At 33.3% G+C, this 72,089-nt stretch overlaps 3 protein-coding genes and 1 pseudogene across 3 annotated transcripts; all 4 read right to left on the bottom strand.

Moving 5' to 3' along the window:
- Window positions 1–39,487: 39,487 nt before the first annotated feature.
- LOC120138183 (heavy metal-associated isoprenylated plant protein 35-like) lies at window positions 39,488–40,855 on the bottom strand. The gene is made up of 4 exons (XM_039153755.1): window positions 40,824–40,855; window positions 40,601–40,691; window positions 40,435–40,510; window positions 39,488–40,332 (listed from the first exon to the last, which is right to left on the bottom strand). The coding sequence occupies exons 1-4, from the start codon at window positions 40,853–40,855 to the stop codon at window positions 39,638–39,640; spliced, it is 894 nt and encodes a 297-aa protein (XP_039009686.1). The 3' UTR covers window positions 39,488–39,637.
- A 727-nt stretch (window positions 40,856–41,582) lies between these two features.
- On the bottom strand, window positions 41,583–44,419 carry LOC120138116 (annotated as a pseudogene).
- Window positions 44,420–50,089: 5,670 nt separating this feature from the next.
- LOC120138122 (glutathione S-transferase F13-like) lies at window positions 50,090–51,856 on the bottom strand. The gene is made up of 3 exons (XM_039153711.1): window positions 51,710–51,856; window positions 51,571–51,619; window positions 50,090–50,584 (listed from the first exon to the last, which is right to left on the bottom strand). The coding sequence occupies exons 1-3, from the start codon at window positions 51,854–51,856 to the stop codon at window positions 50,121–50,123; spliced, it is 660 nt and encodes a 219-aa protein (XP_039009642.1). The 3' UTR covers window positions 50,090–50,120.
- A 5,892-nt stretch (window positions 51,857–57,748) lies between these two features.
- Window positions 57,749–58,417, bottom strand: LOC120138182 (metalloendoproteinase 1-MMP-like). The gene has a single exon (XM_039153754.1). It carries the CDS (start codon window positions 58,415–58,417, stop codon window positions 57,749–57,751), a length of 669 nt encoding a protein of 222 aa, XP_039009685.1.
- Between the last annotated feature and the right edge of the window lie 13,672 nt (window positions 58,418–72,089).

Here is a 72,089-nt window from a genome sequence, read left to right as displayed (position 1 = left end):
GCCCGGATCATTTCTCTTTGGCGACAACTTACTCAATGAAGAACAAAATTCTGTTGCCGTGGCAACATTCTCTACTTTCCTCTTCTTGGTACAGATTTCCTTCAGAAATTTCGCATACATCGGCATCTGTTCAACATCTTCCAAGAGAAGTATATTGATATGGAGCTGATCAAGAATGTCCACGAACTTCTTGAACTGAACTTCATCATTATGCTTCTTCAATCTTTGCGGGAAGGGTGAGGGACGTCTAGCTTCCTTAGCTACAGGAATAGAATTTGCTTTTGCCTTGGCATCAGAATCTGGTATCTTAGCAGAATCCTTCTCCTTTTCCTTCTCAGTAACTCTATTATCATGTAATTCAAATTCAGTAGTTGGATTAGAATCATCATGTTATGGCCCACTATCCTTGACTTGTCGATTGATTTGTGTTCCACTCCTAAGAGTTAACATATTGCAGTGCTCTTTTCCAGGTGCTCTAATGACTTCCGTATCACTTGGCAAACGTCCTTGCTGACGCTCTTGCAATGCCATAGCAATCTGACCAACTTGACCTTCCAAAGCTCTCAGAGACGAGCTATGGCTTTAAAGTAAGGCGCCTTGACTATGAAGTAAAACTCCTTGATTCTTAATTGAAGTAGAATGGTCTTACAGCATTGTCTTCGTAGTGGATATGAACTCTTGAATTGTAGCTTCCAATGAACTCATGCTTGCTGAAGATGAAGCTCCTTTGTTGGAATTATGCCATGGCATAACATTTTGGTAACCTTGAGGCTCATTGTGATTCTGCTGCCGAGTAAGTTGATTAATATTGTGGGCTCCTTGATTTCCCCATGAAAAATTGGGATACTGACGCCATCCAGCATTATAAGTGTTAGAATAAGGATTGTTGTTACCTCGATTGTAATTACCTACAAAGTTGATGGACTCATGGTTGGTTGGGCATTCGCTCTCGTGATGATTGCCTTGGCATAACAGACATGCCAAGCTAGTTTCTTTCACTTCCTTCACATCAGTGAAACGTTGTAAGTTTTTCAACATATTAGTGATGGCTGAGAGTTGAGCGGACACCGAATCCTTGGTATCTAACTCAAATGCTCCAGGTGTTCTCCTTCCACTCCCAAGCCTTGAGGAAGAAAACTGATAATCATTATTAGCAATTCTATCCAAGATAGCAAATGCCTCAGTAGGTGATTTATCCAGTAATCACTATAGCAAAACTGATATGTAGCGGCGTTTTTAGCGGCGTTTGGAGAGAAAACGCCACAAAAGTTAAACATATAGCAGTGTTTACAATCGTAGCGCCACAAATTGATACTTTAGCAGTGTTTTTTTGTAAAAACGCTGTAATAGATTTGACATTTAGCGGCGTTCCGCAATAGGGTGGTTTATTGCGGCGTTTGTTAAAAAACGCCGTAATAGAGTGGTAAATTAGCGATGTTTATACCACAAACGCTGCAATAGTTTAACATATAGTGGTGTTTTAGCTAAAACGCTGTAATAGATTGGTAAATTAGTGGCGTTTATACCACAAACGCCGCAATAGATTACACATATAGTGGCATTTATTCTTAAAACACCGCAATAGTGATAATAAATAGTGGCATTTTTAAATAAACGCCGCAATAGTGTTAATCAATAGTGGCGTTTTTAGAAAAATACTGCAATAGTTTTAATCAATAGTGGCATTTTTTAACAAACGCCACAATAGTGTAATCAATAGTGGCATTTTTTTTGTATAAACGCCACAAAATGTTAAATATTTAGTCCTCTTTTTCTCCTACCCGAACCCTAAAATCAATTAAACTCTTCTTCCCTCAAAGCTTCTTCTCTGGAACAACAATAGCTGTCAAACGATTCCTACCGACGTCGTCGTTTGTATGTCCCGGCGACCAAATCTGGTCTCTCACCGACGAACTATAACACAACTGCACGATTTAATCCCTTTTATCATTAATGATCTTTTTTATTTTTTTGGTCTTCTGAAAATGGGGAAAACCCAAAAAGCTAACGTATTTGAGAAAAAGATAGCAGGTGTTGCCTTGAGTAAGAGAAATTATCGTCGACAGAATGTCTAAGTGGCGTATTTGCTCTGATGATGGATCAAATTATCGTTGGGAGGATATCGGTCCGGTCTCGCCGTCGAAACTGGATGATGACCCGAAAGGAACTCCTATTGCTCCATACCCTTCCATGGTCGATTTCCTTCTTGAAGGTAATAATCTATGCATCTTTCAGCTGCTATAATTTGTTTTTCTACGCTCAATCAAATTTCATAGATTGTATCCATATAGGATCTTCGAAGCTTATTGAGAATGATGATAGAGGAGTGGATAAATACCCAATGTTAAGAACTGAATTTGGTAACTCTGTGGCGTTGAAAGAATCTTCAATTGCAAAAGCAGTATCTATCCTCAATGAAGATGAAGTTGCCTCTACTGTTACTCCAAGTAAATATTTATATCATCTATTTAAATTTAAATTTATTTTAATTTTTATTTAGTTCGCAAGCCACCTACAATCAAGTTTCATAGTGTAGGTGAAAGGTCGTTATCTGTTTCAAGTGAAGCACTGAAGCGCGCAAGGACTCTTCTTGGTGAACCGGAGGTAGGAGATTTATTTGGTGAAATAGATGAAGAGTTTTTCCATATAGAGTTTACACGGAGGAAAAACTTAACGATACGTTGTCAAACAAGGAAAACAACTTTCCTACGTCATTTCCCCACGAATGAGCACAACTAAATTCTACTGAACAATATGGTGAAGACTGTTTATGCATAACTTTAATGTTTCTAACTTGTAATGTATTTTGTTGATAAGTATTTTTATGCATAACTTATGTCTTAATTAAAATGTATGGTTGTTGTTAATATGTAAAATCAACTAATGTTTCTCCATATAATGTTTATACATATATCAGTCAATTTAGTTGATGTACATTAGAAATGAAATATGTAAAATCAACTAATATTATCTAAATAAAAGGTAATTAGCGGCGTTTGTATCCAGAAACGCCGCTATAGGTACGTACTTTAGTGGTATTTTTATACAAACGCCGCTATATACTAGTACTTTAGTGGCGTTTCTATACAAACGCCGCTATATACTCATACTTTAGTGGTGTTTTGAATCTAAACGCTGCTATAAACTCGTACTTTAGTGGCGTTTTGAATGAAAACGCCACTAAATACTCGTACTTTAGCAGCGTTTTTATATAAACGCCGCTACAGACTAGTACTTTAGTGGCGTTTTTATACAAACGCTGCTATAGACTCGTACCCTTAGTGGCGTTTTTAGATAAATACCGCAATAAATATAATATTTTGTGACGTTTTTTATGATAAACACCGCAATAGATATAATATTTTATGGCATTTTTATAAAAACACCGCTATAGGCTAGGGCAGTAACGACTCAGTAGAATTGTCAATTAGCGGCGTTTGGTTTACAAACGCCGCAAAGTACTATAAAAACCCCAAAATCAAATTTCTTGCCCGAGCCCTAATTTCTTTCTCACCATCGTTCAACCAAGCGTTTTGGATCCCCTTTCAGTTTCATTTCAGTAACTCCGCCTTGCCCTCCATCATCGGTTCATTTTCTTTCTTATGTAGCCACAAGCAGCCAGAGACCCAGAGCCACCCAAACCAACGCCATTACATTTACGCCAAGTACTCTCTAAATCTCTTCTTTGCACTGAAATAAAAATGGGTATTGATTTACCATCTTATGTTTAGGATTTCTCATGCTTTTATGTAATGAAATTTTGAGTTTAAACATGCAATGTTTGGTTCTTCATTACGGACGTATGATCCCCATTTATTATTTTTGAATGTATGTTTGAGTATAAACATTTAGACCGATTGTTTCTGGAGATAAATGAATGGACAACCGATTGTTTGAGCGATTTTAATTTGTTTCATGATGTCGTTTGGTAGTCAGGAAAGAAATATGTCCATTTTGAGGGTCGATGCTAGGAAATTAGAATTGATTGGACTGTGTTGCATTTAGAATTTTATTTTTCTTAAGTAGAACACTATTTAAATGTTATTATTATTTGAAACATTCATCGATTCCACGAAACAACTCGATGCAAGCCGAGCCAACCACGTATAACAGTGCACTCATTGTCGGCCTCCTTTCGAGTTTGGTCACCACATCTTCTGCAGTTAGGTCCTTCACTTGAGAAGTAGTCAGAGAATGTAATCGTTATCATATATTTTTTTGTGTACTATATTGGTATACCTTGGTTTTCCTCCAAACTTTAGCGTTTAGGTAGTTCATTTTACAGGGCTAACATAAGAAAAATTGTGTTGTTTCATCATGTTGTTTCCCACGTTCAGAACTTGAACATTAGTGCGAAGCACTTTTTGTGTTGCGTTTGAAAATTGTGATTAGATCCATCAAGATACACAAGCTCGAGAGCACTCATATTAGCTAAGCAATTTGGAATTGGATTGCTTAAATTGTTATGCGATGCATCGGAAACGTAAAGCTGACTCAAATTGTAAATAGGTGTAGGTAAAGAGGCTTTAGAAGAAGTTAAACTCTGGTTGGGTAAAAGTTGATCATTTATCCTCTAATATATGATATGTTATCTTTGTTGTAGCAAGTATGATAAATAATAGTGATATTTAATTTTCATTTCAACATAGTTCAAATTTTAAATGAGTTAACTGAGAGTTAGGGAAAGATCAATAACAGTTTTGTAGGTTTGTAAATTCGATTGAGAAAGTATTAATAAGAAAACTAATTTATAGGATTGGATCAAGGATTTGAATATTATTGCACTAGAATTTAAACATTATTTATATGTTTCTTCATAGTTTTCTTCAATTTAGTATTTTAAGAACAAAATATAGATTGTCTTGTTTATAGCTTTTGCATTTGAATATACTTCATGGTAGGGACTGTGTATATAATCTTAAGACAACATTTAGCTATTTTGATTTGATATTTAAGATAACAACAAACAATAGCCTGAATTACGACTAGAAATGGTCATGAAATATTCTTATTATGTTTGTGTTTATGGTAATGGCACAGAATAATAAGCCTAAAATTTCTAATTGTGATTTACTCGAATACTTGAGCTTACTTGAACCTTAATTTACATTCAACTAACGCCTTAGTTGACATGGTATTTCCCATTAGTTTTCATATACAAGGGTATGAGCAAAAAATATTAATACTGCATTAATACAACAAGAGAGCAACCTTTTAATAGTCCAACTCAGTTTAGTTTACAATAGTCTGTGTAAAAATCATAAAACTGCAACCACCATGTTTTTCTAATAAATCTCACTTCTAATAGTTGTACTTTATAGATCATATACCACATACTAGGGTTGAAAATGCTGATTTTTTTAATTCTAATACCAATAGATAAGTGCACCAACAATAACTAGAATCACAATTATTTATTGTGACACTCAAATTTTATTTCTTGTTTATCATAAGAAACTTCCATTGCTCTTACTCACCTTCCGATGAGGAAAAATAATAAGGTTTAGCATTTTGTTTACCAAACAAAATTGTTGCTAAGTGTGTTGAAGGATTCTAGTATGCAAGGAATTCTGTATTTTTTTATATATGTATTTTGTTCTCCGTATTTCTTGTTTTCCCAATATTTTGCATCGAATCAGTTGAGTAACCTACAAGCTTTTTTTGCAGATAACGGGTGGACTTCCCCTTGTCAAGCTCATACTTGTTGAGAGGTTCAAAGTCGATAAAGTCATAGATAAAAGTGCACTGCATCCAAAGTCTGAAGTTCAGGTATTGTTATGCATCCACAGTTAACATGAAGTTCACTTTTTAGCTTACTGATTTCATCAAAGTAATCTCTTGTTATGATAATGTCACCAACATAAACGGTAAGGATAACATTGTTACCTTTTGATGAAACCTTGTAGAACAATGTGTGATCTAATAGCACTGACCGTATCCGTAGTTAATTACACCTTTGTTAGACCTTTCAAACCATGTACGACAAGACTGTTTTAGGTCATACAATGACTTATGTTTTAGGTAAATTCCATTTGACCGGATAACTCTGCAAACTATGACTTATTGGCTAGCTAAATTCAAATAGGTTATGAAAGAATTGATCTATTCCAGTAATTGCTATGTAATGAATATGAAGCATATACACCTTTGGACTATTGGGTTGGGTGACATTATATTAATAGGATTACGAACCTGGAAATATTAAATAACTGAAGAGAAAGCATAACATGTGAAGCCTAACAAAAAATAAATGGCATGAACTCGAAAGCCCACATGTAATTATGAACTGAACTTTCCTATTGTTACGAAACAATTTAGTTTATTTCTCGCCAGAGATTATTCATTTTTCATTTAACCAGTTCCTTTTTTAAATGTTATGAACCTAAATTTAAGAAATTTTGGTTTTCATTTAAAGGTTAAAATTAGTTCTTTATTTCTTTATTCATTTATCATTTAATCAGTTCTTTAGTTATTTATTCATTTTTCATCATGTTATCAAGGTTAAAATTAGTTCTTTAATTTTCAATCTCTGAGAATTTTATGTACCCTTTTTGCATAAGTTCAATATATATAAAAGTTACTGGGGAATTGGAGTATAGTGTATAATATTGGCATGTGAAGTAGTAAATTATGTAGCCGCATGAAATGATCGAGCATGAAATGTTAGGAGCAAAAGAGTATTGTTATCAGCTTAAAAAATGTTTATCAATTTAAAAGTTCTATAATTTAGGAGTCATTAGTTATGTACTATGTTTAAGTATTATGGACTATATCTGATAGTTTAATGCTTTTGTTTAGGTTCTAAAGTTATTTATAATATTAGCAATTAACATTTGAATTTGAAACTACAAAAATATGAAATGGATAAGAGTTGGATGGATATCTCAAGGATAAGCGTCGAATATCGAAATCGGGTCGAAAAATTTCTAAATTTAGTTTTTCTGAATGCAAGCCAAGAGAATATGATTCTTTGCCCTTGTAAGAACTGTGTTAACATTAACTGGCACATTCGTGAAGTTGTGTACGAGCATCTAGTTATTTTTGGATTTGTTCGGGGGTATAGAAAATGGATATTTCATGGAGAGTTTGTATCAGATAGATATGCTTCCACGAGTTATTCGACTTATCCTGCTCCTTCTCACCATCTAACTTTTAGAGAAGATGACATGGAAGGGATGTTACGAGATGCATTTAATATGCACACTCATCAGCCGTATGTTACAGAAAATTATTCTCAGAATGATGTTAATGATTTCATTGAGATGGGAAGAATTAGAAGTGCTGAAGAGCCAAATGGAGAAGCGGCAAAGTTTTACAAGTTGCTGAATGAAATGAATGAACAACTTTATGAGGGATCAAAGTTTTCAAAGCTTTCTTTCTGCATTCGTCTTTTCCACTTAAAATGCCTGGGAGGGTGGACTGGTAACTCCTTTACGCAATTGTTGGAGTTACTAGGAGAAGTGTTTCCTTTTGCAAAAGTCCCTCAATCATGCAAAGATATGAAGAAAATGATAAAAGATTTGGGTCTTGGGTATGACAAAATTCATAGTTGTCCAAATGATTGTATGTTATATTGGGGTGATCTAAAAAATCAGGACTCTTATCATGTATGTGGAAAATCTCGATGGATGATTAGGGAGGCAGAAAATGTTACTGAGGATGAAGCTCAAGCACGATCAAGAAAGAAACCGATTAAGATTTTACGATATTTTCCTCTCATACCTAGGCTACAAAGATTGTTTATGTCCTCCAAGACTGCTGAGTCTATGAGGTGGCATCATGATGGCAGAACCGATGATGGATTATTACGGCATCCAGCGGATTCTTTAGCTTGGAAGTCATTTGACAACAAGTATCCAAGTTTTGTGAGAGATCCTCGAAATGTCAGGTTCGGTCTTGCAACTGATGGGTTTAATCCATTCAAAATCATGAGTACTTCGTATAGTACTTGGCCTGTTGTACTTGTTCTATACAATTTTCCTCCTTGGATTTGCATGAAACAATCATCTTTCATCTTATCCATGATAATCCCCGGCGAGAAAGGCCCCGGAAATGATATTGATATTTACATACAGCCACTAATTACAGAGTTGAAATAGTTATGGGAAGGGGTCGAAACGTACGATGTGTTGACGAAGGAGAACTTTAATTTACGCGCGACTTTATTATGAACAATTAATGATTTTCCCGCGTATGCAAATTTATCGGGTTGGAGTACCAAAGGTCGTTACGCTTGTCCTTGTTGTGCTGTAGAAACATGTTCGAAGTGGTTGGTTAATGGAAAGAAGTTCTCTTATATGGGACATTGTCGGTGGTTACCTGATAATCATAGATTTAGAAGTAAAAAGAATATGTTTGATGGTGATGAAGAGTTTCGAAATGCTCCTGACCAAACAACCGTCTCTCAAATATTCAAAATGTTGAAAAATATCAATTTTACTTATGGAAAGATGAATCAACCAAGTAGTGCACGATCAAAGAAAAAGGCAAAGCAAGTCAATGAAGAGGTTGAAGTTGACGAACAAACTGATGATGAGTCTGATGAAGAGGATGATCCAAACGAGGTAGACTTGTGGAAAAAGAGGAGTATATTTTTCGAGTTGCCTTATTGGAAAAAGCAGATTTTGAGACATAATCTTGATGTAATGCATATTGAAAAGAATGTTTGTGAGAATATTATCGAGACCATTCTGAATGATGGTAGAAAATCTAAATATAATCTTAAGAGTCGACTTGACTTAGTGGACATGGGAATTCGACATGATCTTCATCCGCAATTACGTCCAAATGGAAGAAATTTCTTGCCGCCTTTTATTTTTTCTCTTTCGAAGAAAGAAAAAGAGGTGTTTTGCACGGTGTTGAAGGATATAAAAGTCCCAGATGGGTATGCATCAAACATTTCTCGATGTGTCAGTGTTAAAGATCGAAGACTTTATGGTTTAAAGTCACATGATTATCACATATTAATGCAAGATTTACTACCAGTAGCTGTTCGTGGTTGCATGTCAAGTAAGGTGACGTCTTGTATCATTGAACTTTCTAATATAATGAAAGCCATATGTGGGAAAGTTCTAATGGTTGAAGAACTTGATAAACTACAAGATCGAGTCGCATTACTTTATGCAACTTGGAGAAGATATTTCCACCTTCATTCTTCACAATTATGGTGCATCTGCTAATTCATCTTCCTCACGAAGCAAGAGTTGGTGGTCCAGTTTTCTATCGATGGATGTACCCTATAGAGATGTATTATTTGAATATCACGTTTCAAATTACTACTGATTATACCTCTCACTCAAATGTATTTACGTAGTATGTTATTTTGTGTATAGGTTCTTGGGAAAGTTGAAGTCTTATTGTCGTAATAAGCGTTATCCGGAATGATCAATTGCTGAAGGGTATTTGGCAGATGAATGTATGACATTTTGCTCTAGATATTTGGAAGATGTTGAAACAAGATGGAATAGACCAAATCGAAATGATGTGTTAAGTACTGATGACTTACCTCAACATTATTTCTTTGGAAGTTATGGTCAACCATTAGGGAAAGTTGAAATTGCATACTTAGATGACACGTCTTGGGTACAAGCACACCGATATGTTCTTTTCCATCACGATTCAATAGATCCCTTTCGCACGTAAGTCTTTCGGACCCAATCCTAATGAAATCTCTTTATCTTTTATATTTATCAATTTTTAACGACATAATATTCTTTATAGTGAATTTAAAGAAGTATTGAGATCTCGAGCACGCTCCCGAAGATTAAATCAGCGAGAGCTACATAAGTTATTCACAGAAACTTTTCATGAATGGTTAGGCCAGACGGTAAGCAACTAAATCTTACGGAATACTTATAAATTATATACGTCTTGCTTTTTATATCAACGTCAATGCAAATTAATTCACCATTCATGTGTAATAGGTTTGGAGTGGGAGAGAAGTTAGTGAAGAAGTTAAATGGCTTTCTCAAGGTCCGAATAGAATAGTTAAAAGATATAATGCCTTCCTCATTAATGGGTTCAGGTTCCACACGAAATCTCATGAAAGATTAAGAAGGACACAAAATTGTGGAGTCGTAGTTACTTCGTCAACTACAAGTTATGCTACTGTAAGGGAGAATAATCCGCAGGAGGGAGAGGTCGATTATTATGGAAATCTTACGGACATTATTGAGTTAGATTATTATGGAAAACGAAAGGTTGTGTTGTTTCGATGTGACTGGGTTGATGTAAACAGATGTATAAAAAAAGAGATAAATTCAGGTTTACAATGGTGAATTTCTCTCGATTAATTCACACGGGTCAACATTTGATGGATGAACCATATGTATTCTTCTCAAGTGAAACAAGTATTTTATTGTCACGGTCCAATGGATGACAGTTGGTATGTTGTGCTTCGAAATACTCCCAGAGACTTGATAGACATCGGGGAAGGAAGTAGAGATGACATTGAAACAAGATCAGAAAGTTTACCTCTACTATCACAAAACTTAGATGAAACTATCAGTAATACAACACAATTTCAATGGGTTTGGGAGGATGATGATGAAGATATTTATGACAACTGACATTATATAAAACTTTTGTACGATTTTATATCTTCATTTATTTATTTATAATGTTATAACCTTTAACATGTTATCTTTCAATATATTCATTAATTAATTCATTTTTTATTACTCATGTTTGTTTATTATAGATATCATGCCGAGGAGAAAAATAAATAATTTGCGGGTTGTTCGAGCTTCTGAAGACCATGAAGAAAGAAATAACGAGGAATCGAATGCACCTGAGTCTTCCGAAGTTCCGAAAACTGTTGAAGAAGACATAGAAATTCAAAGTATTCTTCGAAACATTATTTACTACTTTGTTCATTTTCAAAACTAGCATTTAATAATTTCTTATATAGTTGAAAATGCTGGAACGCGCAAGACTCGAGGACGTACAACTTTGAAGGAATTATACCAACTTTCTCCTGGGCATTGTGTCAAAGTTTCAAGAAACGATGTCGGTCAACCTATTGGCCCATAATCACGTCTTCTAGCAGGTTACTTAGGCATAGTTGGACGTAATGCGAATCTGTTACCGATCAATTACGAGTCATGGTACGAAATGCCTAATAATAACAAAAATCAAGCGTTGGATTTTGTTAAGGTAATAATGTCATTATAATACATACTCTATAGAAATTCAATACTAATTTATACTTACGGTGCACACTTATATGTTGTATATGAGAAATTTTCTTTAGAGGTCTCTGGCGATTATGTGAAGCAAACATTAGGGAAGAGATGGAGGGATCACAAGAGCTCCTTAAAGAAGAAATACTTCAAGAATGATCTCATCCTTGAAGAGAAGTTACAAACAGTCCCACCAGGAATGTTCAGGTACCAATGGGAAGATGCAGTCAGATTTTGGAGTTCATAAAAAGGACAGGTATGATGTATTTTTCAGAAATAATAGTAACGAATTGTAAATCATCATTAAAACTGGTTGTTTGACATTGTATACCCGAGAGCATATTGGTGTTGCTAGCATGCAACAACAAAAGTTTACGCACACGGCTGGATCGAAGAGTTTTTCTTGTATAGCTCATGAGGAGGTATTATAGATTATTGAAATAGTTTTTTTGTATTCCATGTACATACTAACTCATAGTAATTATATTATGGTACATTGTAGGAAAATACATCCGGTTCTAAAGTTGGTCGAATCCAACTCTTCGACATGACACATACGAAGAATGATGGCACTCTTATGACTGCTGACGCTGCAGAAATTATGGTACATTTTTTGGGGTAGATGTTTTAAATTTACCTGACTTTATTTATATTTGTACCATAACATTTTTTATTTTAATTAATTATTCACCTTATTAGGAAAAATTGAGGGAGAAAAAGGCGGAGTATCATGTTACTGCTTCGAGTCAAGGTATTGTTAATGATGACGACATTGAAAACCAAGCTATTAATAATGTTTTGGGTCCTGAAAGATATGGTCGGGTGCGCTGTCAAGGATCATTCGTTACTCACACCAAATATTTTGGATCCAGTTCATCACAGTACATGTCATCACAGTCTCAATCTTCCCACCAAGAAGTTTGTCGTTTAAAAGAAAAGTTGGCTGAGATGGATCAACAAATGGCTAACTTGAAAGCAGAAAATGAAGCAAGGGAAACAGAGAGAGCAGCAGCAGAAGCAACCAGAGCAGCAGCAGAAGCAGAGAAAAAAGCTGCGGCAGCACAGAGAGAAGCATCATATCAGCAGAGATGTGAAGAATTTGAAAAATGACTCAATGATATGATGTTGATGATTCAGAAAACGCAACCTCAGAATTCATCATCGTAGTCTCATTTATGTTATGAGCATTCTACTGAACCTTCTGTAACTGAACTTATATTACGTTAATGAAAACTTTTATTTATTATATTGGATTTGATGTTGTTTCTTATGAATATAGAGTTTGAAATTATTATTGTTTTGTTTGTTGGATAATGGAACATGTTGAAAAAATAGTTTTGGGGTAATCAAGCATAATTTTTAGGATTGTTATATTCTGTGTTATTTAGCGGCGTTTGTAAAAAACACCGCCGCAATATACCATACATTTAGTGGCGTTTTTATCCTAGAAACGCCGCTATATACAGACCTGTACCGGCATTTTTAGCAGAAACGCCGCAAAACATCAACACCTACTGCGGCGTTTTAACAAAAAACGCCGCTAAACATCATAACATATTGTGGTGTTTGTCTGAGAAACGCTGCTAAATATTAACACCTATTGCGACGTTTTTATGACAAACGCCGTTAAATATCAACACCTTTTGCGGTGTTTTTATAAAAAAAACGCCACTAAATATCAACATCTATTGCGGCGTTTGTTGAAAAATGCTGCTAAATATCAACACCTATTGCAGCGTTTTTATGACAAATGCTGCTAAATATCAACACCTATTGCGGCGTTTTTATAACAAACGCCAATAAATATCAACACCTATTGCGGTATTTTTATAACAAACGCCACTAAATATCAACACCTATTGCGACGTTTTTCACACAAACGCATCTAAATATCAATACTTATTGCGGCGTTTTTTGTGAAAAAACGCCGGAAACTTTAGCGGCGCTATTTTCAACGGCGATTTTTGCGGCGTTTGTCTTAACCTCGCATGTGTTTTTAGCGGCGCTTATAAACGTCACTAAAAGTAAAAAAACGCCACAAAAAGCCTGTTTTGTTGTAGTGAATGTCCCATTTACCGAGGCATTTAGTAATATCCTCGTGGGTGCATTGACTCCATTATAGAACATGACTACTTGAGTCCAATCATGAAAATCATGATTTGAACACTTTCGAAGCAAACTCTTGTAACGATCTCAACACTCATACATGGATTCGTCGTCGCCCTGGTGAAAATATGATATTTCATTCCTTAGCTGCGTATTCATGTTTGGTGGGTTGTACCTCAATAAGAAACTCTAGAAACGATCGGCCCATGATTCCATAGAACCGACTGGTACACCACTCAACCAAGACCTTACTCGGTCACGCAATGAATACGAAAAAAGCTTTAATTTCAGAAAATCCTCATGCACTCCTTCTTGGCGAAAAGAATCACAAACTTCCAGAAAATTGCGAATGTGCTGCTTGGCATCTTCAGTTGGCATACCCCCAAACTGCCCAATAGAATTTAACATGTTGAACATGACTGGTTTCAGCTCGAAATGTGCAGCTTGAATTTCAGGTGCCACAATCCCAGGATTCAGATCATCCAGCATCGGATTTAAGTGATCACGAATAACGCGCGGCCTAACAGCAGGATCAACATTGTCTAATGCCGCGACATTATGATTTCCGTTATCCTGACCAATGCCTTGGTCTCCAATCTGATACATATTTCTTTGAGTACGTCTTCTTCTTCTAAAGAGTCTTGCAATCTCAGGTTCTATTGGTTCCAAAGACTCTTCAGAATTTCTTCTAGGCATACACTAGATAAACCTGAAAATAAACCAAAAATATCAAGTAAATTATACACAAATAAAAATGCAAAAAAAAATAATATGCTATGGAAAACTAAATAACTTCAGGCTGCCAATCCCGGCAACGGCGCCAAAACTTGTTCGCGTGTTGTGATTACGATAATATACGCAAATATGTGCAAGTATACACATCGCTCAAGTAATATAATGATGAGTGAGTATCGTCTCCACAGGGATTGTGAAATTACAAAAGTCTAACCAAAGCAATGCTTATTCTATCTAAGTATAGTTAGTCTTGATATACAAAGTCACGGCAATGTAAATGTGTATGCTGGTGGATATGGAGTGATGGTATGATGGTGTAGCAAATGGAAATGCAATGGCAATGATGGATGTTAAATGTTGAGTATGGTGAAATGTCAAGGCAATGAAAAATGGTAAAAATAGTAAATAAAAAGAGAATAGAATGTAAAGAAAATAATCCTCACGTGACAAGCTTCTAAGAGAATGAATGGTAGGGATTGATCTAAGGTTGCTAAACTTATTTCTCAAGTATATTTAAGCTACTTGGTCTTTACTTACTCGACAGAGCTTTCCTAAAGTGTTCAAAAGAACCTAACATAATAGGATGCCAAGGCATCTGCTCTCACTCAACGATGTTGGCCAACCTACCCTATTGATAAAGACACCCTTTTTAGTTGTTGAAATCCTATCCTAGTCTCTTCTGAGATCTAAGGGATTAATTATAATATTCCTAGGCGTTCAAAGCCCCTTGAAAACATACCCATTACTTAGAGTCTTATCTTGCGTTTCTTCCGATACTTCAAGTATTTTAGTCTAGGATTCTTCCGAATACCTAACCTTCATCTAAGAAATGGATATTTCCATGCCTCTTACAAGCCTAGATGGTGAAGCATTCATAAGCAAAGCAAATAAAGAACCAAAATAAACTTAAATACACCATTAAAAATAAAGTTCAAACAACCATTAATCGACCACCACCAAATAAGTTAGTTCATGGTGGGGTTCAAAATATCCAAACCAAAGTCATGAAAATATTTTTTCCAACAACCCACAAATAAATATAAAATAGCAGCAAAAAGGGAAGTTGAGTAGATGCCTATTGAAATGCAGTCGAATTCGATTTTCCTGATGAAGATTAGCTCGGTGGCAAATATTGTTTTCTGAATTTGATATCCAATATGTCAGTCGAAATGCAGTAAAAGGAAGTGCAATAGCTGAATTTATTGCGAGTAGAACTTCTCAAGAATATGAACCAATAGATTTTGATTTTCCTGATGAAGATTTCATGGCAATTTCAATAGGAGAAGCAAGCCACCCGACTCAATTTTGGCTATACAAACAATACGACTGAGTATGAGGCATGTATTTTGGGTCTTAGAGCTACCATTGAAAGTAAAGTAAAAATGCTCAAGGTTTATGGGGATTCAGCTCTAGTAATTTACCAAATCAAAGGATAATGGGAGACAAAAGATTCCAAGCTTGTAAAATATCATAAACTGGTTTTGAAACTCATCAAAGAATTTGAAGAAGTGATTTTTGATTATATCCCCAGAGAAGAAAATCAAATGGCAGATGCCTTGGCAACTTTGGCAGTCGTATTTAAGGTAAATGAACATGCAAGTATGATGCCTATTGAAATGCAGGCTTATGAATATCCAGCTCATTGCCTTAACATTGAAGAAGAAGAAGAAGAGAAACCTTGGTATTATGATATTTTGCAATATATCAGATATCAAAGTTATCCTAAACAAGCAACTGAAAATGATAAAAGAACTATTCGAAGAATGTCATCCGTATATGTACTCGATGGGGAAGTCTTGTACAAAAAGAGCCTAGATCAAGTCATGTTAAGATGTGTGGATACTAAAGAAGCTAAATCAATTCTTGAAGAAGTACATGAAGGAATATGTGGCACTCATGCTAATGGGCATATAATGGTTAGACAAATTATGAGATTTGGATAATACTGGTCAAATATGGAAACAGACTGTGTTAATTATGCCCGAAAGTGTCACAAGTGTCAAATTTATGGAGACATGAAACATACTCCTTCTCATCTATTCCATGTAATGACAGCTCCTTGGCCATTCTCTATGTGAGGCATAAATGTTATTGGACAAATATGTCTTAAAGCTTCAATTGGTCATCGTTTCATCTTGGTGGTGATAGACTATTTTACCAAATGGGTAGAAGCAGCTTCTTATGCGAACATTACCCAGGCCACAGTCTGTAAATTCTTGATAAAAGAGAGATCATTTGTCGATATGGTCTGCCAGAGAGAATTATTACCAATAATGCTTTGAATCTGAACAACAAAATGATGAAATTAGTCTGTGAACAATTTCAGGTAAAGCATCATAATTCCACCACCTATCGACTAAAGATGAATGGAGCGGTTGAGGCAACCAATAAGAATATCAAAAGGCTTATAGAGAAGATGACTGAAACTTATAAAGATTGACACTAGATGAGGTAGACTGGGTACAAACCATATATGATCATTTAAATTTGATCGAAGAAAAAAGAATAAAAGCAATTTGTCATGGTCAAATGTACCAAAAGAGGATGATACGAGCACATGATAAGAAAGTTCGCCTACGAGAATTTTACGAAGGAGATCTTGTTCTCAAAAGGATTGTACCTTTTCAAAAGTACCACCGAGGAAAATGGATGCCGAATTGGGAAGGACCTTATGTTGTAGAAAAGGTTTTTTTAGGAGCTTTAGTCCTTACTGAAATGGATGGACCTGGATTACTTTACCAGTAAATTCAGATGCAGTTAAAAGATATTTTGCATGAAGAAAAAAAGGATTTGAGGAACTTCATACTTTCATTATAATTTCGAGATCCTTTTGACAGAAGCTACACTCAAGTCACTTTGCGGTGTGCCAGTTCAAAAACATTTATGTTAATGGTGTTTGAATATACCTACTTTTTTTACAAATAAAAGTTTGCCATGTAAAATTCTTTGCATGAATAAAAAGAAGTGTTTTCTTGTTAATTGTTTGAAGAATACTGACATTCTAAGGCTAACAATGATGTTAACATATAATGACATGATATATAAAACATTGAAGTATATGAGGTTTCAGATACTTGAAAATGGTCTGAAATATTTGTTATCAATTGAATGATTATCGTTTGTACTGGTGGAATTCAAGAAGAATAAAAGCAAGTCCAGGTTCAAAGAAAAAGATCAAGATTGTTGGTCGAGATAAAATGATTATGATTGTTGCATCTATGATAAGACTAAGTCAAGAATTGACAACAAAATGGGGTACTTATTCGAAGAAAATGAAGATACCCTGAAATTTTATCATTGCACACATTTTAGGCATAAATAAGGTCATGACATTCATATGTGCATGATAGCAAACACAATGTCACATTTGCAGGTTTTCCAAAAAGAAAGCTGAAAGTTCAAAATATCGAGATTGGGGTAATTATCTCAAAATCCTTAAAAAGAGGGATATCAAAAACATTACATGAGCTTAGTATCCACGGAAGAGTAGTGGAAGAAGTTATTTTCAATATTACAGATTTGGTCTCCACGGAAGAGTAGTGGAAGAAAATCAACCTCGAATCTGATCTTCATGAAAGAGTAGTGAAACAGATTCTTTCCAAGTCAACCCGATCTCCACAAAGAGTAGTGGAAACAAGCAGTGCAAATCAAACCTTCACAAAAAGAGTAATGAAGCAAAATCAGATAAAAAGTTCGATATCCACGGAAGAGTAGTGGAACAAATTTTTATTAAACAAAAGACCACTCGACGAAAACTTCTTGTCTTTTTATCTTTACTTTATTCTTGTTTACACAACAATAAGCAAAGAGGGGCAACTGTCGACAGTCGTTTTCGTCTGAGTCTTTATTTATTTATATATTATTATTATAACATTATCATATTATTAGTTTTATTTCTATTAAATTATAATAATTTTATTACAAGCCCAAATGGAAAATAACTACAACCCGAAGGGTAAGAAGTGAACCAACCAAACCCTAAGGTACTCATTATAACCCTAGGGCTATTCCGCCGCCGCCGTAGAGATAATGATGCCTCCGCCGACGAACTCTCCAACTAGTGCATGCCACAAGGGTGTCATATCATCCCCAGATTTGTAAGATCTGGGTGCATTTAATCCACCCAGTCTCTCCACCGTACAGCTCACTGCCCCTAGGGTGAGTCACCACTATAGCTCCAGTGACTCACCGGGGTTCGTTCGTTTAACTGGATAAAAAGGTGCACCAAAGAACCCTATAAATAAGGCGAACCTGCAAGAGAACCAAACAACGAGAGCAAGAGAACAACACAGAGCAAACATTCATCCATACACCAAACAACGAGCAAGTAAGAAGACAACCATCCAAACCAGCAAACGAAAAGAGAGAAGAAGAAACTTACCCAGTCACCAGAGCTTCCACGCGAGTGCTGAGACACGAAACGCCGAAGGTAAAAATTTAGATTTAGGTTGATTCGAAGGTTTTTATGAAAAAGTAAACCTAGATTCGAGTAGAGGGGGTCATGATCTGTATTTTAGGTAGTTTGGTGTTTTTCGGCCACCGTGGGTGGTGGCTGGCGACGGCGTGCGACTGTAAGACCGGGGACGAATTCCCTCTGGTGAGGGAATTCTAGTGAGAAGCGGAGGAAGAAAATGAGGTTTTCAGCCTAATAAGGCCTATTTCCTCCAAATGACGTCGTTTTGGGGAAGGACCTGTGTGTAATTTGGGATATGGGGAAATTGAGTCCGAGGTCCCTGTAATTTTGTAACCTTGCAATTTAGTCATCAAAAGCATGTTTCATATATTTTAATTTTGTCTTTTAATTTTATTTATTTATGTTTCGATCACTACTGCATATATATATATATATATATATAAGGATAAATATCAGGTATAGTCCTTAATATTTTAATAATTTATATTTCAACCTTTCTAATAATTTAAGGTAAATTACATTAGTAGTATATAACTTTAATAATAATTTAGATCATGTTACTTAATTTTAATATTTTCCATTTTATATTTTAATAATTCTAGTTATAATATTAGTATGTTTTATAACTTTATAATATATTTTAATATTAAAATAGGATTAATAATATTTATGTTAAATATTTAGTAATTATTTATATTAAGATCAAAGAGCAATTTTTTAATTTATTGCAAAGACATTTAATTAATAAATATTGGTACCAATTTTGGGCATTGTGGGAATACTGATTCTTTCCCATACGTAACTGACTCCCGAACTCATTTTTCTGGTAAGCAGACTCGAGCTGTATTATTTTAATATTATTCTTAGGAATTTTTATTAAAATAATACGACATTTTGGTGACCAATCTCACCGAATTAAAATATTGGTGGCGACTTTACAATTTGGTGTTTTATCTGATTCACTGAGGATAAACACTTACTTTTTTGAGACTAATTACACCGTTTGGGGTGTACTATTTGCACTCTATGTCGCCAGGGCAGAGAAACGTCTTGACAAAGTTGTTTGGATTCCAAGAAGATTATTTTGTTGAACAAATTAACTTTAAGGCTTTATTATGTTCATATAGCTTATTTATGATTTATGTATGTTTTTGTCGTATTCGAACAAATTAACTCTAAAGTTATAGGGTATATTAATGAATTTTAAGTTTTTATTCTTGTTGTTTACTTTTTTTACATTCATTTGTTGTGTTCAAATAAGTTTTTTTGTGTGTTTGTATGGTTTGTTTATGTTCGTTTATTGTGTTCTTTTATGTTCGTTTATTGTGTTTGTTCGCTTGTGTTCGTTTATCATTTAAATGAACGAACATGAACAAGCTATATTCCTTAATGAACGAACATGAACAAATTTTTTTTTGTTTATGTTTGTGTTCGTTTATGTTCGTTTATTTATTAAATGAACGAACATGAACATACCTCCGTTCGTGTGCGTTCGGTTCGTTTACAGGCCTAGTTTAGAGGTAATATGATTATGGTTTAGGGATTGTAATTTAGGGTTTTAAGCTAGGGGTAGGGTTATAGAATGATGTAATTGAGCAACTTCGAGGGCTAAATTGATGCGCAAATACTATAAGAGAAAAAGTGATAAATTGGGTCTACTATAGGGACAAAAGTTATCATTTTACCTTTAATTATCAATATATATGTCTATTATAATGATTGATTAGATTATAAACTGTATTAATTATAATTGTGATTGTTATTATAATTATACATGCAAGACTTTTATTTGCAACATAAAGCTAATGAGTAATATTTGCAAAGTATTCAGAGGTATTTCTTATTCCAACGTGGGATTCTCCTTCAACATTTTATCCTGAATTTGGGTGTTGTCCAAGCTGCTTTTCTATGTTCTTAATGTTTTACTAAATTTTGGTTAATTTAATTTGTTTAGTTTTTAGGGTAAAGTATACCAGAGACCATCCAACTATAGCCCTTTTCCATTTCGACCACCATTTTTAATTATTGTCAATCAGACCATCAAATTATTTAAATGCATTCAATAAGACCACTAGATGTTAATATTTAACGGAAGTGCTGATATGGCAGTTAGTAAAATTGGTATAATTTACATTTAGTCCTTATTACTTACACACTCTATCAAAGTGGTCATAATTTTAAATTAATTCAATATATTTAATCCTCCAATTATATGATGAGAACGTGTCACGATATCATTGAAGAGCTTTTACTAATTTAATTTATATTTAATTTAAATATTTTTATCCAATGAAAATAAAACAAATTGAACCAAATTGTGTTGCATTGGGGGTCGGGGGAATCAAACCTCTACCCCTTGGATGATAAGGAACCAGATCAACCACTACCCTAAGGATATTTTCTGGTATAATTCTCACATCAACTAATATTTAACTTATATTATAATGAAGGCTAGTACAATAAAAATAGAAGCAACACTAAAACGACTCAAGTCGGGACGGGTCGAATACAAACAATATATTTTAAAATATATTATTTTCTTGGTGGTTCGAATATAATAAATATATTACTTTGACCATTTAAAATATAATAAAAATAGAAAAAACACTAAAATGACTTGATTCGAATAAAGTAATGTTTTAGAATATATTGTTTAAACTAAACTCGGCCTGTAACATCCCAAAAGTCAGGTCAGTGACCAAAATAGAATTTTTGGTAATTTAGTGACCAATCTCAGAAAATATTAAAAGTTTAGGGATTTAAATGAAAAGTATTGATGTTGGATTTAATAACAAAGTTTGAAAGTAATAAGGGTATTATGGTCATTTTTCAGGAAAGATTTTTATTTCCCTTTATAAAAGGTAATAAGCACGTGGGAAAGAGATAATTTCTCCAGAGCATTCTTCAGTCTTCTTCTTCCTCCTCTCCACCGTGAAGCCTGGTATAAGGTAAGTGGGTCTTCAGTTGGTTAATTCTTTCGTTTTAAAGCTTGTTTTGATTCTTGGGATATTAAGAAAGATTAAGAAAAGCTTTAGGTGGCTTAAAACTCAATGATTAACAAGTTATGAGAAATTAAGAAAAATGAGTTTTTAAGTGAATTTTTGAAATAGAAGGAATTAATATATTTTGAAATTGAATTTGACTTGTCAAGGGTTGAATTAAGAGATGTGAAGTGATAGAATGAGTTTTAAAACATGTTGAAAATTTGGTATGATTTTTGAAGTTAATCAAGAGGAGAGGATATTAAGGTTAAAGACAAGATAAATGAATAAAAATAAATCTAAGCATGTATATGTAAGTTAGGATTATAAAAGAGGATGAACCATGAAGTTTTGAAGATGAAAGAGTGAATTATCGTGCCTAAAGAGTAATTTCTGGGCAAGGTGTATCGGTATACATTCAAAGTGTATCGATGCACTCTTTAAAGAAAAAACATCGAATGCCAGGAATGTATCGATGCACTATGATTGTGCACCGATGCACCAAGACAAATTTTGAGGGTGCATCGAAGCAGTAAGGGGTGCATCGATGCATCAATATTTCGAAGCTATTTTGGGTACCGATGCACCTATAGTGCATCGGTACACCCTGTCAACACACCTTTTCGTCCTACTAGGATTCAAACTCATAAAAATAGGATAGAATTTTGCTAAGATTCAAACTCCTAAAAATATGATAGAGTTCTACTATGATTTAAACTCCTAAAGATAGGATCCACAAGCACTATAAATAGTCATTGTAACTCACTATTGTAACACACGATTTACAGACAGGAGTTACACAAAAGGAACGACAGAAAAATACGAGAAAAGAAAAAGTGATTTCGAGGCTATTGTAAACGATTCGAAGTAATAAAGGTGAAAGCTTTTTTTATCTTTCGTTTGTTTCTCTTTACTCTTCACTTGCATGCGTTGTTAATCGTGTTTTCTTTGGAGAACCCCAAAGATAAATGTTTTAGCCGATGACCCAGAGGGAGTTTTTTCGAAACTTTGATTTCAGATCTACGCTCCATAGAGGCTATTTCGCAAAAACAAATTACATTTTTAGAATTAGAGTACAAAATCTATCAAAAAATGAAAACTTTTTTTTATTTTTGCCGGTTTTAATCTTCAATGTTCTTTGACATTTACCCACTTAATTTATATTCCTTTCATTTTAATCCCTTAATTAGTTTTTTTATATATATACATACTTGCTAATTTTATTTTTAATTTATCACTTTTTTAGTTTTTCATTATTTATATACGTTATTACCAATATATATATATATATTTATTTTCTTTACATTTTTATTATTCCTATTATATTTATTATTATTTTTACTATTATATTTTCCTTTTATTCTACTTATTTATATTATATATGTATATTTTTTATATTTTATTATTATTATATTTTTTTACTTTCTCTTTCTTTTTATTATTCTTGTATTATTTTTATATTATTTATATATATATATGCGTATGTTCTTTTTAAACTACTTATTATCATTATTAGTATTGTTACTATATATATTGTAATTATCTTTATTTGGTTTTTTTACCATTATATGTGTATATGTTCTTTTCGTCATTTAATTTATTAATTTATATATATTTACTTTTTTATTTATTTTATATATATATATATATTATTCGTACTTTGTTATTATTATTTTGTTTATTTGTTTTATTTATTTTCTTTTTCTTTTTCTTTTTTATATATATTTTATTATTTGTTTTTTTTACTTACTATTTTATCTTTGCTTTCTTCATTTTATCATTTTACTTAATTTGTTTTCTTTTCATTTTAATTTAATTAATTAATTTCTTACCATTTTATCTAACATAGCTTTTTTACTTTCTTAAGGGTACATTTTCAATCAATCAAATGTAAGTTTTGGATCGTTATTTTACCTTTCAATTTAAACTTTCAACTTTCTTAATTAAAGACAACTGGAAATTACATAGTACCGAAAGGACGATTCAAGGGTGCTAATCCTTCCTTGACTGTAACCGACTCCCGGATCCGATATATCACTGGTAAGACGCAGATCAGGTAAGAAATAAGGTATCCGATCAACCCACTTTTCGTAAAGTAAATGATCAGTGGCGACTCCCAATCCATTTTTCAAGTCCAATTCCGGGGCACAACCGAAAGACGGTTGCGACAGCTTGGCGACTCCACTGGGAACACAGGTAAGTGAGTCAGGCTAAGGTAATTTCTAGTTGTCTTTTTAACGAAAAGGGTAAGTTTAAATTTTAAGGTAATATTTCGATCCTTTTTAATTACTTTTGATTATATTTTCGAGTAAATAGTTGGACTAATTATTTTCTCATGATTTCAGCCTTCAAAGTTTTTTTTTCATCTAAGACTCTATACCCAAGCTCTAAACCCTATTTTAAGTGGGGGTAAAAGCGACGGCTTCGTGTGAATTTATTCACTGTGCGGGCATAAGGGAATGTGTCCTCTCGAGTTTAACTTAGTCCACACAAGCCTGTGATGGGTTTAGGACTAAGGGTCTGGCAAGCCCAAGGGGGCACCGGCAAGGAGAACTCGAGTACCTTTTTTTAGAACCTAAACCCGGAGACTACAAGGAGTTAAGGCCCACCCCAAAACCTCGTTTTAAACCCTAGGATGCCAAAATTATTTTCTGCTTTACTTTCTGTTCAAAACATGTGAACTAGAAATTTATGCGGTTAAAACTTGTTCAAAATCAACTTGCGGGATAGAGATCATGTCCGGGTAGGAATAATAATCATGTGGGGTAGATATCATGTGGGGTAGGACTTTTATTTTCATGATTGCTTTGATTATTATCTTTACCTTACTAACTCTTTTCATTTTTTCCTCTCTTTTATTTTATTTACATCATCTGCATCATTCAAAAGAGGTGTTGATCCACCAAAAACGTGTTCGTTAACCATAAATAATCTACATTAATGGACAAAGGTATTGTAATACAGGAGATTAAAAACCTCAAGGTACGACTATGGTCTGAGAAGACTCAGAAAGAAAAGGGAGACAGTCTTCAAGGAAGTTATGTGTCAGAGCTTGTTAGCTATGCCTCTATCAGCATAAAATAGAACAATGTGCAAGAACTTCGAGACATCTGGGACAATTGGAAGAATGATCGAAAACAAAAGTTCAGTCAGCGGTATGGTGACATTGCACTTTTGCTTCATGTTAAGACCGGTGAGCCCTTAATCAGAGCCTTGGTTCAATTCTGGAACCCGAGATACATTTGCTTCACTTTTAACCAAGAGGACATGGTACCTACCATCGAGGAGTATACTACACTATTGCACTGTGAAAGCATTAAACTGGAGCGAGCCTACATCAAACACATCAAGAGTCAGCCTTTCAAGAACATACTGGCCAAGATTACAGGGGTTGATGAAAAGTGGGTGACTGACCGACTCCGAAACAAAGGTAACAGGAAAGGAATTGAGTGGATCCACATAAGGAAACTAATGAATGACCACCTTGATGAATGGAAGACTATAGACCTTTTTTGCACTAGGTCTGTACGGCTTGATCATCTTTTCAAAGATTTTGGGATGCATTGACACAGTCGTGGTGGAACTGATTGAGCAACTTCCGAAACGAGTCAACCCAACACCAACCATCTTAGCCAAGACCTTTCAGTCTCTCAACCATTGCTGAAGAGCTGGCGGAGGTAGATTCATTGGATGTGTTCAGCTCCTTCAAGTCTGGATTCACAGCCACTTCTGGAAAACTAATAGGGTTGCCTACCACCGATTTAGCACTACGTATTCACCTTTGAGAGAGTTCATCACCATGAAATGGATTGAAGGCGTTTCAAAGGAAAAATGGATGAAGGTCTTCATACATCTTCATGACCGGGATATTACTTGGAGAGCCCCCTGGTTGTTCCTTAGTGACGTTCTTTTCTGATTTGGGGATTTTGATACTATGACCTTACTTAGACTTTGGGGTACAGTTGGGTATGCTCTGTTTTTTACACTTAGACAGTATGGGGCACGTCAGTTTGTCCCAGCAACATACGGATTATCTACATCAGAGTTTGTGTATCACGGTGACAGTTATAAGAAGAGGATCAAAGAGGCAGTCGAGTCATGGAAGAAAGTATCCCAGATGGATGTCGTGGGTGCCAGAGATATGCTTACTCCGGATTATATGGAGTGGCGAAGATTGAGAAAGAATGATAGCATCCCGATGCCAGACTGTGAAAACACCCGGACCATGGAGGAACATTTCAAGCCTGTCCCTTCTGAACTTGAGATAGTCAAGGCAGAGTTTGAAGCTGTGAATAATGAGCTGAAACAGAGAGTTAAGGAACTTGAAGTTGAACATTATCAATGGAACTAGATGTCGATTCTCAGAAAGATAGAGCAGACAAACTGGAAAGGGAGCAGAAAAGAGTCTATTTTGAGCTTGAAGACTTGAGAAAGGGGTACCAAGATAAAGTCAAGGATAACTCCTGAGAATCCAACGCCTGAGAATCCAAATGGCTAATTTGGAGAAACAACATGAGAAAGATGGTAAAACAATAGCTTCAAAAAGCAAGCGAGTGAGCTTCAGATAGTGCCCTTCGACGGGGGTTTGCAGTGGCGTTTCCGTTGGGAGCAAGCACAACAAAGGGTGAAAGCCAGATCATCCGAGATTTCCTGGATCAAGTAAAGAAGGCAGCTCGCCATCTACACGGCCTGGCAAGGGAAGCTGGAGTGGTCCAACAAGGCATACAACCAGTGATAGATGAAAACAGAAGACTTGTCAACCTGTTGGAAGCTGTTCGGGGTCTAGAGGATTTAGTCCGAATGTACCTTTGATTGTTTTTATGTCTCTTACAAGATAAAACATTTTTTTCGAAATAAGGATTATTTATAATAATGGGCACTTTTCTGGATCAATGCCTCGAACATTTCATGCAATTTTTTCATTTTGCGTTGTGCATCTACATTTCATTTTTAAGCATTTTCATAAACATAAAATTTCTTAATGGAGGATTCGATGAAGTGGTTTTAACCACATGACACCAAATGGAAGCAAGATTGTAACATCAAAAGAAAAAACTGAAAACAATACAGTGGGAGCCTGATCAGCTGATTGTAGGACAAAGCCTACCATGATGATCTAAGAAAAGAATCCCCATATCCTAAGGGCTACGATGTTGAAGCTATTAGCTATTACCACATAAGAAGCCCCAAACATTCCTCTGAAAACTGTAAGGCGCTTGCCGAAGAAGGGGCATGGCATATACCATTTGCACTTAGAGGATTGTTTTGTTTGAACACGTCTTTGATCTTTCATGTTTGCTTAATCTTTTAAATGATTGAATTTATGCTGCTTTCTAAGGTGGAGTAATTGAACAAATTTTAATCTTTAGTTCTTCGAATATTAAATGAATTAATGATTCTTTTAATTCTTCAAGAATTATAGATTTTTGACATATGGAAATATTAGACCTTTCTTACCCTGTCTCAAACCCCAGAATAAAATACCTTGATTCTTTGCCCAAAACAACTCGTGGTGATTACCAAAAGATGAAATTTTGACATTACCTCCTTTTGAAATTTTTGAACATTGCCTTTATCTTTTTGATACACTCATACCTTTCTTTGAGTCAATAAGATCACACCACTGTCTTTTTTAGACTCAAAAATAATCTTTCTTACCATTAAAACCCAAGGCATTGAGTTGTTCATTTTAACATGAGCATTCTTCTAAAGAACCAACTTGGGGCATCTCGCGGGGAGCCTGAACATTGAGACATCTGGGAAAAGAAGAATTCATTCGAAATAATTCTATCATACATTAATTACACTGTTTTCATGTGAATAGAATTAATCTTGAAAATCTATCCCCCTGGGGATACCTCTTCTGTGAAGATTTACATGTATGAAATGATGAACGGCTTTCTTTCTTTATCTCTTCACAACAGGAGAAAAAATATATCCCTTGTGTCCCCTTTTGAGCCTGTAGTATTTTTCTTCTGATTCAACCCTAACCAATGATCACCCTCCACACTGAGGGGCAAGGTGGAAGAAATATACTCACATGAGCGAAGACATTGATTCAGATGAGATACCAAAAGGTGAACCAAATGCCAAGTGCGAAGATTCAATCAGAACAAAAAGGGCAAAAATAAAAAAGAAAAGAAGAAAAAAAAGGAACAAAAATAAAAAAAGAAAAAGGGACAAAAAAGCACATGCAAAGATTCCCTAAAGACAAATGGTACATCAATCTTCAAACTATGAGATTGATCAAGCACAATCATTCCCGAATCACTGAATCACTTCACTCGAAGATCATAGAGCATCAAGAGAGAGAAACATTTTGAGCAAGATTGAAGGCATCAAAATGAATTGATCCTTGGTTCAACACCCTGAAATACTTGTTTGGGCCTATCTATCCTTTTCTTTCATAACCATGAACCCTGGCCTACATTACGTGCCTTAAAAGTCCCTTCTAATCATACATGGATTTCTAAACAAAAGAGAATATCTTCAGATTTCATCCCGCCCATCAGGATTAATCTTTGTTTGCAAAAAACAATGTAATTAATGCATGGTAGAGAAAAATAACAAAGGGGGGTTCAAGACGTAAATCCTGAATAACGTCTTGAAACCAAAGGAGGATTCGAGTTGAAAACCTAAAAAGGCAGCTCAAATATAAAAATTGTGCAACTGAGGCGATCACACAAATTCCTTGATAAGGCATCGCACAATCCAAATATGACTATGAAAGCAGGGAGTCGGAGAACACTTCCAGTAGAGGAGCATGCAAGCTACCCCATCAAACCTTTGAGCATCAAATGCCAAACCTTTGAGCATCAAATGCCAAACCTTTGACCAAACACAATAACCTGAGACCTTTTTATCCTTTCCTTACTTAACCATTTCCCAAAGATAGCTTTGATCTTGGCACGTGTCAAATAGCTATAATTTATTGAAGGATTAACATTGTAATTAAACATCTGATATCCAATGAACTCTAGTTTTATGATTCGTCTCAATTGTAAAACCGTGAAAGAGACAATATTTTCAAAACTTTTGATTAAACATTTTTCGAAACTCTTTATTGATATTTTCAGAACTTTGAAAATAAAAAAGAAAGAAAAACATTTTTTTCAAACAATACAGTCTCTCTAGAGTGGATCTTGGTAAATGACATGTGACTCTTAGACACAAAACTCATGCTTAGAATCAATGCTGAAGCAAGAAATGAGGAACATTTGGGGCATCTTTGGAGATTCAACATCAAATATTGGGACATTTTTTGATATTGGGGCATCATTTGGGGATTCAACATCCTAATGCAAATTATCAGGCCTTTTTTAGGAGATAAAATATAACCAATTCATGTTACATGCATCTTATGCATACATTTTATAGCATCATATTTATCATTTTCCACATACATAATTTTTTGCAGCTTTTAGAGTAAAGTTTCAACTTCAAGACGAAGGATACTCGATTCAAAAGCACCTTTAAAGATTCATGTTGGTTGCTTAACTCAGAAGCAAGAAGCTACACTTCGACCAACTCGACAGATTGAAAGTTTCTCTCGAAACAACACAATTTGCTCGAGAGTGGATTTCAACTTCACGACGAAGGATATCTAGCTCGAAGCCAAACATCCACGATTTCAAATCCACGACGGAGGATATCGTGCCACTCAAGACAACACAAGTTCAACTTCACAACGAAGGGACGGCTGGTTGACAACAATAATTTTCCAATTTTGAAGCCAATTTTAACTTCACAGCGAAGGATATTGGACTACAGACAACGCAAGTTCAACTTCACGACGAAGGAACCGCTGGTTGTCAATAAACAATTTCCCAATTTCAGAGCCAATTTCAACTTCACAACGAAGGATATTGGACTCCAGATAACACAAGTTCAACTTCACGATGAAGGGACCGCTAGTTGTCAATAAACAATTTTCCAATTTCAGAGCCAATTTCAAATTCACAGCGAAGGATATTGGACTCCAGACAATGCAAGTTCAACTTCACGACGAAGGGACCTCTGGTTGTCAACAAACAACTTCTAATTTCAGAGCCAATTTCAACTTCACAACGAAGGATATTGGACTCCAGACAACGCAAGTTCAACTTCACGACGAAGGGACCTCTGGTTGTCAACAAACAACTTCTAATTTCAGAGCCAATTTCAACTTCACAACGAAGGATATTGGACTCCAGACAACGCAAGTTCAACTTCACGACGAAGGGACCGCTGGTTGTCAATAAACAACTTCCCAATTTCAGAGCCAATTTCAACTTCACAGCGAAGGATATTGGACTCCAGACAACGCAAGTTCAACTTCACAACGAAGGGACCGCTGGTTGTCAACAAACAACTTCTCAATTTCAGAGCCAATTTCAACTTCACAACGAAGAATATTGGACTCCAGACAACGCAAGTTCAACTTCACGACGAAGGGACTGCTGGTTGTCAACAAATAACTTCTCAATTTCAGAGCCAATTTCAACTTCACAACGAAGGATATTGGACTCCAGACAACGCAAGTTCAACTTCACAACGAAGGGACCGCTGGTTGTCAACAAACAATTTCACAATTTCAGAGCCAATTTCAATTTCACAGCGAAGGATATTGGACTCAAGACAACGCAAGTTCAACTTCACGACGAAGGGACCGCTGGTTATCAATAAACAACTTCCCAATTTCAGAGCCAATTTCAACTTCACAGTGAAGGATATTGGACTCCAGACAACGCAAGTTCAACTTCACGATGAAGGGACCACTGGTTGTCAACAAACAACTTCTCAATTTTAGAGCTAATTTCAACTTCACAACGAAGGATATTGGATTCCAGACAACGCAAGTTCAACTTCACGACGAAGGGACCGCTGGTTGTCAATAAATAATTTCCCAATTTCAGAGCCAATTTCAACTTCACAGCATAGGATATTGGACTCAAGACAACGCAAGTTCAACTTCACAACGAAGGGACCGCTGGTTGTCAATAAACAACTTCCCAATTTCAGAGCCAATTTCAACTTCTCAGCGAAGGATCTTGGACCCAAGACAACACAAGATCATCTTCACGACGAAAGGGCGGCTGATTGTTAACAAAATTTCATTCAGAGTCAATTTCAACTTCACAGCGAAGGATATTTGACTCAAGACAACACAAGTTCAACTTCACAACGAAGGGACAGCTGGTTGTCAACAAACAATTTCCCGGTTCCAGAGCCAATTTCAACTTCACGACGGAGGATATTGGACTCGGAACAATGCTAATTACTTGGATTTCAACTTCATGACGAATGATATCCAATTTCAGGCTCAACTTCACGACGAAGGGGCCACCCACGGTTTCAACTTCACGACGAAGGGAATCGTACAAGCATCATCCATCTTTAGATTGGATTTCAACTTCACGACGAAGGATATCCAACTTAAAGAAGGAGTATCTGTCAACAAAGACCTTTGAGTTCGACTATGCTCAGCTCCAAGGCACATCATTTACAGCATAACTCAAGGCTAGAAGAGTTATCTGCCATCAAAATTGTCGAGTTCGATTCCATTCAGCTCGATGACACATCAATCACACTACTTTTCGGTTGCAGTCGAGGTTTTCAAGTCGAGAATAGGACCTGGGTTAACCGTTCTTTAGTGACAAGCAACCATTTTCAAGCAAAAGCTATCTGTCAATGAAGATTTCTGAGTTCGATTCCGATCCAAGGTCTTTAAACCGAGAAGAAGACCGAAGGGCAACGAGAAGCCACATGCTGATTAAAATTCCGAACTACGACTTCAATTTCATATCATTTCAATATGAACTCGGCTTCACGACGGAGGAGTCATCCGTAACTCAATTCGACAGGGAGTTATTGAAACATCAGAGTCAATTTTCAACTCCACCGAACGAAAAGTGTGTCTTTTAATTTTTGCCCTATCCCCGTTACACGACTATGGGCAAAGAGGGGCAGCTGTCAACACACCTTTTCGTCCTACTAGGATTCAAACTCATAAAAATAGGATAGAATTTTGCTAGGATTCAAACTCCTAAAAATATGATAGAGTTCTACTATGATTTAAACTCCTAAAGATAGGATCCACAAGCACTATAAATAGTCATTGTAACTCACTATTGTAACACACGATTTACAGACAGGAGTTACACAAAAGGAACGCCAGAAAAATACGAGCAAAGAAAAAGTGATTTCGAGGCTATTGTAAACGATTCGAAGTAATAAAGGTGAAAGCTTTTTTTTATCTTTCATTTGTTTCTCTTTACTCTTCACTTGCATGCGTTGTTAATCGTGTTTTCTTTGGAGAACCCCAAAGATAAATGTTTTAGCCGATGACCCAGAGGGAGTTTTTTCGAAACTTTGATTTCAGATCTACGCTCCATAAAGGCTATTTCGCAAAAACAAATTATATTTTTTGAATTAGAGTACGAAAATCTATCAAAAATGAAAACTTTTTTTATTTTTGCCGGTTTTAATCTTCAATGTTCTTTGACATTTACCCACTTAATTTTCATTCCTTTCATTTTAATCCCTTAATTAGTTTTTTTTATATATATACATACTTGCTAATTTTATTTTTAATTTATCACTTTTTTAATTTTTCTCTATTTATATACGTTATTACCAATATATATATATATATATTTATTTTCTTTGCATTTTTATTATTACTATTATATTTATTATTATTTTTACTATTATATTTCCTTTTATTCTACTTATTTATTATATATGTATATTTTTATATTTTATTATTATTATTTTTTACTTTCTCTTTCTTTTATTATTCTTGTATTATTTTTATTATTTATTTTGTTATATATATATATATATATATATATATATATATATATATATATATATATATATATATATATATATATGCGTATGTTCTTTTTAAACTACTTATTATCATTATTAGTATTGTTACTATATATATATTGTAATTATCTTTATTTGGTTTTTTTACCATTATATGTGTATATGTTCTTTTCGTCATTTAATTTGTTAATTTATATATATTTACTTTTTTATTTATTTTATATATATATATTATTCGTACTTTGTTATTATTATTTTGTTTATTTGTTTTATTTATTTTCTTTTTCTTTTTCTATATATATATATATATATATATATATATATATATATATTACTTACTATTTTATCTTTGCTTTCTTCATTTTATCATTTTACTTAATTTGTTTTCTTTTCATTTTAATTTAATTAATTAATTTCTTACCATTTTATCTAACATGGCTTTTTTACTTTCTTAAGGGTACATTTTCAATCAATCAAATATAAGTTTTGGATCGTTATTTTACTTTTCAATTTAAAATTTCAACTTTCTTAATTAAAGACAACTGGAAATTACATAGTACCGAAAGGGCGATTCAAGGGTGCTAATCCTTCCTTGACTGTAACCGACTCCCGGATCTGACATATCACTGGTAAGACGCAGATCAGGTAAGAAATAAGGTATCCGATCAACCCACTTTTCGTAAAGTAAATCATCGATGGCGACTCCCAATCCATTTTTCAAGTCGAAGCCCAATTCCGGGGCACAACCGAAAGACGATTACGACACACCCCTGAAGGAAAAAGTGAATATTAGTTTATTAAGTTTGTTTAAGTTGTTACTATCAGAGTACAAGGTGTATGTATCTGATAATTGCCTTAAAATGTATAATTATGTAGATTTAGAGCCTAAACAAGTTCTGGAATTATTGACAAGTAAGATCGATCAAGGGGAAAGATAAGAGATTGGAATTGACTAGTGAGGCTAGGTGAGTGCATAATAGTGACATGTATTGTTTAATGGAAATAGGACTTGCGATGAGTCTATTTCCTAGAATAATATGCATGAAGTCATGAATAAGATTATGTGGTTGTTATTATTATATGTGTTATATGTGATTATATATTTTACATTAATTGTATGTATGCATAACTAAAGATATTGATATGCTTTGTATATGCTATAGGATTTGTGTAAAACACTAAAATGTAATAATGGAAGAACATGAAATAAATTATATGATAGAGACATAAGGAATGAAATGAACGAGTGAGCATAAGATAATCAAGTATAAGTCATATTATATGGTATATGTGATTACACGAGAAAGGTTAGAAGACTCTATGAGGATAGTATAAATTCGAGGGCATATACATAAATAAGGATACATAAGTTATATAGGGAAGATTTATATAGTTAAAGGAAACTATGGTTTATGAATTATAAAGTGAAGAGCTACAAAGCTTTATGAAAGAGTATATGTATGAAGTAATGGGAAATTGAACTAATTAAATAGATTAAATTAGTATATATAGATGAATTATGTAAGTGAAAGGGGAAATGAGATAAGATAAGTAGAAATTATTTATAGGATAGAATTAGACTATTTGAACATGTATTATAAACTTTATAAAGGATGACTTAGGTTAAATCATTATATGATATAAATATAGGGCATTACTATGTAAATTACATTAAAGAGACATGTTTACACGATTACAAGATATGATACATGACATTAGATATAAGAAAGAGAAAGTATATGTGATATGAGAAAGAAAAACAAGTTAAATTATATTGAATCAGCTGAATATAAGAGATTAAAGTATAAATTATACGAAAATATATAAGTCATAGGATATGACATGTTTATAAAACACAAGAGAAGTGTTATATGCCATGTGATACATGAATACGAAATGATATGAGAATTTACATGAACTATGTGATTAAATGTATATGTGAATGAAGCTACAAGTTTATATGAATATGTGATATGTTTACATGAATATGAAAAAGGATATAAAAGATGATGCCCATGATATGTGTCATGAGAGCTAGGGGTATAGTTGGCATGCCAAGAGTCGAGGGTCTACGCGGTTCTTCGGGACATATATGTATCCTTTGGAACATCTATGAGGTCTTTTGAGACACATACTTGGTCCTTGGAATATGTATATGGATCTAAAGGAATTTTCTATGTGGTCCTTAGGGACATCTTATATGACACTTCGGTGCATTTCTACGCGGCACTTAGGTGCAATTCTACGTGGCACTTCGGTGCATTTATACGAGCTGTGGTGATAACATTAGTGCACAACCTCTATAGACTCACATATTTACAGTTCTCACATGTTTACATGGGCTAATAAAGAAGATGATATAAAAGAACCTTGTATGATATTATGTGCTTTGTTTGTAATCTTTATGGTGAAATGATATATGTGATATGATGGTGATGTGTATATAGCTTGGTTAAGAAGAATAGATACAAGAACATATGACTAAAAGATAAAGAACGAAAATAAGACTATTAAAGAGATAATGAGAAATTTATTACATACGCTTTATATGTTTTGTGTTAGGAAATATGTTACCAAAATTATATGATGATATGGGTATTTCTTTGTTAAACAATATGTATGTATATGATATACAAAATGCAATAAGTATAATATATATTAAACATGAGTAATAATAATAATAATAGGTAAAAAGGAAATGGTATATATATATATATATATATATATATATATATATATATATATATATATATATATATATATATATATATATATATGTTTGGATGCATTTTATGGTTTATCATGATTACATGAAATGTGCATAAAAGGAATTAGTTATGTATGTGTGTGATTGTTTCACACGTAGGTTACAGAAGCGAGAAGAGAAGCGAATAAGAGCAAGACAGGTCAGCATCTCCCTTACAAAATTTCAGATTAGAAAATAGATGATTTAAATGTGTTTGGTTATTTTGAATATAATTGGCATGCACTAATTGATTGAGTTAAAGATGCTCTGATCGATTTTGGTTACTGTGGTCAATTTATGTAAATAAACCGCTTTTACTTTAATGAAAGTTTTAAATTTTATTTGAATTTTGTCAAGAGTCTAAGTTTGAAAAGTCAATGTGACACCTCATACTCGTATTCGGGTCGGGTACGGGTCTGGGGGTGTTACACGGCCCATCTAGATAATTTATTGTTTATATTCGACCTGCCTCGACTTGATTCGAATAAATTAATATTTTAAAATAGTTGAAATAATATACTTATAATTATTTATTATATTTTAAATGGTTAAAATAATATATTTTTACTTAAACTCAATATGGGTCAAATATTATTTCAACTATTTAAAATATTAATTTATTCGAATCAAGTCGAGGCAGGTCGAATATAAACAATATATTATCTTGGTGGGGAGGGTTGAATATAAACAATATATTTTAAAATATTAATTTATTTGAATCAAGTCATTTTAGTGTTGTTTCTATTTTTATTATATTTTAGATGGTCAACATAATATATTTATTATGTTTGAACCACCCAAAAAATAATATATTTTAAAATATATTGTTTATATTTGACCTGATTTGAGTCATTTTAGTGTTGTTGTGTTTTTATTGTTCTAACCTTCATTATATTATAAGATAAATATTAGTTGATGTGAGAATTATGTCAAAAAATAACCTTAGGGCAGTGTTTGAGCTGGTTCCTTATCATCCAAGGGGTAGAGGTTTGATTCTCCCTACCCTTAATGTCAGCACATTTGTTTCAATTTGTTTTCTTTTAAATTAATAAAAGTCATCCAATGATATTCTGACACGTGTCATTATATAATTAAAGGATTAAATATATTGAATTAATTTAAAATCATGATCACTTTATAGATTGTGTAAGTAGTAAGGACTAAATGTAAATTATATCAATTTTACTAACTGTCACATTAACACTTCTGTTAATGGTTAACCGTTAACGACTAGTGATCTGATTGAATGCATTTAAATAATTAGGTGGTCTGATTGACAAGAATTCAAAAATAGTGGTCGGAATGAAAAGGGGCTATAGTTGGGTGGTCTTTGGTATAGTTTACCCTAGTTTTTAATAGAATTTTAAATAATTTTTTTATATAACAATGAGTAAAGAAAATATTTTACATAATAATATTTATTAAAATTTATTTAGTAAATAATATTAAGTGGAGTGATAATTAATTTTAAAATTTATTTATTCCGACATCAAATTCAATTAAAATGAAAGGGTCAAATTTGGTAATAAAAACAACAGTAAATTACGTGTTTATTATCTAAACTATAAGTGTTTTTTTATCTAAACTATCAGTTTTGGTCCGTTTTAGTACTCAAACTTTTAAATTTTTTATCATGCCTAACGTTTCGTTTTTGTTCCATTTTAGTACCTCGTCGCTTAAAACTTAACGACGCTGCATTTTTATTGGTAAATTACATTATTTATCAGTCAACTATCTTCTCACTACTATTTTGGTACTAAAGTATAAAAATTTTTAATTTAACTACTCAACTTTCAAAATGCTCCTATTTTAATCACTCTAATTTATTTTATTAATAATTTTTGTAACATGACATTTTTATTACTCCCTCCGTCCCACTAAATGTGTCCATTATTGAATTTCAAAAAGTCAAAATTTTTAACTTTGACCATGATTATTTTAAATATTTTAAACAATTAAATTTTATGAAATACATATTAAAAAACTACTTGATTTAAGGTTTTTAAAATATATTTTTTCATAGTTTTATCAATAATAAATTTTAAATAATGATGAGTCAAAGTTAAAAAAAATTGACAAAAAAAGTCAACAGTGGACAGATTTAACGAGACAGAGGGAATGTTATTTTATTAATATATAATTACAAAAATAAGTTTGAAAGTTAGAGTAATTAAATTAAGTACGAGTAATTTGAATTAAGTAATTAAATTAAAAACAATTTAAACTTTAATGACCAAAATAAGAGTGAGAAGATAGTTGAGCGATGAATGATGTGATTTACCCATAAAAAGCCACCATGTGCAAATCATTCGTTAAGTTTTTAACGGTGAGGTACTAAAACATAACAACAACTAAATGTTTGGTATGATTTTAAAAAAGTGAAAGTTTAGATATCAAAACAGACAAAAAATGATAGTTTAAATATTAAAGGTATAATTTACCCTTAAACAAAGCAAAGGATATAATATGTGTCCTTGCATTTTCCCTCAGTTTCTACTTGAGGCTTTCAAAACAAAGATCTTACCATATCTTCATGTTGTCGTGTCTCTTAGTCCTATAAATTTTATAAAAAAATAAATTATTAATATATATATAATAATAATAATAATAATAATTTTAAACTTTTAAATAAATAATTGTTCTCAACTCTTCATTAATTTATCTATGATTTCTTTATTCCCAACAACAATATGTTGTATCTCAAATATCAATTAAATTAATAAAATTAATGAATTAAATTTATTTCATTAATTTATTGAGCACTAGAAAAAATCTAGTTTTCTCTTATTGGTGTGCCGCTCATCTCTTATTGGTGTGCCACTCATCTCTTTTCTTTTTCGTCTTTATTGATCGACGGTGACACCAACTTTAATGTTAGTTACCGATGTCGATATTTTTTTTTCCAATAAATCTGCCCGTGTTGCACATTTTTCTCAGCCTTTATGACACATTTTCTTATTCTTTTTGGCATGTTTTTTCGATTTTAGTTGTTTTTTCATTTACCTTTTTCTAAGGGTTGATTTAGCATTGCCACGACTGATCAATATGTCACTTATCTGATATCTTGTGATCTTCTATGCTTTAGACCCTCGGATTCGATTTGGATATCCGATTTGCGTTTGTGGATAGCTTTTCACATCGTTCGAGTATGATTTGTGGTTTGTCGGTGGTCTTTCAATAGCTTGATCCTTTTTTGTTGTTCGTTTTTCAATGCAATCAGATCTGCTTGTATATATCTTTGTTCAAGTTTCTTGGTTAGTTTTAATCTTTCCTTGTATGGTCCTTATATGATCTTAAGTTTCTAGTTTTGTTTCAAAGATTATAGGAAATTTTACTAATTATGTGTTTAATTTACGGTTGTGATTGTAAATCTTTATTGTAATTTGGGATATTTCTTATTTTGAAAAAAAATTGGTTGCTTTGTAAAAAAATAATAAAGTTCATGAATTGTTAAATTATTGGTATTAATAAAATTGTATACTTTTTCAACCTTTTTAGGTTAGCTCGTGATATTAATTAGATAGTAATAATTATTAAGAACTTTGATTTTTTTTTTTAAATATTGGGTATTTAGGGAATCAAACAATGTGTTATTCTTCAAGTGATTGAGTTGGAGAAGAGACAAAGAAAGGTGGGGTACTTGACTAGATTTTATAAATAATGTTATCAAAAAATAAAAGAAAAAATTTATTATTATTCCTTTTTCAAAATCAGGGTAAATTACATATTTAGTGCCTAAACTATAAGTTTTAGTCTATTTTAGTACTTAAACTTTCTATTTTTTAAAACCATATCTAATGTTTAGTTTTTGTTTCATTTTAGTATCCTGTTAAAAACTTAAAGTTAAATTTTGAAAAGAAATTGAAAGTTTAGGTACTAAAATAGACCAAAATTGATAGTTTAAGCACTAAACGTGTTAAATTTTAACGAGTACTAAAATACAACAAAAACTAAACATTAGGTATGATTTTGAAAAAATTAAAAGTTTAGATACTAAAACGGATCAAAACTGATAGTTACTAAATGTGTAGTTTATCTTTAAATTTATTAAGTGGTTTAAGTTATGAAAATATTATTTTTAAAATAAATATGATTTTATAATTATATAGTATTATTAAAAAAGTCTCTCTTTTTTTTACTTTATTTTGCTAAAATGGTTGTAAACAAAAGAGAATTCTGTATTGCAATGGATATGAAGGAAAATGTATATATAAATTTGAAAATAAACAAACATTTTCTTTATTTTGGGAGACGTGAGAACCCACTAATATCCCTTCATGTTGAAAGCAAAAGACATTAGTAAAATACCAAAATGTTTTAGCCAAAAGAACATATATAGAGAATAGATATCTTCAACCATTTCTTTCATACATATGGGAAAATGAGAGAGAGAGAGAGAGAGAGAGTATTAACAAAATTTCTTCATTTATAAATAAGAAAAAGAGGAGAAATTAGACCCTACAACACCCCTTAAAAAGGGCTTATAGTCCTTAATAGCGAAACCCCAAAAGAAAAGTTATTACAAACAACGTAAATAAAGACAAGCTAATAACTATAAAACCCTCCAAACCCCAATAAAAAGTAAGAACAGCTTTTGATTTCTCCCTAAGCAAAAGTGCCTTTTTTTTCCTTTCAAATTTGCATACATGATTAATCCCTTGTTTCACATGATTGAGCAGCCACTTTCATCATCGTCATGGTAGTAATAATTCTCACTGAATTTATCGCTTGGATCGGACGCTGGAGCTGGTGGCACGTAATGCATTGTAGGGGAGAAATATAAGGAGCTTGAGCTAGGGTAAGTGGTGTTGTAACTTACCCCACAAAATGGAAAGCCATAGAGCAGAGGCGTGTAAGGGTACATTGGCTGAATCCGAGGGCTCGGATTGATTGGTGCATGGTCCGAAGGTGCCACGGCCGATTGAGTATCGCCGTTGGGACTAGGGTTGGCTTTTTGGCCTTTCTTTTTCTTCTTTTTATTACCTCCATTGGTAGCACCACTAGAACTTTGTGTAGGGTCGAGTTCCTCGCTTTTGCCTCCCATTTGGTCATGCTGGTTATCTCTGGCAGTGCCTTTAGTGGCGGCGCTGGCTGGTTTCGGTTTCTCTGCTGAATTATTATTGTTTGTGTCATGATTATCATCACCACCACCACCACCGGCTTCTCCGCCGCCATCTTTCTGTTTGTTATTGTTGTTTTTTTTGCCGGGATTTTTGTCTTTCTTTTCAGGCTTTAATTCCGGCCAAAGCTCGACTTGTTTTCCAGACTTGGTCAGCTTCTTGATGAGCGTTTCTGCATCCACGCTGCTAAGGACCGTCACCTTGTGCTGTTGAGAATCTATCTTCGTCTCATAAACACCTGGAGAAAAATAAACAAATATTAAAAACGAGATAAACAAGAAGCAAACTGAAGCAGAATCACCATTTGTAACGAACCAGGAACAGTAACATGCGCACGTACCATCAATGGCATGAAGAACTTTCTTGACTTTCTTCTTGCAGCCTTCACAATGGATGAGGACTTTCAAAACCCATGTCTATAAGACAGTAAAGGATGAGTCAACTCAGTTAGAAAACTACCATTAAATGCACCAGAAATGAGCAAATGATGAAATACCCATATGGACCTTATATTTCAGTGCTCCTCCAACGGCATCTTGATCGGCAGCCATCTTCTGAGAGAGAATGGGGGAGTGTTGAGAAAGGGGAGACGAACGACTTTACAGATGAAAAATGAGAAAGATTACGACTTATAAAGTATATTTATAGGAGGGGAATTGAACTGTTTACGTATACCACCATTGATCCCACCCGAGATTCACTATTAGTATGAAATAGAGTAAAATTCACAAATGGTCACTCAACAATGTTAAGATGACCATTTCAATCACTAGACTTTCAAAAGTTATTGTGAAGCACGGAAAACCTGGGAAGAATAACTCTAATAAGGACTACCTCGGATGATAAATTCCAAGTAGAGAACAATCAAACCATAAAACAAGGCAATAAAAAAATGTAGTAATTAAACTCGATCATGTTATTCGAGTAATAACAGATGAATCAGGTTCAATTATGAAACTGGGATGGGCACATGAGGGAACTTTCTAATTAGAAAGTAAAATATCAGCTCCCCTGGAGATGATTATTGGGAAAAAAAGCAAGCTGAAATAGTTTTCCACTGAATGAAATATCTTCGGCCTGGTGCGAACCCTGTAAGCCTGCAGCAGCACCAAAAGGTATCTACTTCTATGGTTCTAAAACATTAGAAAGGAAAAAGAAACCAATGCCATATATAAATCCATTCTAAAGTATGCTTATCCTAAGGAGCAAGTTCAGCTTTACATCAGAGGTCTTTCGTCTCAGAAAAAAATATATTCAGATTCGCATTTAAAGAATGCCACGTTTGGTACATAACACAAGGAAAAAGCTCAACTATTACATGACTTTTAAAATAATTTGTCAGAACCTTTAAGTAAAAGATGCAGCAGAGAAATCGTATATATAAAACTAGCAACAATAAGAGTAATTAAGCTTAATTGCTGTCATTTAATACTACAAGTCTACAACATCACTTCCTTATCAAGAAAAGACCAGAGTTATACCCAGTTTTAAACCACAAGAAGATGGTGATTGTATTTGTGTTACCTATAAACTTCTAAAAGAGTTTCTTGACCAAGAACACCTATTATCACACCAAGAAGTGCTGATAAGGCTTCATCCCTGGAAAGCCAGAATTCAGTCCATGTCAAGGGCCTTTTGACCTGAGACAGTACGTCGCCGAACTTTTCCTGCAAATCATGAAGTGATCCGGTGTTATCTATCACTATATCTGCTCGGCTCTTCTTCAAATCTAGAGACATCTGAGCACTTATCCTATTTCTGGCATCCTCAGCTGTCGAATTATCACTTCCCATAAGTCGTCGGAGCTGTGTTTCAGCATCAACCCAAGCAACAACAATGAGTTTTGTCCACTTATTCAACTTGGCCTCGAACAGCAATGGTATGTCAAGAACGATCACCTTATAACCCTTTATCCAAAGCTTCAAAATTTCTAAAAAGAGGCCAGAAGATATACAAGGAGCCAATAACCTACGAGAAGAAAATTAACCAAATTTTGGATCAATGCAATCCACAATTCCAAGACAAGGTAAATGACTATGATATATCAAACCTCAGTCCAGAATACCTCCAGGGATAAAGGACACTGACATTCCTGGCATTTAGCCTAGATGAAATGAAACATCACCAAAGTAACAGAATTTGATGACATCAGCACCATAAGAGACTATTTGAGTGTAGACATCCGTTTTTGTCCGGATTTACAAAAATATTTTATTATATTATTATTTATTTATTTATTATTATTATTATTATTATTATTATTATTAATATTTTTTTGTAGGTCCATTTCCAACAAATTAAACCCGGCACTTAACCCATTCAACTTCAACCCCACGTATCTCAACCGTTCCTATTAGTGGGGAGTTGGTTGTGCACTCACCTCACGTATTTTGCAGGGGTGGGGCCTCAAAGGAGAGAGGTATAAGGCAAATTGCCTCTCAATAAGGAGGCATGGGGTTAGACAACTGAAGAGGGCACTTCCCAACACTTGCTGCCACTCTAATTCACCAAATTCAATCTTCCAGTTTTACCTTTTAAATTAACAATAAATGGACGTTGTTTTTCATGGATGAAGTGTACGGATTCTATTCCGTCGGAGACCAGAACGTAGACAACGCCTTAATGTCACTGGAGAACACGGTCCTTCCTTCCGATTGTCAGACCCGACTTTGTTTTTCCGATCGGGTTCCGGCGTTTGGATCCGACGAGTTAATCTCCATCGCCTCCGCCATCTCCGAAGCCACTTCTATCACTCTTAAAATTCAACGAGAAGTGGACATTTCAAACGTGATCAAAGCAAAAATCGCTTCTCCCCCTTTTTACCCTCGTTTGCTTGAGGCTTATATTGATTGCCAGAAGATGGAAGGAACTAAAAGAGTTTTCTTTGTTTTTTTCCTGGTGCAAGCAATTCACTGAAAAAATGTAGGGAACATCAGGTCGGAGCACCTCCGGGAATGGCTTGGATATTCGAGGAACTTCTGACGGAGACCGATGTTAACGGGATATCATGCCTACTTGCTTGGGAGCCGATCCTGAGCTCGGTGAGTTCATGGAAACTTACTCCGATGTGTTGCTGAAATAGAATGATCTGATCACTTTCAAGGTTAACATTTGTTTCGTATTTGTGGTTATAATTTTGCTTAGAAATGAAATTGTTGCCCCCTGCTGTTTGTTGGACAAAATTCTCTTTACTGAGGAACAAATTATCAGACTTGAGGTTGATTATGTTTCCTTTTTTTAATACATTAAACGTTGCATGTGCTTTTGTATGCCACTATGTTGCACCAGTGAAGTACCAATCGAGTTAAAACTCACTTATCCTTATTTTAAAGCTTTCTTATTTAACTAATTATTTGTCATGTTTAATATTTTACTTCTCTATGTATTAAAATGGGTTATGATGTATTCGAGTTTGTACATGTTAAAATGTGTTCGATTAATTGTTTGTCCCTTGATTTTTTTTTTTTTATCTAACATTATTTTTGACCCTTTTTTAATAGTAATCTCAAAGGTAAGTAATTTGAATTGATTTTTTTTTATTTTGATTTAAATTGGAATTTTCGCAATTAAAGACAACCGATAAATTAATTGGTACCGAAAGGACGGTTCAAGGGTGCTAATCATTCATTGACCGTAACCGACTTCCGAGCTCGACACATTTCTGGTATAACGCAGATCAGGTAAGATGGTATCCGATCTACCTAAATATTTTTAAATGATCGGTGGTGACTCCAACACATTTTCCAAGTCGAAGTTTAATTCAGGGCCCAACCGAAAGACAATCGCGACAACTTGAGAATATCATGTTCTAAACCAACTTAAAGAAGAACAAATACAACACTACAAATTCTAACTTTTATCAGCATTTGTGAAGCTAAAATTCCGGCCTCTAGAACTAGTAGGCAACCGGAATAAGGACAATAGAAGAGGATATTACAAAAAATCTACCGATTAAGGAGTTGACGTTTGGAGGCATCAGAGAAGACGATCCGGCCCAATTTCAAACGATCAACATGGCCATCATCTTGTAAAATGTCCGGCCCAAATACCCCCACTACCATTTTGTACCCGCCGAACCCCTTTTTCAAAGCATCCTTGCAAAAAAAAAAACTAGTAGTACCACATTCTTTTTTCCCCTTATTTTTTCTAATTGTAATTTGATCGAACATGTGGTGTGCAAAAACGAAGAAAGGAAAAGTTATAGTAGGAGAAAATACACGAGAGATGACGTCAGCATCGACGATGGGAATATTATTGTGCTTGAACATTGAAGAGACTGTACTCTTCCCCTATGCAAATCCTCCAGTTAGCCCAACCATCCTCATTGTCACTCTCTGCTTCAGCCCTTTGACCAATTCTTTTGTTAAAAACAATTAAATATTAAATTACACATCAAAATCGTACTAAAATTTAGATTAAATTACGTGTTTAGTATTTAAACTATCATTTTTAATTTATTTTAATATTTAAACTTTTAATCTTTTCAAAACATTACCTAAAGTTTAATTTTTATTTTATTTTAATATTTGCTGTTAAAAACTTTAGTTTTTGTTTTATTTTAATATTATCATTAAAAATTTAACGATAATTTTTGAACTAAAACAGACCAAAACTAATATTTTATGTACTAAACGCCTTAAGTTTTTAAAGGTGTGATACTAAAATGAAATAAAACTAAACATTATATATGCTTTTGAAAAATTTAAAGTTTAAGCACTAAAACGGATTAAAACTGAAAATTTAAATACTAAATACATAGTTTATCCTAAAATTTATATTTTAAAAATAAAAAGATGTATTATCAGCTCAACAACTCTTTGACTTTTGAGTATTTATAAGGATAAATTATACAAATACTACTTAACTTTAGAAGGTGTGCTGTTTATACCACTAGAGTTTTAGTTTTCTTCTTCTTCTAATTATAACATTAAACTTCGATTTTGATTTTAATTAATCACTAGCCTTTAAGTTTTAACAATACAATGACATGGAAAAATTATCTCTTCATTGTGAAAATATGGACAAAAAAGATGCCGTTTTGGTAATGATTATTGATGACTAAAACGTGTCGTTTTAGGAACTGAATTTTAGAGATTTATCAATTTTGGCACATTGTATTTTTTCGGCCATCATTGACCGTCAAATACCACCCATCATCAACCATATTTGATTGACAAGATCAACATAAAAACATTTGCTTTTCACTCATCTTTCTTCTCTTAGGAGTAGTTTTCCATGAAATTCGCCCGAAATTAATGAAAATCCATTTAAAAGTTCGACATGTTAATACTCCGATCTCTTTTCATGATCAATATAATGTTGATTTTGAGATATGTTATTTGTCTTATTGAAATAATACTTCCCACCGTATGAATTTTCAAATAAACATCCAAAATCCCTAAAATATAAAAAGCCCAAAACTTCTAAAATACGATAGATTTTTTTTTGTTTAATTTCATCGATTTGAGTGGGTTATGTGAAAAACTAATCATAAGAGAAGAAAGATTAGTGAAATACAAATATTTTAGTACTAATATTGCCACAAAAGATGATTAATGATGAATGGTGATTGGTAGCCAACGGTAACGGAAAAAGTGCAATACCAAAAAAACGATGTGTTTAAAAACTTATAGGCAAAATATATACTTTCCTAAATTTTAGTGCCTAAAAGGAAGTCGTTTTAGGCGTTAATAGTCGCAATAAAATAATATTGTTTTGTTAATTTCATCATATCGTTTGGATTTTAATGGTTCAAAAGTATAATTAAATTAAAACCAAAGTTTAATAATATAATTAAAAAATGTAAAATCTAGTGATATAAATAATACATCACTTAAATTTAAGTTGTATTTAACGTAATTAACCATATTGATTTTTTTTTTCTGAATGTTGCGCGACTTCAGTGCAAAAATATAGTCGCCATCGCATTATCAACATTATTATATAAAAAATAATTAAGAAATAATATATTCAATGGTTGAATATTTTATTTGTTGGGTAAATTTTATTTTTAGTAACTATACTATCAATTTTTATCAATTTTAATACTTAAATTTTTAATTTTTTAAAATCATACTTAAAGTTTCATTTTTGTTTCATTTTAATATCCGCCGTTAAAAACTTAATACATTTAGTACATAAACTATCAATTTTAGTCCATTTTATTTTTTTCAAAACTTAACGTTAAACTTTCAATAGGAGTACTAAAATGAAACAAAAATTAAACTTTAAATATAACTTTGAAAAAAAATTGAAAACTAAGATACTAAAACATATCAAAACTGATAATATAAGTATTAAACTCGTAATTTGCCCTATTTTATTTTGGCTGGCATCCGAAGACTAAAGTTATCGGAAAAAAGGAAGTAAAGTGTAGGTTGTATTAGCAATAGATGAGATGAAACACAGCCTCTAAGCCTTCAACATGAAATTTGAAGGCAGTGTGGCGAACGGCACACAAAGATACAACACACAAGAAGATGCACCAAAGCATCAAACCATCAATCTCCACATCGAAGGTAGAAGAAGACGACACTCAAAAGCCATTGAAACACAAACACTGAAAACCCAGAATTATTCATTAAAAACATGTAGTACTGAACAGCACTGAAGAGTGTTTTCACTGTTTCTGCATAGCGAGAACCTTGGACCACGCCAGCCGAGCAGTGATCTCCTTCACCCAAGCGCTGACATGCGGCCGCGATTCGAACAGCTTCTTCGCCGGCGTCGCCAACAGGTTCTGGATGTTGGGGATATGATACAGATCCCCAAGGTGAAGTTGTCGGACGTAAAACTTAGGCGTAAAATGTATTAAATTCCCATTTCATCTCGAATCAAAACTTTATGAGTTTAGTTATTTTGTTTAACAAATCTAGTGCTTATAGTTTATCAAACAAATAATTTCGTATTATGGTTGGTGCATTTTTTTGTGTGCTTGCATTAATATATAAACTCCGGCTTATGCTTAATAATTGAATGCTAGTTAGGGACAGGGACAGCTTAGCAAACCAATTGCATTAAAAATAAACTAGTGACAACTTGGATTATTCCTCGACAAGTATAAGAATTTAGAAATATTTTTAACAGGTCATGTTTCATTATTTTAAATCATTATAGTAATAAATTTAATTATAATAATTAAGAAAACTTGACGTGGATGCATTAGTTTTCGTTTTTCATCATTTCATTTTTATTACAATGGGCTGATAAGGTTAGCCAAGGTATTTATTCAACTAAAGATTAATTATTTTAACAAAGAGTTATGGGGTGCAACAGCCTAATATGAGGCTAAAAAAATATGTGATCTAAAATATTATAAAGCGCGACTTAAAATGTAATAAACAACATAATATTTTAGGTTGAACGCAATCTAAAAGATCATATTTTTTAACATTTTCCGTTGCAACCTAAAATATTATGAAAATGATAATATTTTTGGTTGTAACTTTAAATATATTTGCAACCGAAAAAATAAAAAAAAATTAATATTTTATGTTGCGCGACCTAAAATGTTATGTTACTCTATAATATTTTAGTCGCGATTTATATTAACTTTATAATAAGAGGTTGTACCATAGAGTTCTATTTTAATATATATTATATGAGAAAGGTGAAAAGAAAAAGTAAGGAAGGACAAATGGTAATGTTTCATTAGAAACAAATCACACCTTGGAAAACTGCAAAAATAGGCAGGAACATGATGAATCTAGAAATTTAAGAATGAAAGAATTCAAAATTTTAATATTCTTTTTTAAAAATAATGGGTATGCAAAAATTATTTTTATTTTTTTTCTTATTATATTAAACTAAATTTACCTTTTCTCTTAAATAATGGAATGCACTTGGCCGGGCTTAGTGCATCCACCCTGGGTAGAAATGGTTTGGTTTATTATACTTTATAGTAGGGGTGCGAATTCGATCGAGTCGAGTCAAAAAATTTTGAGTTATTCGAGTTGATGAGTCGTATTTTACAACTCTAACTTAACTTGAAATTTTTCGAGTCGATTAGAGTTTAAGAAATTTGAGTTTATTCAAGTCGAGTTATTTGAGTTTATGCACTAATTTTATTATAATTATTTATAGTATTATGAAAATGATTTGTTTCAATTTTTTTACTTTATCTAACAATAATATATATATATATATATATATATATATATTATTTCATATTATAATGTTATTTAATATATCAAATACAATCTAAAATTATGAAATATATTAATAATATTATATTTTAAAGAAATTATTTTGAGGGTAAAATATTGATGAGAGTATAAATGAGTCAAGGAATTGATGAGAAGAAAGGATATGAAAACAATTGTAGTCAAAAGACCAAATTGAGTAAAATGCAAAGTTTAGGGACTAAATAAAAAAACAATATATCTTTAGTTAAAAATAACAATTAAATTTATATAGGTATTCTATTGTGGTATATGAGTATGTTGTTCAAATTTGGTAAAAAGTGACTTAAAATAAATCACAAATTGAAGAAATAAGGAGATTATGAAAAATTGAAGGACTAAATTGAAAAATAAAAAATTTGTTATCAAAAAGAGGAATTGAAAGTACACATGTATTTTACTATGGTTTAGGAGTATGTGGTTCAAATGTGATAAAAATGAACTTAAAATGAAGGAGGAATTGAATAAATAATGAAATAAGGGACTAAATCGTAAAATTGTCAAAGTACTGAGTCAAATTTTTTATTTTTTGAGTAATTCGAAAACTCAAAATTTCAACTCTGCTCGAACTTGAAAACCGAATTTATAATTTAAGTTAACTTGAATAACTCGACTCAAACAACTAGAAATTGAAAAAAATTAATTTTTCGAGTAGAGTCGAGTTTGCTCACCCTTATTTTAATGGTGACAAAATAATAATAATGGGCATCCCACTCCCCTAAACGCAACTTGTTCCTATGACTAGCTTTATATTCGTACATCATACTTTTTTGTTATTATTTAAATTATAATTCATTCATTTATTCTATACAATGAAATTATGTGACTTATTTAATCAATTCATTCAAACAATAAAATTTTAAACAAAATTATTATTTTTTTTAAATTGAATTTTATAAATGTGTTACGGACATAAAACGTCAACTCGATCGTTATATCGTGCGACAACTGAAAAGAAGATTTCTTAGACAAATCATCTTTTTTCTCCCATTATTGGAGTTTGGATTCACTAGACCACGAAAGCACATATTACTTAATAAAGAATATTCTCTTAGAAATTTAACCATTCCTTCAACAATAGATAAGCCATGCTTCAACACCCGTCATAATATGATCCTAAAGATAATAAGGACTTTAAGATCTTACAATTTATTGGGTGAATATACTCTTTATTTCATATAGGTTTAGAAATTTTTAATGCATTCTTTTCTTAAAATATTGATTAAGTGAGAATATCTCGTTAAAAAGAGATCTTTAACGAGACATTCTTTCTTAATGTACTCTTTTCTTTTATATAAATTTAGAGATCTTTAACGAGATATTTTTTTTTAATGTATTTTTTTTCTTTCATATAGATTTAGAGATCTTTAACAAGGCGTTTTTTTAATTAAGACTTTATGATGATTTTAATAAAATTATATTTGTTGAAAAAAATTAAAGATCTAGTGGGAGTTACAAATGCTAGACTCTAATCTCAGTCCTCTATTATGAGTTTGATACAAGGTTTATAGTTCCAAACCGTCCTTAAATATTTTTTTTAGAGAGAAATTATATCATCCACTTGATCATAATATTCACACATCTAAACTTTACATGATCAAACTAAGAGTAGGTCGCTATTATCTACTTAAAAATTTTAAATAATAAAATAATATGTTCAAAGACGCCATATTAATGAGCTTGGATCAATCAATCACTGCTTTATCCTTTTATGAAATGAAGCGTTTAATTATTTTCAAAGAAGAAATGAAACAGTGAACACTTCAACTACGGACTGCAAAATGCCCTTACTTCAATAGGATAATCCTAGCCCTTGATTTTATCTTCACCGACGATTTATCCGACACTAGTTTTTGTCACCCAAAGTTAAGCCGGCAGCCACCTTCTTGAAAGCCGGCCGGGAAGAAATATCTTCCCACCACGCCCTAACACGAGGGCGTTCGTTGATCAGTTTCCCATACGGAGTCTTCATCAGATAGTATATATAAGAGAGGTGGTGCAGATCGGCCAAATTATAAAAATCTCCGGCAAGGTACTTGCTGCTGCTCAACCTCTTCTCGTACACATCCAACACTTTGCCTAACTTCGCCGAGCTCTCGTCGATGATCATTTGGTTTGGTGAGCCACCGTACATACTGGGCACGATGATGAATTGGTAGAATATCGAGCTGATCGCGGGGCTGAATTGCTGGGATTCCACCTCCATCCACGCCTTCACCAGTGCAGCTTCTTTAGGGTTTTGGCTTCTCAGAAGATCACAACCGCTTCCTTTGAATTTTTCAGCCACATATGTTGAGATTGCTCTGGATTCTTGTTTTTTTTTTCAAGGGTACATACAAACATTAATGAAACAAAATTAAGGTAGAATTAGGATCCGCATTTCACACGAATTTGATGGATTTCGATTTAATTAGATTAGTTCTTTATTTTTAAAGTTTGAATTCGGATTAGATCAAACTTTTTAAGATTTAGGTTTGAGTTGACAGTGAGAAAATTTGATCCGACATGATATTATGATTATCCTTTATATATTCAAAGTTATTATAACACATTTTTTTATTTCTTTCAATTAGGTTCTAATATATATATATATAAGTTGGAATGAGTGTGAATATTGACCTAAAAAATTGAGTTAGATTTCTGATTAGGTGGGATCTTTCTAGGACTGTAAATGAGACGAGACATGTCATGAGCAACTCAAGATTGACTCAGTCAACGCCCGATAAATACTCAACTCGAATTGACTTGACTCGAGTTCTTAACGAGATGAAACAAACTACTTGATACTAGACTCGAAAAGCTCGAGCAACTTGAAAAATTATTTATTAAAATTTTTATTTTAAAAAGGATTAAATTATTAATAATATTAAACATTTATGTGTTTGTTTTTTTAAAAATGTAGTAGAATATAAGGTTTTCATGTACTTAAGGTTTATGTTCGAGTTTGGGCTTTAACCGAGTTAAGTTCAAGATTTTTTTATTTTGAGCTTTGGCAAGATTTTTCGAGCATCAATTCATGATTTCAAGTTCGAGTCGAGGTTGAAAATTTAGGCTCACGGATTTTTGAGATGAGTCGAACTCTATTTTAGAGTTTTCGAGTTGCTCAACAATACTCAAACTCGACTCGACTCGTTTATAGTCCTATCATCCTCTTAAATCTCGAGTTAAATCGGATAAAAGTGAAGAGGTTTATTTTTTAGATTAAATTCAAATAGGTCAAAAACTCGAACTAACCCGACCCGACGATCCATGAACCTCCTTAAATAGGGCATAGGCTCATTTTGAAAAGAACTTACCAAAGAGAGTTAGGTCGCCATCATCTAGTGCGGGGATCTGACCAAAGGGCTGCATATACTTTCATAAATAAATTTAGGATACGAGTCATGGTTTAAAGATGCAGCAGAAAAATAAACAAAACGGAATATGGATAATTACATTCTTGGCAAGGAAAGCAGGCTGTTTGTGTTCACCATTTTGGAGATTGACAGGGACGAGCTCAAATTCTGCACCATGCTCGTGGAGACAGGTTATAACCTTGGAGGTGCATGTAGACATTGCAAGTCCATACAACTTCATCGTCATTGAGAGATTGAATTAGAAACAAAATAGATAGAGCCAGAAATTAATGAGGATGTAGAAATACTTTGGTTTCTTAGAATATATTAAAAAAAATTCATAAATTAATGATGGGATATTAGTTCTATACATAGATGTGAAGATGTGGACCGAGCATTTATATGCTACAAACATGGCCATGGCTCTATTTGTTATGTATTTGTTATATTCCCCCCCCCCCTTCTACTTCTTATATACCGGTAGAGAGTAGAGACTGGGATAGTAAAATTGTTCAAAATTTTAACTCGACTTAATTTATAAGTTTTTTTTTAATTTTAAGTTTACGTTTGGGTTGTTCTAGTTAGATTTGGGATAAAAAATATCTGATATGACATGAGATAATAGTATATTTTTCCCTACATATTTAATATAATTAATATAATCATTTTAATATATATTTTAATTATCTTCCTATTTTGTAATAAAAATAAGTAAAAAATTAATTGTGCTGAGTCAGAGTCATATGGATGTTCACGGGTCAAGTAAGGTTTTTAGCCCACTCGAACTCAACTCTAAAATTAAACTCATTCACCCGTATTTGGAATTTACTTGATTTTTAAATCAAAACTGTATCCGTTTTGATCCAACCTAAATATATATAATTATTTTTACTTACTAGATAAAATGGAGACTTATTTGAAAAACAATATAGAAAAAAGAGATTATTACAATTATCCCTAAATATATAAGAGATAATTATAATATTATGTTGAGTCAAGTTGGATTGAATTTTTTTATCATTAATCAGACCCGACACCACCCTTAAGAAAATACAACTCAAACTCGAATTGTTAAAATAATAAATCAGGTCAGGTCAGGTCAAGTTGAAATCCGTTGAGTCCAGGTAAAATAACCATTATTGATCGAAGATATATATTTATCTTTTTCATATTCAAGTCGGATAAAAGATCACCAACAGTTGAATTGGATCGAGATGGATTAGAATTCAAAATGATAAAAAAGTCGACACAACCTGTCTCATGCCCAACCTTAAGAGAGATGTCATAGTAATTTCGAAGCTTTCGTAATGCACTAGGGTAGCACATGCAATTACAACAACTTAAAAACCAGCAGACGACATACATGACAAAGGAACGAAGCCTTAACGTTTACATATTGTAATCTTCCAAACTGTGCTGATCACTTATTTAATACGAAAATTAAAAACCAAGCTTCCCAAGGTCCTGAAAGCTACATAGGTTCCCCTAACTCCAGGTGTGGCGTATAATAGTATAAATTCTGTATGCGATTCGTGTCTTCTTCGCTAAGCTCCCTTTTGGTACTTCCATAATACAGTGTAGGGTACATGACCGCACTCGGATTGGTATTATCCCCAAGGTCGAGGGTATGCCCTATTGCATTCGAGGCTACAGACATCAGGTCTTGTTCGTACCCTGCAGGGTAAGATTTTGTGCTCCAGTACGTGTGGCTGTTATCCAGGTTAAGCCTCCCATCAGTGGAGTGAACCCAATTTTGATATTAGCATTCTCGCCTGGATATATATTTCGGAATGCGAACTTAGGGCTTGCCATTTTTGGAACGTCGTATTGATGGCTGTAGCCACTGCTTGAGGATCTAAATATGCCGGCATGGAAGAGCTGGATATGAAGCCGTAGGTCACCGGAAAAGTGTTCCATCTCCCACTCAAGAGGGTGTTGTTAACGTCCAAATGAAACGAGTCGTCGGAAGTTGGTTGACCGCCACGATTTCCCTGGCCGGTAGATTCGGATTTCACAAGTCTAGACTTAACCACAAAAGATTGCAACATGAGAACCGTGGAATGCTCCAAGAAGTTGAGGGAAAAATTTAGTTATCTATGCTTTATGTGTTTAGGATGTGTGTTTTGGTGCATGCCTTTACCCCTATTTATAACCAAAAAAAGAAGTTAATTATTTATTAGATTTACTCTTTTTTTTCGTGATAAATTACACTAGAAGTCACCGTATTATGTTAAACCAATCGTTTTAGTCAATGAACTTTTCAAAATTATAAAATAATTATTAAATTTTTTGACCGGTTACAAAATAATCATTAAATTTATCAAACTAGTACAAAATAATCGTTAGAATTTATCAGAATATTACGAAATAATCATTAAGATTACCAAACTTTTAGAATTAATCATAATGTTGTAATGATCAATTTTGTAACTATTCAATAAATTTAATGACCATTTTATAGTTTCTAAAGTTTAAATGAGCAAAATACTCATTATTAGAATTTAATGACCGTTTTTGTCCGGTTCTTTTTGTATTATTTTATTATTATTATTATTATTATTATAACAAATTATTTACATTTTTACAGACCCAACGCGAAGCCATTAACAGAACCCAGTTACAAGACCAACTCAGGCACGACCTGACCCAGGATAGAAGCTGACCCGATTACATCAAACTCGTCCCAACTCAACCCGACCCCACTCAGTTAGGGTTTTAAAACCCTAACTCATATCTTTGGCCGCCACCGCCATCAGCAGAATTTGGACCGCCGCCGACACGTGAGATGCATGCGCTCCTCCAACCGGCACGTGGGCTTCACCGACAACATCCCGAGCCGTCTTCATCATCAACCTGCCGAACAATGCACCAAATCAACCCCAACAATCAACAAAATCTACAAAAGTCAGAAACCCCATTTTAAATTTACCTAAATCCCGAAAATCTGGGATTCAACCTACCCAAATCAGTCAGAAACCCTACCCTACCCCCATAGATCTCATCATTCAGGAACCAAAACAAACCATAAATGTAAGAGGAGGCAAACAAGAAGAAAACAAGCTAGGATTCGGGGAAAAAATTAGAGAGGGAAAAAATTAGAGAGGGAAAAAATCGAAGAGGGAGAGATTGAGAGAAACATTCGGGGGAATTAAAAAAAAGAGAACAGAGGAGATTCAAATAGGAAAAATCGCAGAGAAAATAAAAAAGAAAAAAGAAAAAAGAAAGGGTTTTCGAGGGAGAGAAGGGAGAAAGACCGAGAGAAAACCCAAAAGAAAAGGAACTTACCTTTTCAAAGACCTCTGTTTCTCCATCTGAGGAAGAAAATCCGGCCACTATCGAGAGGAGCTTTGGAGGGCTCCCCATTGTCGGTGATGATTGTGGTGGCTGACTAGAGTGAGCGGTGAGGGAGTTTTCCCTAAGAGAGCTTTTTGGCTCTTTTTTTCCTTGACAGATGCGGCTGAGAGGGGTGAATGAAGGGATTGAAGGGAGAGAAGAGAAACCCTATATTGGGTTTTAATAAAACGACACCGTTCAAAAGGGATATTCTCGCACACAACCCTTGTAATTTGTATGATTTCTTATTTGGATCATGAAATGAGTATGCTTTTATTTTAAGCATCTGATTTTACCTGTATTTCATTTTGGTCCTGAGTCTCATTTAGTTAATCTTTTTATGACTTTTCGAATCATGCACATATTGTTGATAATTTTCATTTTAGTCTTGAATTTTATTTATGGCTTATTTTCACTCTTGGCACCTTTATTGCTTAATATTTTCGATGGTTGCTCCTATCATCATTAGTGTTATGGTTTGGTATCTTTATTTATTGTTAATACAATTTAGTCCTCATGGTTTATATATATATTTTCCTTGTTTTTATTCTGACCTTAAGGATTGCATGTTTTTATTTTGCCATTTACACGCATACACGCACACGCACAAGCACGGACAAACACGCGCGCACACACGAAAACGCTCGCGCACACACACAACACTATATATGCATATATTATGGTAGATGAATATATTATGCACTATATTATATATGAATATCTCATCACTTATATTGGATAAATATTGGTATATATATATATATATTGTTGTATATACTAAGTAGGCATACATATACATTATATTTGACACTTATACATTTATACATTTCGATTCATTTTCATTTGATAACGTATTTCAACACGTTATTTGGATTTCTTCGAGAACATTGATTTGTTGAACGGGCATGGAAAGCACTGCTTGATCGAAGTAGTGTAATTCAATACGACGTTCGAACGAAATGTGAGCTCTAAATAAATCGAATTTATTTTTTAAGTGATAATCAATCCTTTTTTATTCAAATGATCCGATGCGATTTTATGTGATAATTTATTTTACACATATGTCGATTTTTCATTTATATTCGATTCGTGTTTTTTAAATCAGTGAGGAGAGAATATTATTTTATTGATAAGAAATAGACGAGATAGTTTTCCCGATGGAGGATTGCTAATTTCAAGATTTATTTTCAAGTTAAAGAATTTTCCCTAATAATATAAATAATTTGAAGCAATTTAATAAATAGATCATATTTTAACTTTATATTCGATTCATAATTTCCACCATTTACGACAACGTGTAAGCGATTGTGTAACAATTTTTGGGCATTGTGGGGTGCATAACTTTCCCCACGCGTAACCGACTCCCGGACCCATTGAATCAAATTTTGGTAAACGCATACCAATTTTTGTCTTAAAAATAATTTTTTTTAAAATTATTTTAAAGGACGTTTTAGGTATTCGACCCACTTAACCTAAAGGTCGATTGCAACTCTCTTTCAATTTAATTAAAATCAATTCAAAGTCCCCAACATTTTCAAATAAAAGTCATAATTGTTTTTAAAAATAATGTTTTAATTGTTAAAAAAATATTTATCACACATACAACATCGTCATTGAGAGATTGAATTAGAAACAAAATAGATAGAGCCAGAAATTAATGAGGATGTAGAAATACTTTGGTTTTTTAGAATATATTAAAAAATATTTCATAAATTAATGATGGGATATTAGTTCTATATATAGATGTGAAGATGTGGACCGAGCATTTATATGCTACAAACATGGCCATGGCTCCATTTGTTATGTATTTGTTATATCCCCCCCCCCCCCTTTTACTTCTTATATACCGGTAGAGAGTAGAGACTGGGATAGTAAAATTGTTCAAAATTTTAACTCGACTTAATTTTGTATTTACGTTTGGGTTGAACCTAGTTAGATTTGGGATAAAAAAATATCTGATATGACTTGAGATAATAGTATATTTCCCCCTACATATTTAGTATAATTACTACAATAATTTTAATAAATATTTTAATTATCTTCCTATTTTATAATAAAAAAAAATTAATTGTGCTGAGTGAGAGTCATATGGATGTTCAGGGGTCAGGTAAGGTTTTTAGGTCACTCGAACTCAACTCTAAAATTAAACTCATTCACCCGTACTTGGAATCTGACTCGATTTTTAAATCTAAATTGTATCCGTTTTGATCCAACCTAAATATATATAATTATTTTTACTAGATAAAATAAAGACTTATTTGAAAAACAATATAGAAAAAGAGATATTATTACAATTATCCCTAAATATATAAGAGATAATTATAATATTATGTTGAGTCAAGTCGGATCGATTTTTTTAATCATTAATCCGACCCACCACCACCCTTAAGAAAATTCAACTCAAACTCGAATTGTTAAAATAATAAATCGGGCCAGGTCAAGTTGAAATCCGTTGGGTCCAGGTAAAATGACCATTACTGATCGAAAATAGATATTTATCTTTTTCATATTCAAGTTGGATAAAAGATCACCAACAGTTGAATTGGATCGAGATCGATTCGAATTCAAAATGATAAAAAAAAATTGACACAACCAGTATCATGCCCAACCTTAATAGAGATGCCATAGTAATTTCGAATCTTTCGGAACGCACTAGGGTAGCACATGCAATTACAGCAACTTAAAAACCAGCAGACGACAAACATGACAACGAAGCCTTAACGTTTACATATTGTAATCTTCCAAAATGTGCTAATCACTTATATAATACGATAATTAAAAACCAAGCTTCCCAAGGTCTTGAAACCTACATAGGTTCCCCTAACTCAAGGTGTGGCGTATAATAGTATAAAATCTGTATGCGATTCATGTCCTCTTCGCTAAGCTCCCTTTTGATACTTCCATCATACAGTGTAGGGTACATGACCGCTGTCGGATTGGTACTATCCCCAAGGCCGAGGGTATGACCTATTGCATTCATGGAAACGGACATCAGGTCTTGTTCGTACCCCGCAGGGTAAGATTTTGTGCTCCAGTTCGTGTGGCTGTTATCTAGGTAAAGCCTCCCATCTGGTGGAGAATAACCATAACCAGTATACCCGTGTAGTGGAGTGAACCCAATTTTGATATTAGCATCCTCGCCTGGATATATCTTTCGGAATGCGAACTTAGGGACGGTGGCTTGCCATTTTCGGAACGCGGTATCAATGGCGGTAGCCACTGCTTGAGGATCTAAATATGCCGGCATGGAAGAGCTGGATTTGAAGCCGTAGGTCACCGGAAAAGTGTTCCATCTCTCACTCAAGAGGGTGTTGTTAACGTCCGAATGAAACGAGGCGTCGGAAGTTGGTCGACCGCCATGACTTCCCTGACCAGGAGATTCGGATTTCACAGGTCTAGACTTAACCACAAAAGATTGCAACACGAGAACCGTAAGGAATGCTCCGAGAAGTTGATGGAAAGATTTAGTTGCCATTGCATGTAAGATGATCTATGCTTTATGTGTTTAGGATGTGTGTGTTTTGGTGCATGCCTTTACCCCTATTTATAACAAAAAAAAGAAGTTAATTATTTATTAGATTTACTCTTTTTTTGGGTGATAAATTACACTAGAAGTCACCGTATTATGCTAAAACAATCGTTTTAGTCAATGGACTTTTAAAAATTATAAAAAAATTATTAAATTTTTTGAACGGTTACAAAATAATCATTAAATTTATCAAACTAGTACAAAATAGTCATTAGAATATATCAGAATATTACGAAATTATCATTAAGTTTACCAAACTTTTAGAATTAATCACAATGTTGTAATGATCAATTTTGTAACTATTCAATAAATTTAATGACCATTTTATAGTTTCTAAATTTTAAATGACCAAAATACTCATTATAAGATAGTTCAGTGACTTCTAGTGCATTGGATAATTTTTTCATTTTAAAATATAGTTATTTAAATCCGATATCTGAATTTAAAATTTTATTTGAAATTGTCAAAATATACAGATTCACCGAAATTAAATTTGATGGTATCACATGGTATATGAGGCATACTCATACGTAGCTAACGGTCCTACATTGTGCTTATTAAAGTTGAATACATAATTTTATTATACCGGACAATTAGTTGGATGGTAATTATCCATAGTAAAATATATATTAAATTAAAATTCACTAAAATTATATGCATTACCATCTACAAAGTCACAGCTGCCATCACCCATTGCCCGTTGGAAACGACGACTAAATAATATGATTTTAATATATGATTTTGGCCATTGGAAATTATATTTGAAAAGTTAAGTATTTAAAAAAATAATTTCATCTTTAAAAAATCATATAATTAAAATTTTAAAATATTTTATAATTTCAAAAAATATTTTTTCAGAAAAAATTTGATATTTTTATATATTTTTATTTTCTTTTAGAATTACCATTAAAATGTCAGGAAAAATATCAATTTGATATTTTTTATGATTCATAGATACTTATATGGATAAAGACAAAAAATGATAATGAAACATAATATAAAATAATTATTAGTCCATGGGCGACCAACAGATTAACAGCATACTATAAAAAGTACTTAGATTTGGTGAATTTTTAGTTTGAGGCGAAGATTAAATAATATTTTTAAGAAATTCTTTTAAGCATACGTTCTTTAGGATTCAAGAAATACTTTCATTAAATATATCGAATGATATTATTAATAAAAAGAATTTTATTTTCTTTAAAAGAATTATATATATATATATATATATATATATATATAACTAATAGATTAATTTTTTCTAACAAATGTTCCAATATAGGGTAAATTACACAATTCCTTACTGTACTATATTCTCTCCTATTTTCTTCACCTAACTTTTAATTTTCCATTTTTCTCACTGAACTATACAAATTGAATTATTTTGCTCACTGTGTCGTTAACTTTTTAATGACATTATGACGTGGTACAGGAATCGAAACGACGCTATTTTGAAAAACTCAAATATACTCTAAAACGACATCGTTTTGTTGAGTAAAATATGATAGAGAGTAAAGTTTAATGACTCATAGTGTAATTTACCCTTTTTTTCTTCTCTCCTCCATTTTCTCTCTGCCGGTCACCACGTCATTTTCATTTTGGCCACTGTATACCGCTGTAGATGGGAGAGTGAGAAAAATTATTCAATTTGTAAAGTTCAGTGAGCAAAATAGAAAAACTGAAAGTTGGGTGATAAAAATAACAGAGAGAGTATAGTACAACGAGAAATAGTATAATTTACCCTACATTATAATATTCCAAATTATTAAAAGAACAAGTATTTTCATCGAAATTAAGAAGGAAAAATAGAAAATACTCAATTTTCAGAAATCATATAATTAAAATTTTAAAATATGTTCTAAGATAAAATGATGGTAAATTTACTACTCCATGCAAATCTAAAAGTAAAAAAATAATATATAAATCGAGATAGTGAAAATCCCAATGTTGAAATAATTTTATAATAGATCATTCGGTTGGTTAAAATAAAATTAAAAAAATGATGAAAAATAAAAATAGATTGAGCCTTCTGAATTCATGCAAGAGAGAATCTTGATCAATTTAATTTATTTTAAACTTTGAACTTAGACCCTGTGCATATAAGATCACCTTTTCAATTTTTCTCTTACAAGTTTAATAGTTAATGTTTAAACTTTAAAGTTAATCTTAACACGGTGATTATATTACTCCTTTTCTAATTTTCAAGCTTGAAAATTAATTTGTAGTTGGTAGGGAATACGCTGATTAAATCTGAATAGTGTGGATGAACTTATTAACTTTTGTTTTCAAGTTCGGTTGGCAGGAATAACAAAGTCGATTTGGTTACTTTTCCTAGCAGTAATTCCTTGAAGTCTATGGTTAGCATGAAATGAGAAAACTTTTCAGAATAAAAATATGAAATTTAAAGATCTTGTATTCTTCTCAAAGATGTATGCACTAATTGGTATAAAGCGTTAAAAAGAAGAAGATGTATTAAATGAAAAGAATTAGTGGGAAATGCCATGGGATTGTATAGCTGATATAAAGGCAGGGTTGATTCAGATTGGCAAGCTCCGATTGCTAATCAGGTTAAATTTAATGTTAATGGAGCTGCGAAGGAAGGTGTGACAAGTTGTGGTTGAGTACTTAGAACTTTTGAAGGGATTATGCGAGCAATGTTCTCAGCTCATACTGTTGCTCAAGGCTCGGACTTCACTTATGGCTTTAAAAACTGCCATCGAAGTGTTTGTTGAAGCTGATTATAATGATAAAACAGTTCTGATTTGTGGAATATGATTCTCATGTAAATTTAAATTGGATCTCCTTTATGTCCTTGGAAATGGTAAGATCATTTTGAAGAAATAAAAAAAATGGAGAAGACAATTGGAATGTTCAATTCTCTTATGTTCCAAGAGAAAGAAACTCTATGACAAATTTTCTTGCAAAAGAAGGCCTTAGAATGAGCGAAATGTTCAAGGCGTAGTGGTGAGTTTCTGGTATATTGATTTGATTTGCTTGTATGCAGTTGATGCAGATTGATACTCCTATATGGAGTATCGATACTCTACCCTAGGTATCGATACCCTCTTGAGTACCGATACAAAAAATGGACACTGGAAAAATGGTTTCGATACCCCCAGACTGGTCTCGAAGCCAGACACTGAGATAATGAGTATCGATACTCCTCTAAAAAATCACCCTAATTTTTGCCTCTCCTAAGAACAATATCAATACTGTTCTTACAGTACCAATACCCCTCGAAATTACCTTGTTTGGGCAAGAATTTAACACTCAAACTCACCCACATCGTTATTTTGAGGTTCCCAATCATTATTTATGTTTAATGTGAGCACAAGGGGTCATAAATAAGGCTTTAAAACATGTTAAAACTCTATAACATGGAATCTACCATGAAAATGCTCAAAAAGCTTCAACTCAACACTTAAGCTATACTGTATTTCTAATGACCCACAAATGGTTTGAAAGAGTTATAAATGTGTTACTTGGTGTTCTATGAACATCCCTCAAAATCAATTAATGGTCAATTTTTCTTTTTCTCTAGCTTTAAAGCCCTCCCTCACTTCTTTCACTAAACAAAACAATAAATTGATTACTAACATACCTATGGGCTTGGGTTAGAGTTAAGAACACTCTAAAAAACTAAAAACCACTGAAAACAAGCTTGAACCACTTAATTCCCTTAAACCTCCCTAAAATCCATTTTTGGTTTCCATGGCCAAAACTTGAATATTAGGCTTAAATTGAAGCTTGATGGGTGAGGATTAATATTCTTACCTTGATTAAACCAAACTAAACTTGAAAACCTTAAAGTTTTCCCTTTGTTTCACCTTGGAAGAGAAGAAGAAGATAGAAAAGATAAAAGGAAGATGAAGAATGTTTGGTGAGGTTTGGGGAATTGGTTATGTGAAATCATAAAATAGAAAAGGGGTTTTCATATCATGATTTAAGAAATGGTTAAATTCACTTTTGGTACCTCTTATTGTTTTCTCATAATATAATCATCATCATTGTCTAACTCTTGGGCGCAACTCAATCCCACAACTAACTTAATTTGGTCCAAACTATTCTAATAGGTCCTTTGGGCTCATTTTATAGGTCTCAGGTTAACCCAAACTACTAACCTAGGGTTCAGGGTGTTACAACTCTTCCCTTAAAAATATAATTTCATCCTTGAAACTTACCTGGATATAAGAGATATGGATACTGGAGTTGCATGTCTTTCTTGGTTCTCAAGTAGCTTCTTTGACCCCATGATTCTCTAAAGCACATTTACTAAGGGAATTTTCTTAATCCTTAACTCTTTCACCTCATTGGCTAAAATTTGGATCGAATCTTCTTTGTAGGTCATAACAGGGCTCAACTCTACTTGCTATAAAGATATGATATGTGAAGGGTGGGAAAGATACCTCTTAAGCATGGACACATGGAACACATTGTGAATGCGCTCCAACTTCTCCTTACGTCCAAACCGATGTACTTTCTTCCATAGAGACACCCTAATGGATACTTTGTCACCCACAACAAACTCGATTTCCTTGCGTTTCATATTTGCATATGACATCTGCCTATCTGATACCTTCTTTAGTCTACTCTGAATCATCCTAACTTTTTCTTTGGTTTTGTAACACCGCAAACATCGGGTTAGTGACGAAAATATAAGAATTTAAAATTTAGTGTTTTAAGTTGATTAAATTAAAAAGTTCAAGGACTAATTTTTAGAAATTATGCTTAGGACTTGATATCAAAGATGATATATTAGAAGGGCATTATGGTCTTTTTAAAGGAAAGGAATTTTATATTCCCTTTTAAGAGATATATAACACGTGGAGTAAGGAAAATCAAGGAAAAAAGGGAAAAATCCAAAACTTTAGGTCATTTCTCTTCTTCTTCCTCTTGCTGTGAACCTTCATTTTCCAAGGTAAGTTTATTCCACGTTGGTTGTTTCTTTAAATTTTGGGTTAGTTTTGAAGCTTTTAATGATATATAAGATCAAGAAAGCTAAAAGTTGAAGAGAAAATGAGTGAATAAAGATTTAAAAGTGAAATAGTAAAGTGTGTTTTTAAGTGAAGTTATGAAATATGGTTAGTAATTGGATTCTAATTGTATTTTTGACTTGTCAAAGGTCTAATTAAAGGATTTGAAGTATTAAAATTGATTAAGAACATGTTTTAAAATAGGGTGTGAATTTTTAGTTTTTAAGAATTCCATAAAGAAATTAGATGTAATAAGGGGATTATTGGATAAATGTTGACTAAGATATGTATTGACAAGTTTGAGGGTATAAATGGAGCTGAAAACTTGTGATTTAGGTGAAGAGTGTGTAAAATTTGAAGTAAAAGAGGTGAAATATGGGTAAGGGTATCGATACTAGAATAACAGTACCGATACTATAAGGGTAAATTGAAAGAATAACGTATGATTCTGATGAACAACATCAGTACTTATTGAATTAGTATCAATACTGAAGTGGTGTATAGATACCATGAGTAATGTATCGATACTATTGTTATGAATGAAAATCTAGAATGCCAAAATGGTATCGATACCGAAGTGGGTATCGGTACCATAATAGAGTAGTATCAGTACTGTAGGAAGTGTACCGATACTAGAGCGTAGGAAATATATAGGAGAGTTTTAGTTTCATTTTTTTGTAAATGCTAATTTGATTATATGCTAATGTAAAGAGGTTTTGATATTAGATATATCTACGTGTAGATTTGGATCAGAAGCATTTCGATCAAAGCATTATACCGAAAGTGATTTAGTAAAATATAAAAGGATTTCGTTTAGGACTTTAGTGAGGAAAATATGTGTGCAATTTATTTGATTTATATTATATTCAGGGATGACTTGCTATAAGCCAACCTCAGAGTTTTCAATTGAAAACCATGTTATTTCTTTGATGCTATATTTTATTTACAATGCTTTATTCAAGTTATTTATCTCTTAAGCTATGTTTTGATTTTTATATGGAAATGATTATGACAATGTGATATGGGAATATGCTTATACGAAGGTTCTCAATGTGAAAGTTCCTATGTGAACAAGACACAGTCTGAATAATGAAATGATAAATAATTATGTGGATAAAAGCCCAAGGTATATGCATGAGAATTAGAGGTATAGTTGGCATGTCAAGAGTTGAGGGTTCTATGTGGTCCTTCGGGACAAAACTATGTGGTCCTTCGAGACAAAACTATATGGTCCTTTGGGACAAATATGTGGCACTTCGATGCAATTTATGTGAGGAGTGGTAACTGCATTAGTGCACAACCTCAATATACTTAAATACCTAGATTTCTCAGTATTATGCTGGGTTATTAAAACAAAGTTATATAAACCAAACTATGTATAAAAATATATATATTTTTGTTAAGAAATGAAAATTTTGAATCCCTTGAGAAATGTTTCTATGAAATGAATAAGAATTTATTTTATAATGTTTTATCTTACTCGTACTTGCCTCACTAAGTCAACGACTTAGCGTGTGATTGTTTCATATGTAGGTTCAAAGAAAGCAGAGAACTAAAGCTAGGGGAGGACAGTATACTCCCATAAAAGATCAGATCATACCAATTTAAATCGCATATTCTTGTTATTTTGTGAATTGGTGGCATGTACTATAAGTTTTAAATTGTAATGTTCTGATCAGTTTTGTAATCAAACACTTTTTGTATTTATGTAAATTATCGAATATTTATTTTCATTACAATTTTCAATAGAAATTTTTTAAGGGGTTCACCATTCAAATAAAATTAAGAGTTTAAATTTTATATGAATTTTTAAACAGTAAAGGTTTTGAAAAGTCAATGTGATACCTCAGATTTGTATTCGGGTCGGGTACGGGTTGGGGATATTACATTTATTGGTATCAGAGATATGGTTTAATTGATTTTAAGTTTGAAATGAAGTCGTTTTTGTTTTAAAAAGTGTACATGCCAACTAAAAAATTAAGTCTCTCTGATTTGATAAGGTAATTAGTATGTTGTCCTTACTAATCGAATAATAATTTGATTTTAATAGATGTAACACTTTGAGGGCTCCTGAAGTGAAGCGGGAGATAGGAATGAAGGTAACAATAACTCACATGCCCTAAGTAGGCAATGTGAGGAATAGACGCTTCAGGGAGTGCCTATACACGATCAGGGGACCTTTTTTCATACGTAGGACACAATTCTGACGTGTTTCCAACCATCTGTTACCACAGCTCCTAAGATGAATGTGGCTAAGAAGCTTAGAAGTCTGGGAGTACCTAAATTTAAAGGAGAAACTGAAGAAGGTCTCGTTGCTGCTGATTTGTGGCTTAACGACACTAAAATTATGTTAGAGAGTCTATTGTTATGAAATGGAGAAGCTTGATTGGGTAGTTTCATTACTACGAGGACAAACAAGAATATGGTGGACTAATGTGACGATATGAGTTAAGATGGACCAGATGACATTGTCGTTCTTTCTGGAAGAGTTTAATAATAAGTACAACAGGGATTAGTTCATCCGTCAAATGAAACAAGAATTTATGAGTTTGAAGAAGGAGAATCACAATGTGTATGAGTACGAGTGCGAGTTTAACAAACTGAGTAGATTTGTAGCGGAGTTGGTTCCTACGGAAAAAGACTCTTGTGATTGGTTCGTGGAGGGTTTGTGCCTTCGATTGAATGAGCTACTGCTATCACTGAACCTTTATTCATTTCAAGAGGTAGTAAATCGAGCCAAAGCCCTGGAGCTAGCTCAAAATGAGATATTTAGGGAGAAAAAGACTCAATGGAATAAAAGATCTGGTGCCTCGTCAAGTGTATAGTAATCGAAGAAAAATTGAGGTTTGAATTTTCAACCTCAGACTATATCAGAGTCAGCTGCATCCTTAGGTAGAGGATCCAATCCTAGAAGAGCTAGATAGACCCAATCAGTGGAATCAGGAGTAAAAAAAGTCAAATTGTAGATGGTCTTTTTTTCTGGGATTTCATTCAAGCCAAAGATTACATGCATGATACAAACAGAGGCCCGAATCAGAGCAGACCCATTTGGTTGGAGCCCAAGGCACAACTGACCCAACAAGTGCTGGCTCAAGAATGGAGATAGTCCAAAGGTCTTCAACAGCTTCTCTCCATCCAGCAGAGCAACCTCCAGACCACGTGAAGCCTCTCTAGAAAACAAAGATGGTTATGGGGGTTAATAAGCGTTATCACGAGTTCATAAAAAAATGGAGCATTTAGCGATAACGGGGGGAAAAGAGTGGAAACTAAAAGAGGGGAGATCACCATTACGAGATTATTTGGTTTTTTTCCTACACAATAGAGCAAGAAGGAAAAACAATGTATAAAGTTTTCTTTTCCTAAAAGAAATAGAGGCAATCTTGCAAAGTAAATCAGGGCTTCCCTTTTGATATACAGAACATACAAGTGACTGTTCTTCAAGAGGTATTCAACCATTTTCATATTTCAGTAACTATTTTATATTATTATTAAAGGCATGCTCGAACCGAACAAAATGAAAGAGTAGGGAAAAGTTATTTACCCATTAATCTTAGAGACCATTCACTCGTGTCGTCGGGATTGGGGGATGAGTAGTCAAATTTTAGGGACTTACATTTAGAGTTCATGTAGGTTTAGGTTTTCTGAATTCCGACCACCACTGTTGGTTGTCGGTAAAGGGTCGATTGTGGTGTTGTCGTGAGTTCGTGGCTCTGAATCAAAGGGGATAGAGGCATTTTTTTGGTTCTTTAGGTCTTTGGGTTGTATTCACTGTTTGTTTTTAGTACCGGTCGAGTGGTTAAGCGTCACCATAGGAGTGATAACTGGAGGTGTTTAGTTGTGGGTTGGCATGAATGGCGACGAATTATAACTTGGGTGAGGCTTCAACCGAGCTTGAAAGAGGGGAAGAGATGGGGAGAGCTTGAGCGACTGAAGGCTTTCCCGTGCGTTATTTGCTTAGGTTAAGTGTAGGTTGTATATTATAGAATTTGGATAATTATTTTTTAGCCACTGAAGCTTTAGGGTAAAATCCAGTTTTAGGCCCCTTTTTATATTTTCTGAATTCTAGATTTACCTCTCTATTTTTCAGCCTTTTGCTTTAGTCCCTAAGTGAAGTCATTTTGAGTTTTCCATTATTTGTACACTCGAGATGCTATTTTCAAAAAATTTAATTTAGTCCCATGTGTATTTGTGGGCTTACTTCGCTGCTAGTACCTAAAATATCAGTATTTACGCTCCATGATATGATCTTTGACTAAGTTAAGCTTTTAATTCTGACATTGCCTATTCTTTCATTTTGGCCATCATGTTGTTTTCTTTTTTCATGCACATTTATGTATTTATTTATGTTGCATTTTTTTATATATGCGATTGGAGGACGGTTTACATTAAAGCCATGTGTGTTCAATATATGTATTTATTATGAGTCTTTATTATGCGTTTCTCCATGGAAATATGCATATAAGTGTATGTATATATATTTGTTGTTTGGTGGACACAAGTCACACATGTTTATATATTATGATACATATGTAAGGTGGTAACGTTCTTGCTAAGCATATTTGTTTCATCATTATGTGGGTTTTATTTATTCTACATGGTAATAATTTTCCTTCGTACGTTTTAACATTTTTTTTAGTATGATGATATCTTGTTCGAATACCATTGCATAATTTGTATGATACCCTCATGTGCATAACTTAACTTATAAATACATAATTGGACTAAGGGTAATACCCTTTTAATTTAAAATTGTTTCGAGTGGCTTGTCTTAACTTATTAGAGAGCCATTCTGACGATTTTAAATTAAAAGTGTATCCCGAAAGTGAAACCTAAAAAATTTGATTCGTCACTTAAAATTTGGAAACGAAAGAAAATGAAATGTTCGGTTATTTAAAATTTTTGAGAAAAGGTTGTTACAACTCATCTAAGATCTAGTCTCGATATTTTTAAATAATCGAACATTCTTTATCTTTCTAAAACGACTCGGTAATTTTAATTTAGTTTATTTGGGTGCTTTTGAATATTATTAAATTCAGATCTTTGTTTTATGGGATCAAAAGTCAAATTAAGTTTGAATTTGTAAAGTTCATTGCAAAGACGTTAATTAATCGACTAGGTACCGATTTAGGGTGCCGTGGGGTGCTAATCCTTCCCCACGCGTAACCGACTCCCGAACTCGATTTTGGTAACGCAGACTTCTACTTGTTGTTTTACTTAAAATTAATTTTTATTTAAAATGACAAAACGTTTTTGGGTGCCCAATCACACCCTAATCAAATATTGGTGGTGATTCTTTGAACCATATTTTTCAAATCCTAAAATTTTCGAAACGAGAGGTTTTTTAAATCACATTACTTTTTAATTAAAAAGTTAATCACAAAGAGATAATTAAAATAGTGTGGTTTTTTAAAATCTTTCTTTTTAAGAAAAAATTGTTTCGACAGCTTGGCGACTCCACTGGGGACTTTTTTTAGAGAGTCAGACCGATAGTCGATTAATTAATTGTCTTTGCAATTGAAGGTTATAAATTCGTTCTAATTTGGTTTTTGATCCCTTGTTTGGTTTTAAATAAGTTTTGTTTGCATTTTGATTTGTAATTCGATTAAACAATAAATAGTTGTACTGATCTGTTTTCTAATGGTTTCAGATTAATTGTGTGAATTGGGAATTGATTTGAGTGTTTTTATTGTGTGTTTTTCGCTTTTCCTCACACACTGCACAGTTGCATTATCATGACATGAGCTAAAACCCCGATCTTTCCAAATTAAGTAGGAGTGAGAGACTATGCCCTCGTGTGGTTTTCACCTCTATATGGGATAGTGGATTGCTCATGGAGCTCATGCCTTATGGACCTCGTGATGGTATTCACCTCCGCATGGACATAAGGAGGTGTGTTCCCTCAAAATTGAACTCGATCCCCTAAAGCCTGTGATGGTCCAGGATTTAGGGTTTGGTAACCCAAGGGGGCTTCGACAAGGACAATTTGAGAACCTATTACTTTAGAACCGAACCCAACATATAGTGAACATAGAGCCCGAACTTAGGTCGAGCCTAACCCAAACCTTAAGAGTCCCGTGAGGAGGGTACACAAGGAAAAGCTTTTTGAGTAATTTATTTTCGCTTTTCGAATAATTGCATGCGAACTAGAAATCACGCGATTATGTTTATTTGTCAAGCAAGTATACAAATTAGATATCATGCATTTAGGATTTTAATGTTCAAACAAAGCATGGGGTAGATATCATGTTGGGTAGGATCCACTAAAGCATGATTGGGTAGCCAGTATGCGAGGGTTGGTTTTATTTAATGATTATGATACTTATTATTTTGTTGCTGATATTATGTGTACTAACCCATTTTGTTACATGTCTATTTTATTTTATTGCATTTGCATCTTCATGTCATCTAAAGGTGTTAATTCACAATTGATTGACTAATAAGAAGGATGATCATAATGAGACAAGAAATTCTTAACCATGTAGTCAAAATCAGGAGATTCAAAGGTGTTCAAATGATCCATGAAGAAGGACATCCGATGAATAAAGAAATCTGAAGCTGATTGAAGACTTTCTTTAAAGGAGTGAAGGCCAAGATATTCCCTCAGAATATAGATACAATTATACCAAGGATGAGAAGACCCTTCACAACGACATGAAGACCACTTCGTATTGAAAGTAAAAATTGAGACCTCAAGATTCAATTTAAGGACATCCGGCGTCATCAAAGGTGATAGAATACGTCGACAACTTTGGGTGTAATGTTAGATTCCATGAAGAGTATGGCTCAAGGAAATGAAGAAATAAAGAATCACATTTATACATGGTGTACTGAATTCTTGTTGTCTAAATGAAGGTTGTTCTATGGTGGTCACTTTTGGAATTAAGACCTTGTGCATTTCATTTGCATTCTTATTAGCTTTAATTTATTTATTTTGCTATTGTTTCTTTTTGTCATTTTGTTATCTCATTTGTACTAACTTGTTTCTATGTTAGTTTTCTCTTTATCTGCATTGCATGATCATGACATATTTAAAAGGTGTTGATTTGTGAGTGGTCATTATAGTAAAAAGTTGTCATGATGGACAAGGGGTTTCGTGATCAGACAGGCTATAATACAGCTGAGAAATGGCATCCTAAGAAAGCTTCGAGAATAGTGGAGAGATATGCACCCAAATATCACATGGTTAAGGAAGAGAAAAAGAAGATAAGATAGATAAAAGAGCAAATGTCCAAGATAATTGATAGAATAGATGCATTGTCCAAAGGAAGAGAGACTTCTACAAAAAAAAAAAGAACTCAATGAAAATCTCGAGGTTTCAAATACACAAGGGACTACTTTAGAACCTGCTGATTCTAGCCAGTATGAGAAATCACATACAATCATTGTTCGTATCAACAAGTTGTTTGAAAATGCCAATGAAATAGTGGCAACTGTAGAAGTTCATAAGGATGAAAAGAAGCCATGCAGTCATAACTCGTTGGTGTTTGATAATCTACTCCCAATGTCAGGGGAAGTAAAACTTGAAACTCCAGTTCAACCCAAGTTGAGAAGTGACTCTCGTTATAATTTCATCCCAATATCATATAAGGAGTTGTATGATGAACTGTTGGAAGCTCGAGAAGTGGCCCCATATTATGTGAAACCTTTGCAACCTCCATATCTAAATTGGTATGACGTCAATGCTCGTTGTGAATATCATATTGGAATTCAAGGACATTCCATTGAGAATTGTTCTACCTTCAAACGTCGAGTCCAACTTCTTCTAGATCATGGAGTATTGGAGTTTGAATTGAAAGGACAACCTAGTTTGGTAACGGATTATCATGTTGAGTTTGAACCAAAAGTGACCAAAAGTAAGGGTATCAGCGAGGAAACCCAGGAGGAAGATCGTTTACCAAAATACGAAGCTCAGATTCATCATTTAAGGTGTGAAAATGATAAAATGAGTAGATAGATGGAAGACATGCGGGATGGTTTTCAAAGGATCAATCAAGCTTTTAAATTTGTTGGTATAGGAAATGTCCTAGAGGAGTGGATAACAGGGGTCGCTAAACTGAAGAATGACGACGAACAATGGAGAAATAATTGCAAGGTGCACAAAGGCCGAGCGGAGAAGTTTTCTTATGATTTACAAATTCTAGAAAAAAGGCACAATATAGCTGTTAATGATTTGGGAAGATATCAAGCTGAAAATCAGATGTTAACTAGGTCCATTGCCAATATGGAAGTTTCATATCAACGCCACAAGAGGGAGAATGAAGCTAAACTAGAAGCCACTAAAGCTAAGAACAATACATTGATGAGGCTTGTAGATGATTATAGAGATCTTATACAAGAGCTTAATAACCATAAAGACTTTCTTACAAGGAAGATTCAACAACAATGTCTACAACTTCGAGAATCAGCACTCAAGATAGAGGAAAAGGACAATGGCATGAAAGAAGTTATGACCCAAGCAAGCAATGTGGCTCACAAATTGGTTGATTTAGTTGGCTTTGCAAGAGAATTGAAACAGATTGAGGAATCAACACCCGAGCATGATTGGAAGTTAAATTGGCTTTTGAAGGAGATAGAAAAGTTAGGAGTGAAAGCTATCAATTATATGTAAAGTTTGTTTGATGTACCGAAACCTTTGTGTTCAATGA

This window comes from Hibiscus syriacus, unplaced genomic scaffold (assembly GCF_006381635.1).
Source record: "Hibiscus syriacus cultivar Baekdansim isolate YM2019G1 unplaced genomic scaffold, ASM638163v2 tig00110678_pilon, whole genome shotgun sequence".
Taxonomy (NCBI): Eukaryota; Viridiplantae; Streptophyta; class Magnoliopsida; order Malvales; family Malvaceae; genus Hibiscus; species Hibiscus syriacus.
Note: the sequence above shows the minus strand (reverse complement) of the source record. Positions and strands in the feature narration are given on the sequence as shown.

Excerpts from the sequence above, each read along its gene's own strand:
- LOC120138183 (XM_039153755.1), bottom strand. The coding sequence starts at position 40,855 with ATGGTCATCTTAACATTGTTGAGTGACCATTT. Across the intron at positions 40,692-40,823 it reads ACATTGTTGAGTGACCATTT|TCGTTCGTCTCCCCTTTCTC; the intron begins GTGAATTTTACT and ends TCATCTGTAAAG. Across the intron at positions 40,333-40,434 it reads AGTTCTTCATGCCATTGATG|GTGTTTATGAGACGAAGATA; the intron begins GTACGTGCGCAT and ends ATTTTTCTCCAG.
- LOC120138122 (XM_039153711.1), bottom strand. The coding sequence starts at position 51,856 with ATGACGATGAAGTTGTATGGACTTGCAATGTCTACATGCACCTCCAAG. Across the intron at positions 51,620-51,709 it reads CTGCTTTCCTTGCCAAGAAT|CCCTTTGGTCAGATCCCCGC; the intron begins GTAATTATCCAT and ends AAGTATATGCAG. Across the intron at positions 50,585-51,570 it reads TGGCGACCTAACTCTCTTTG|AATCCAGAGCAATCTCAACA; the intron begins GTAAGTTCTTTT and ends AAAAAAAACAAG.
- LOC120138182 (XM_039153754.1), bottom strand. The coding sequence starts at position 58,417 with ATGGCAACTAAATCTTTCCATCAACTTCTCGGAGCATTCCTTACGGTT.